The 66,103-nt window shown below is 32.0% G+C and overlaps 1 protein-coding gene across 3 annotated transcripts; it reads left to right on the forward strand.

Annotated features, from left to right (window-relative positions):
- The first annotated feature begins 15,636 nt into the window (after window positions 1-15,636).
- LOC143042487 (N-fatty-acyl-amino acid synthase/hydrolase PM20D1.2-like) lies at window positions 15,637-41,681 on the forward strand. 3 transcript variants are annotated; one of them, XM_076214805.1, is made up of 11 exons: window positions 15,637-15,969; window positions 19,371-19,603; window positions 20,121-20,207; window positions 20,757-20,893; window positions 21,718-21,837; window positions 22,325-22,400; window positions 24,387-24,448; window positions 25,246-25,324; window positions 27,100-27,171; window positions 28,267-28,432; window positions 37,331-41,681. In XM_076214805.1, exons 1-11 carry the CDS (start codon window positions 15,711-15,713, stop codon window positions 37,558-37,560), a joined length of 1,521 nt encoding a protein of 506 aa, XP_076070920.1. In that variant the 5' UTR covers window positions 15,637-15,710; the 3' UTR covers window positions 37,561-41,681. The 3 variants fall into 3 exon arrangements, with proteins under 3 accessions (XP_076070920.1, XP_076070913.1, XP_076070930.1); XM_076214798.1 differs by lacking the exon at window positions 37,331-41,681 and adding an exon at window positions 30,312-33,157; XM_076214815.1 differs by lacking the exon at window positions 37,331-41,681 and adding an exon at window positions 30,312-33,157 and having other exon boundaries at window positions 15,642-15,708.
- Window positions 41,682-66,103: the final 24,422 nt, after the last annotated feature.

Raw genomic sequence — 66,103 nt, forward strand, 5'->3', positions numbered from 1 at the left:
CGATCATAGGTAGAAATATGAATGATGATTTACCAGGATATGTTCCTTCCTGAACCATTTGCATACATCCAGACCAACCTGGCATAGGAAAACGCAAAGGCCATGACACTTTCCACAACAAATTGACCATATATGAACAGTCCACATCTTTAAAGTTCATTTTTCTCAGATTACTATAAATACATGATGCCATTTGATTTTATTCTAATGGTTTGTAGTAAGAAATGTTGATTTTGGCCAGCAGTGCTATTTGCTCTGACGTCACGTCTATTCTCAGAATAGGTTTTGTACCGAAAGACTCTGGGGTAACTGCTGCCATATTCCCAATTCCATGGAAAGTATTATTTCCATGTAGAGTTCCTGAGTTGTGATCTACATTGTCTGCTACATACTGCAAAAAGCTCTCGGCAACAAAATTAGGAATGTTATTTCCCTTTTCTGCAGCTGCACAACATTCAAATTTTTGAATTTCAGTATATGATGAACAAAATCCTAGATTATTCAAAGTATCAATCAGAAATCTAGACGAAAAGTTATGATGTAACTGTACTCCTAGGGCTAGTTGTAGAGGTAACATGCACATTCTTGGTGCTGCGGCTTGGACTATAGATTGACCTATTGACATGATTTTTAAACGTGAATCCTTTCCACTGAATATAGTTTGAAGAAGAGTCTGTAAGGATTCGGGCACATACTTCATGTTGTTTTGTGCAGATAGTTCACCAGGTGAAGGATATAGTGCCTTGTTGGATGTTTCTGATGAAAGGATTTCAGATTTAAGTATCTTAGCAGCTGCCTGGATAATGGACCTTTTTCTTCATCAATACTACGATTTGTTTTTGTTTGTTCATAGAACTCCTGTAAAATTGACCGAACTGTGTTTCGAAAAGTAACAACATTTGGCTTTCCGTTTATTTCAGATATGATTACTTTATCTCCAAAATGTTCTTGTAGTTTATTCTTCATATGTTGTACACCATACACATCATCAATTCCACAGTGTTCTGACATTTTTTTCACAAGATCTGCAACTGTTATTTGTTCATCTTCATTTTGCTGAAGGTATTTTGCCGCAAACAAAAAACTCTCTGATAGAGAAGATTTTCTTCCTGCTTGTGTTTTTGCTTTTTTTTTTGCTGGTGGAGAAAATGCTAATGGAGTCTGCTTCAACGTCCGGAAATTTACACTGCATGTCTGGTGGTACAAAGCATCTGCAGCGTGGAGATCCTGAACAAATGCTGATCTTCCACGAACCTCAAGTGCCCATTCATCTTCACGTTGTCTACATATATCTTCAATCTTGCATTGAAACTCTGATGTGCGCACAGGATATACGTCACTTTTTCTCTTCCTCCCTATGACCGCATCTGCAAGCTGTCAGCAGATTAAACAATGCTTCTTACAGTCAAATTCAACTTTCGACCGCATTGTTGGTACATTAGTGGTTTCATGATTAATGTCTTTATTTGCTAAAGCAATGTATATGAGATTTGTACATGATTTTCTTCAATTTTGATGTAACTTCTGTCCTGCGCTGGTAACCACATTGTCTTGACGGCTTTTACTTGCTTTATTGACACTCTTGCTGCCCTTTTCACCAAGTACTACTACAGTGTCTTCGTGTGAAATTTAGTTTTGACAAATCAAACACTTCTCTTCTTTTAAGCAAGTTTCCTGAAATGAAAATAAATAAATAATTATTACAGGAATATTCACGTATTATTTTTATTTGTTGCATATAAATTTTAGGGTAATTATATTTGATTGCTAGTATAAAACTGTTTTTAGATATTTTACCGAAATATATCTGTAATATTTTATTAACATATTATGTATACTGGTTTTCATAAGATTGAAACTTCGTATATTTTGAATTAAATAAAAATGTAACAATTATGGTAAAAACGGTGTTTCATAGACACAAGGCCTCTTTTATTTGATGAAAGGTTTCTTTACATCTCATCTATTCGAACGCAATATAGTGTACCTCTTGTTATCCCTTGAAATATGCATATTGTAATAAATAACGTTTGATATTGGTATTCTCTTGTTAAACAGGCGTTCCATAGAAAAAAATCTGACGTAGTTTTTCCTTATTTTTACAAAACGTTTTTATAATTTTTAACAGTCTAAAAATGTTTTTTTTTTTCAAGTGTAATGTAAATATAATGTAACAAAGATCTTGGAACAACGAAATAAGAATTTATTCCATAATTCTCGTATTTTCCACCATAGCAGACGAAAAAATAAATCTTTTTCAGAAACAACTAATAGAGATCTTTTTGTTAATATATCTTCAGAGGATAGACAAATTATAGATATATTTGACTTTTTATTCATAGATACTTACTAAATTCATAATTATAACATCATTTGTTTGTTTTTATATTTGAATGCATAGCGGGAATAAACTTAATTACTTATATTGTCTCCCTTTGATAAATCGTCTGTTAACGGCATCTCATCTGAAACGTAGAATCCGTGAAAAAATGCGCGATCTTATATCATAAAAATGACAATTTTCCCATGGGTTGGTTTTGGTAGACTTTTGGTATGTTTATTTTATGGCATGTCCCTAAAGGATTGCGAAAAAAAATATTCTGTTGCAATCATTTTTTGAGGTCAAATGCTATTTTGACTAGACTATTAGTCCAAGGTTCATGTAGAAACTCCAATAGTGCACATAGCCTCCATCGATATTTTTGTTAAGCGAACTACTTTAAATATCTTCCTAGCTCATCATCAACTGTGGATCACAAGATTTTACAGATAAATATATTGCCATCCAGTGCTTGTTTGATCTTCACATTGTTCCTAGCCTAAATCTCCAAATAAATCCAACAAGCTCAGCGGATTTATATTGGAAAGGAAAAGGTAGTAATTATGAAGTTATATAGGAGAATCATAGGAGAAATAAATCTCACAAACTGATTATGAAGTTATATAGGAGAATCATAGGAGAAATCAATCTCACAAACTGATTATGAAGTTATATAGGAGAAATCAATCTCACAAACTGATTATGAAGTTATATAGGAGAAATCAATCTCACAAACTGATTATGAAGTTATATAGGAGAAACCAGGCTCACAAACTGATTATGAAGTTATATAGGAGAAATCTATCTCACAAACTAATTATGAAGTTATATAGGAGAATCATAGAAGAAATCAATCTCACAAACTGATTATGAAGTTATATAGGAGAAATCAATCTCACAAACTGATTATGAAGTTATATAGGAGAAATCAATCTCACAAACTGATTATGAAGTTATATAGGAGAAATCAATCTCACAAACTGATTATGAAGTTATATAGGAGAAACCAGGCTCACAAACTAATTATGAAGTTATATAGGAGAAATCAATCTCACAAACTGATTATGAAGTTATATAGGAGAAATCAATCTCACAAACTAATTATGAAGTTATATAGGAGAAATCAATCTCACAAACTGATTATGAAGTTATGTAGGAGAAATCAATCTCACAAACTAATTATGAAGTTATATAGGAGAATCATAGGAGAAATCAATCTCACAAACTGATTATGAAGTTATATAGGAGAAATCAACCTCACAAACTGATTATGAAGTTATATAGGAGAAATCAATCTCACAAACTGATTATGAAGTTATATAGGAGAATCATAGGTGAAATCAATCTCACAAACTGATTATGAAGTTATATAGGAGAAATCAATCTCACAAACTAATTATGAAGTTATATAGGAGAAATCAATCTCACAAACTGATTATGAAGTTATATAGGAGAAATCAATCTCACAAACTGATTATGAAGTTATATAGGAGAAATCAATCTCACAAACTGATTATGAAGTTATATAGGAGAATCATAGGAGAAATCAATCTCACAAACTGATTATGAAGTTATATAGGAGAATCATAGGAAAAATCAATCTTACAAACTGATTATGAAGTTATATAGGAGAAATCAATCTCACAAACTGATTATGAAGTTATATAGGAGAAATCAATCTCACAAACTGATTATGAAGTTATATAGGAGAATCATAGGTGAAATCAATCTCACAAACTGATTATGAAGTTATATAGGAGAAATCAATCTCACAAACTAATTATGAAGTTATATAGGAGAAATCAATCTCACAAACTGATTATGAAGTTATGTAGGAGAAATCGATCTCACAAACTGATTATGAAGTTATATAGGAGAATCATAGGAGAAATCAATCTCGCAAACTGATTATGGAGTTATATAGGAGAAATCAATCTCACAAACTGATTATGAAGTTATATAGGAGAATCATAGGAGAAATCAACCTCACAAACTGATTATGAAGTTATATAGGAGAAATCAATCTCACAAACTGATTATGAAGTTATATAGGAGAAATCAATCTCACAAACTGATTATGAAGTTACAAAAAAATGTATATAGGAGAAATCAATCTCACAAAATTTCGAATTTTCTGTTGATCGATAGCACTGTCTTTACTCAGCTATGAACTAAATTTTAACGCTTATACCTATCAACACTGTCAGTCTATAGATAATTATCGACTTAGTAACCATTATATGAAGGAAAATATTCAAGATAAATCATGGAACTACACTAAAGACGGAAAATTACCACAAAACAAAACAAAACTCTTTTGAAGTGTTACCGTTTTACATAATCCATTGGTCTGAAATTGTAGCTTTTCATACTGCATATCGTTTTTTTCATTGTTGAAGACCAAATAGGCATGATCATACATCTTTTTCATCATGGTCTGTGAAACCTTAAGTGGAAAACATAAGTCTTTTTAACAGAATCTTTTAACAAATTAAGATGTTTATAAGGGAAAATGATACATCTTAAACAATATATTTTTGACATGGAAATGCAATGAATGAGTGTGTACCTCACACAGTGGGATACGTTTGACTGGATCATCAAGTCAAGCTATAGATATATGTAGGAAGATGTGGTGTGAGTGCCAATGAGACAACTCTCCATCCAAATAACAATTTAAAAAAAGTAAACCATTATAGGTCAATGTACGGCCTTTAACACGGAGCCTTGGCTCACACCGAACAACAAGCTATAAAGGGCCCCCAAATTACCAGTTTAAAACCATTTAAACGGGAAAACCAACGGTCTAATCTATATAAAAATAAAAAAACGAGAAACGAGAAACACGCATAAATTACATAAACAAACGACAACAACTGTACATCAGATTCCTGACTTAGGACAGGTGTAAACATTTGCAGCGGGATTAAACGTTTTAATGTATCCAAACCTTCTCCCTTTTTCTGAAACAATAGCATAACATCACAACATAGAAAAACACACGGTAAAATATCAATTGGCAGGTTTAACTCAATCAAAAAACGTACATTAATACACTATAAACGAATAAATTTGATCTGCAATATATATATATATCTGAATGCAAATGCACAGTTAATAAAATATTAGGGACAAACATTCAAGACCAAAAAGCAAACAAACAAGTCCAAACAAAGCCATAGCAAGTCACCACAGCGAAATATTAACCCTTCGAAAATATTAACTTTAGAAAAAAAAAAGGTTTTAAAAAAATACAGGTAAATCTTGAAGTTTATACAAATGTAGTAAGAAGAAGTGAAACTTAGAATATATTCCAAATAATCAAAGCTGGTATATAGACAAGATCCATATAAATATGAAATAACAAAAAAACATTATAAGGTCGAATTAACAAGAAAATACGATTTGAGAGTACTCGCAGTTACTGACTCTTGTGATTTTTCTCTCACTACTTTATATCTGTTGTCGGTACTGGATAGATATAAGAAGATGTGGTATAAGTGACAATGAGACAACTCTCCATCCAAGTCACAATTTTTAAAATTAAACCATTATAGGTCAAAGTACGGTCTTTAACCACTGGCAATTGTCTCAGAATTAAGGTATATAGGGGGAAAAAATTCTGAGACAAGTGCCTGTGTCTTCAACATGGAGTTTTTGCTCACACCCGCTTCCTCACACCGAACAGCAAGCAATAAAGAGCCCCCGAAACGACAAGTGTAAAACCATTCAAACAGGAAAACCATCTGTATAAAAACAAATCAAGAAACACTTACGAAGCTCATCAACAAATGACAACCACTGAACATCCGGTTCCTGACTTAGTACAGGTGCAAAACAAATGGATTAATACCCCTAATGGACATTGAATGAGAAACACAGATTTATGAATTTCATCAAAATGTTAGTTCGCAATATAACTGTGGAAACTGTTATTTTAGAAATTGACATAATTGAACTAGGATTGGTGTTTTATAGATCTTATGTGACTTTTTTAGTGTGATTAGGTTCCAAGTATACAAAGCAGTCCCATATCTCATTAACATGGTATTGTCCTAAATATGTACATGTTATATTTGCCACTGGAATCAAGCAGCTATCGACCAAGCGTTACGGACGACTTTTGTTTATTTCACCCTAATCACGGACGTATAACTAACTAACATATACCTCCTTGCCCTAACGAATGACATTGATGCGCGGGAATTTCTCGCTGCATTGAAGACCTGTTGGTGACCTTCTGCTGTTGTCTTCTCTATGGTCGGGTTGTTGTCTCTTTGACACATTCTCCATTTCCATTCTCAATTTTATTTTAATTTTCTACCTCAATTAACATTCAATTACTTTTATAACCGTTTAAGAAAAAGATGACTGAAATTAATGTGTGTATAATTATTGTACAATGTATAAATCGAATTGAATTGGTAACATTATACTAAATAGAATACACTAAGTAATAATAATGATAATGATAAAATAAAATAATTGAATGCCATAAACTTTTATTTCAGTTTTGTCCAGTTTTATGAAGTGATTCTCAGTACTGTAGAAATGTTATGAAATGAAGTATTTCACATGCATTCGACTTTTTACGTTACGTTTGTTAAGCTTGTAAGTTGAGGAATTGTAAGCCTTTCTGTTTGGCATAATGGTCTTGTAAAATGGACGTCAAGTTGGTTACTTATTCCCTATTCCCTATTCGTTACCTATTCGTTACCTATTCCCTATTCGTTACCTATTCGTTACCTATTCCCTATTCCCTATTCGTTACCTATTCGTTACCTATTCCCTATTCCCTATTCGTTACCTATTCCCTATTCCCTGTTCGTTACCTATTCGTTACCTATTCCCTATTCGTTACCTATTCCCTATTCCCTATTCGTTACCTATTCGTTACCTATTCCCTATTCCCTATTCGTTACCTATTCGTTACTTATTCGTTACTTATTCCCTATTCCCTATCGTTACCTATTCGTTACTTATTCCCTATTCCCTATCGTTACCTATTCGTTACTTATTCCCTATTCCTTATTCGTTACTTATTCTATTTTTAATATCCTTCCCCCTTTTTAATTTTTTATACTCTTATATCTGGTGATAGTTCTAAATTTGTTGAGGTAAAATTATCTTTTTATGACCTATTTATATGTGTTTGTGCTCAACCGATCCTTTTACTTTATGTTCGATACTCATTTGTTCCTTATTTGATTTTTATACGTTCTACCTTTTAACTGCTTTATGTCCGTATGTTTGAAGATGGATCTTGGTTCGAAGGGATGAAATCACCGTGTTAGCGCTTGCATAAAAAAAAAGATGTGGTATGATTGCCAATGAGACAACACCCCACAATAGACCAAAATGACACAGAAACTATCAACTATAGGTCAATGTACGGCCTTCAACAATGAGCATAGCCCAAACCGTGTAGTCACCTATAAAAGGCCCAGACATGACAATTTCAAACAATTCAAACAACAAAACTAACGGCCGTATTTCATATACAAAGAAATAAACGGAAAACAAATATGTAACACAAAAACAAACGATAACTACTTAATTTCAGGCTCTTGTCTAGGGACAGACACATACTAACATAATGTGGTGGGGTTAAACGTGCTAGCAGGGTGTACATCGTTTCGGAGCATGCTATTACCTTGTTTAATTCGTTCCATCACTCGCTTATAATTCGCATATAATACGTGTATCATACGTTGCACCTTTTAAAACATGATTTTCAATTGTTTTGTTGTCTCTGGTGGTAGATTTGGGTTCTTAGAGGTGATATAACTCTATAAGCGCATATGTACCCGTTTCAGCGCTCGGTTAATACCCTGTTACTTATTCGTTACTTATTCGCCTATAATACGTTTGTTGTACGTTGCACCTTTTAGCAAAGGATTTTCAATTGTGTCCATGTCTCTGGTGGTAACAATGTGTTCTTAGAGATGAAATGACTCTATTAGCATGCATGTACCCGTTCCAGCGCTCGGTTAATACCCTGTTACTTACTCGTTACTTATTCCTTTTAATACGTTTGTTGTACGTTGCACCTTTTAGAAAAGGATTTTCAATTGTGTTCATATCTCTGGTGGTAACAATGTGTTCTTATAGATGAAATACCCCTATTAGCGCGTATGTACCCGTTCCAGCGCTCGGATAATACCCGGTTACTTATTCGTTACTTATTCGCTTTTAATGCGCAGGGTATACGTTGCACCTTGAAATAAATTGTTTTTTAATTGTGTTCATGTCTCTGGTGGTAACATTGTGTTCTTAGAGATGAAATGACCCTATTAGCGCGCATGTACCCGTTCCAGCGCTCGGTTAATACCCTGTTACCTATTCGTTACCTATTCGCTACTTATTCGCTTATAATACGTTTGTTGTACGTTGCACCTTTTAGAAAAAGATTTTCATTTGTGTTCATGTCTCTGGTGGTAACAATGTGTTCTTAGAAGTTAGAGATGAAATAACCCTTTTAGCGCGTATGTACCCGTTCCAGCGCTAGGCTAATACCTTGTTACTTATTCGTTACTTCCTATTTCAAGGTGCAACGCATAGCACGCGTATTTAAAGCGAATAAGGAACGAATAAGTAACAGGGTATCAGTCCATTGCTGAAACGGGTACATATGTTCTATTAGGGTTATTTCACCTCTAAGAACCGACAGTTACCACCAGAGACACAAAAATATTTCTTTTTTAAAGTGCAACGCATAAAATACGTTTTAAAAGCGAATAAGGAACGAATAAGTAACAGGGTACCAGTGTAGCGGTGAAATGGGTACATATGTGCTAATAGGTTTTTTCAACTCAGAGAACACATAATTACCACCAGAGACATGAAAGCAATCGATAATAGTTTTATTTCAAGGTGCAACGTATACCACGCGTATTAAAAGCGATTAAGGAACGAATAAGTTACAGGGGATAAACCGAGCGCTGGAACGGGTACATACACGCTAATAGGGTTATTTCATCTCTAAGAACACATAGTTACCGCCAGAGACAAGAACACAATTGAAAATTATTTTCTGAAATGTTTATTTTTATACAAGCGCTAAAAGGTGATTTTACCTCTTCGAACCAAGAACCAGGTCTTCAAAAATACGAATATAAAACATTTAAAAGGTAGAACGTATAAAAATCAAATAATAAACAAATAAGTATCTAACATAAAGCAACAGGATCGGTTGAGCACAAACACATATAAATAGGTCATAAAAAGGTAATTTTACCTCAACAAATTTAGATCTATAACAACAGATAAGAATATAAACAAGAGTGCACACGCTGAAATGTCTCGCCTTCTTTACTAATCATTGATATTATGTTGATAGTCTTAAGTATAAAGCTTTATAACAACTGTCACATAACTTAACATTAACCAAGATAACAAAGACCAATGAACCATGAAAATGAGGTCAAGGTCAGATGAAACATGCCAGACAGACATGTACAGCTAACAATGCTTTCATACAACAAATATAGTTGACCTCTTACTTATAGTTTAAGAAAAATAGACCAATACACAAAAACTTAACACTGAGCAATGAACCGTGAAAATGAGGTCGAGGTCAAATAAAACCTGCGCGACTGACATACAGATCATATAATATTTCCATACACCAAATATAGTTGACTTATAGCATATAGTATTAGATAAAAAGACCAAAACTCAAAAACCTAGCTTTGACCACTCAACCATGAAAATGAGGTCAAGGTCAGATGATATCTGCACGCTAGACATGTACACCTTACAATCATTCCATACAACAAATATTGTAGATCTATTGTGTAAAGTATGAGAAAAAGAGACCAAAACACAAAAACTTAACTATAACCACTGAACCATGAAAATAAGGTCAAGGTCAGATGACACCTGCAAGTTGGACATGGACACCTTACAGTCCCTCCATACACCGAATATACTTGCCCTATTGCTTATAGTATCTGAGATATGGACTTGACCACCAAAACTTAACCTTGTTCACTGATCCATGAAATGAGGTCGAGGTTAAGTGAAAACTGTCTGACGGGCATAAGGACCTTACAAGGTAGGCACATACCAAATATAACTATCCTATTACTTAAAATAAGAGAGAATTCAACATTACAAAAAATCTTAACTTTTTTTTCAAGTGGTCACTGAACCATGAAAATGAGGTCAAGGACATTTGACATGTGACTGACAGAAACTTCGTAACATGAGGCATCCATATACAAAGTATGAAGCATCCAGTTCTTCCACCTTCTAAAATATAAAGTTTTTAAAAAGTTAGCTAACACCGCCGCCGCCGTAGCCGCCGGATCACTATCCCTATGTCAAGCTTTCTGCAACAAAAGTTGCAGGCTCGACAAAAATTAAAAAGGATGAGGATATCAAAAATCGAATAAGTAACGAATAAGGAATAAGTAACGAATAGGTGACGAATAGGGAATAGAGAATAAAAAACGAAAAGGTAACGCATAGGGAATAGGGAATAAGTAACGAATAGGTAACAAATAGGGAATAGGGAATAAGTTACGAATAGGTAACGCATAGGGAATAGGGAATAAGTAACGAATAGGTAACAAATAAGTAACAGGGTATTAACCGAGCGCTGGAACGGGTACATGCACGCTAATAGGGTCATTTTATCTCTAAACACATTGTTACCACCAGAGACATAAACACAATTGAAAATCCTTTTCTAAAAGGTGCAACGTACAACAAACGTTTTATAAGTGAATAGGTAACGAATAGGTAACAGGGTATTAACCGAGCTCTGGAACGGGTACATGCGCGCTAATAGGGTCATTTCATCTTTAAGAACACATTGTTACCACCAGAGACATGAACACAATTAAAAAACGATTTATTTCAAGGTGCAACATATACTTACCCCGCGCATTAAAAGCGAATAAGGAACGAATAAGTAACAGGGTATTATCCGAGCGCTGGAACGGGTACATACGCGCTAATAGGGGTATTTCATCTATAAGAACACATTATTACCACCAGAGATAGGAACACAATTGAAAATCCTTTTCTAAAAGGTGCAACGTACAACAAACGTATTAAAAGCGAATAAGTAACGAATATTTAACAGGGTATTACCCGAGCGCTGGAACGGGTACATATGCGCTTATAGAGTTATATCACCTCTAAGAACCCAAATCTACCACCAGAGACAACAAAACAATTGAAAATCATGTTTTAGAAGGTGCAACGTATGATACACGTATTATATGCGAATTATAAGCGAGTGATGGAACGAATTAAACAAGGTAATAGCATGCTCCGAAACGATGTACACCCTGCTAACATGTTTAACCCCACCACATTATGTTAGTATGTGCCTGTCCCTAGACAAGAGCCTGAAATTAAGTAGTTATCGTTTGTTTTTGTGTTACATATTTGTTTTCCGTTTATTTTTTTGTATATGAAATACGGCCGTTAGTTTTGTTGTTTGAATTGTTTGAGATTGTCATGTCTGGTCCTTTTATAGGTGACTACACGGTTTGGGCTATGCTCATTGTTGAAGGCCGTACAGTGACCTATAGTTGATAATCTCTGTGTCATTTTAGTCTATTGTGGGGTGTTGTCTCATTGGCAATCATACCACATCTTTTTTTTTATGCAAGCGCTAACACGGTGATTTCATCCCTTCGAACCAAGATGGCATCTTCAAACATACGGACATAAAGCAGTTAAAAGGTAGAACGTATAAAAATCAAATAAGGAACAAATGAGTATCGAACATAAAGTAAAAGGATCGGTTGAGCACAAACACATATAAATAGGTCATAAAAAGATCATTTTACCTCAACAAATTTAGAACTATTACCAGATATAACAGTATAAACAATTAAAAAGGGGGAAGGATATTAAAAATCGAATAAGTAACGAATAAGGAATAGGGAATAAGTAACGAATAGGTAACGATAGGGAATAGGGAATAAGTAACGAATAGGTAACGAATAGGGAATAGGGAATAGGTAACGAATAGGGAATAGGGAATAGGTAACGAATAGGGAATAGGTAACGAATAGGGAATAGGGAATAAGTAACCAACTTGACGTCCATTCTTGTAAATGTATATTAAAGTGGTGCTGTTAATTAATAGTTTGGCTTGAGTCAATTTTCTAGTTAATAATTTGGGGGTAGGTTTTTTTCGTCTCTTTTCTTCATTGGGGTTCCTTGACAGTTTTGTATGATTTTCACAGATAATGGGGTGACATTGTGCATGCACGGGATCCTTTCTTTCTACACTGATTTAGCGGTAACGTTACCATTCCAAATATATGTACCGTACCGAATTATATTTTGTATTTTTTTGGAAGTATCTTTGAAAGTCTTTGTCACAACTTTTTTTTTTATCATACTCAGCACGACGATTTAGTGGTTTGTACTTATATAACTATACTTGACACTAAACACGTCTATTGTAGAAGAACATTAATTCTACTGACCTCAATGGTTACATCTGTTAGAAACTCGAAAAGCGTAGGTGTATGAAAAAATAATGTTTTGCTTTTTTTTTTAACCTAGAGCTGGGAACAGTATATATAATATCGGTCTAGTATATTTGGTGTTCATGTCCAACTGGCAGGTGTCATCTGACCTTGATCTCATTTTCATGGTTCAGCGATTATAATTAAGTTTTTGTGTTTTCGTCTTTTTTCTTATACTGTATGCAATAGGATTATATTTGGTGTATGGAATGATTGCAAGGCGTACATGTTTATCTGGCAGGTGCCATCTGACCTTGACCTCATTATCATGGTTCAATAGGTCACCTAGATTTGGTGTATTGAAATATTTTGTGATGTACATGTCAGTCTCACAGGTTTTATTTGACCTTTGACTCATTTACATGGTTCAGTGGTTATAATTTTTGTGTGTTTGATTTGGTCTGTTTTTCTTTAACTATAAACAATTATAGGTCAACTATATTTGTTGTATGGAAGAATTTTAAGCTGTACATGTCTGCCTGGCATGGTTCATCTGACCTTCACCTTATTTTCATGGTTCATCGGTCAATGTTTAGTTTTCTTGGTTAAGTCTGTTTCTTAGAAACTATAAGCAATAGGTCGACTATATTTGGTGTATTGAATGATTGTAAGGCGTACATGCATTTCTTACAGGGCCGTAACTAGGGTTTAAAATGGCTAAAAATAAACCCGTATTCCTTCGATTTCTTTACTTTTAGAAACATCAGTATTGCTTGAACCTGGAAGCAATTTTTATGCAAAAACAAGCTGTCTGAGCCAACGATTGCTGTTCGGGGTAAGCCAAGGCTCCGTCTTGATGGAAATACTTTGACCTATAATTATTAACGTTAAATAAATTGTGACCACCAATTTTGTTCTCACAGAAAATGTCTAAAAATAACCTGTTTCCTTCGATTTCCTTACTTTAAGAAACATCAGTATTGCTGGATCCTGGAAGCAATTTTTATGCAAACAATTATTATCTGTAGTTAAAGATAATTTTTTTAGATATAAAACTGGTAAGTTTTAAAAAAACATATAAAGCAAGATCATAGAACGCAAGATATTTTTTTTTATCGAGGACCTTGAATTTCAATATCGTTGTAAGCTGAACAGACATGTATATAACTACAACCAGTATATACTTAGTATAGAAAGTCCCTGCTACATGTACAACGAATGGGAGTGTTTAACAACTAAGGCATTGACCACGATGATCTCGTACGAGCGGTTGACGTTAAAAAACGATTCAACAGCTGATTCCGCCGGTAACGAATTTGCGATATCATAAAAGATTCACAATACGAAGGGAACTTCCTCTGCTTAATTGGCCCCCTAAATGAATGTGAATAGTCAGTAAGTTTTATTCAAAATTGTCGAAAGCAAAGTTTCATATGTGTTCTCGTACGAATATATACTGAATAACAGACAGACAGCCACACGAAAAAATAAATAAAACTATACTGAAAAGGTTAACTTTCGATCAAAATTAATCTGAAAAATTACAGATATATCATGTATCTAGATAACACTGTTAAAACTGTAAACTTGTGTTGTATATAATATAAATTCAAGTTCTTCCTGTACATATTTCATTTTATTACTTCAAAAAAAATATTTGGTGTAGAAATTTCAGGGGAGTTGCCTCCCCTGCCTCATAGGTAGTTACGGCCCTGTCTTATTTGGTTGATATGACCTTAATTGAACTCATTTTCTTGGATCATGTTAAGTTTATGTGATAGTTGTAGTAAAGCTTTATATTGAGGCAACAACCATTTGATTTTCGGGGGGGGGGGGGGGGGGGCTATGGTTTGTTTCCAGGCTTGTCGAATAGTTTGTTTTTTGCCGCAGGGGGAAAAAAAAGTTTGTACAGAAAAAAAAAAAAAACCATAGCCCCCCCCCCCCCCCCCCCCCCAGAAAATCAAATGGTTGCTGCCTTAGGACTATATTCAGGATGAACATTTTTTTAAAACTATATCAAGGCATAAAATCTAATTTTCAAAATTTTTGAAGTCGTCACGAATGTGAAGTAATATCCTTCAACAATAAAATTGACATTGTGTTTGCAATAAAAGAAAAAAAAAGGAAATAAGTATTTGAAATTTGTTGTCTGTTGTTATTTAAATTTTGCTTCTTCTTGTAGTTATACCAAAAAAGGTTTGGTAAATAAACAATCTTACCGGAGCTTTTTTTGATATTCTAAGGCAGCAACCATTTGATTTTCTGGGGGGGGGGCTATGGTTTTTTTTGGAAAAAAAAGTTTGTTTCCAGTTTTTGGAGAAAAAAATAATTTGTTTTTGATTCTGAGAAAAAAAAATTGTTTGTTTCACCCCCAGCTGCCACTATATGTAATGTTAAAATTGAAAGAAAAAAATTGTTTTCGACTTGTCGCGAAAAAAATAGATTGTTTTTCGCCGCAGGCGAAAAAAAAAGTTTGTACAGAAAAAAAACCATAGCCCCCCCCAGAAAATCAAATGGTTGCTGCCTAAACTCATCTACGATTTCGACCGTTATGAATCATTTAAAATTTAGCTATAATTCATAAATAACATAGGAAGCAACGACCTTAAATGATAATTATAATGACTCAACGGAGGAAATATATCATTTTAAAAGTAAAGGAATTTAATTAAGATGGTATTTACTTACTAAAATAAACTATATGTAAACTTACAAACGGAATAAAATATATATTCATTGTACATAAAGTACGTTGTGAGACGTTGTTATTCTGATTTATTTTTGGTGTAATTTAATGGTATCCTAAATGGATATCCGTGGAGAACAATCCGTATTTCAACGCGATATTATAAACCTTTCATTTCGGCCCTTTTGGTTCATGTGACAGCCTTGAACCAGATTCCGCTACCCTATATTTGTTTGAACTTTGCCGACAAGACGAGACGTAAACAAGTATGTCTTGCAAACAGATATGCATTACACTGGCAGCAGTTTGTTCGGTTCTTTTAGTCATAGTTTTAGTCAGAACTTTTACTTTGGTCCCCAGAAAAGATGCTGTCATTGCATGTAAAACAGCTGATTCCGATTTTATCAAGCTAACTGACCAGATAGTGAAGAGGTTTCAACGAGCATTACAGATTAAAACAATATCCTTCAAACGGGGAGAATATAACAGAGACCAACTGCTTCTCCTTAGCTCACATTTAGAAAAAAGTAAGAAAATATTGGGTGTTTGTGTGTTACAAATTTATAGATGTAATTAATGCATCATCCCTTGTGTAATTTGCAGTTGGGTAGTCAACTTCAACTTAATTGGTCCCTTCAGCTGAACAAGGGTCTGGAGCTCAAAGGCAGTGGCAGATCCAGAACTTTTAATACACTAGAGCCCCCCCCCCCAGTTATGAATGAAATAAAAATTAAATGATAGGTTGAACCCAAATGAACATATTTTTTTTGATAGTTAAAATTTCAAAGCTCTTCAGTTGGGACAGGCAGTAGAATGTGGCTGGGTTATACATGAGATGAGATAGCTCAACATTTGCCTAACCTGAGACAGTGGTGTTACAGCACATTATTAGAACAGACTAAAAATCAGTTTGAAATGACTTAGAAAAGACCTAGAGTTACAACCTAGCTAAGAGCACTCACTGATACAGAAAGCTAGTTCATATTCACCAAAGTGAGGGCCCTCATGGGGTTTTTGATTATGTGATTACTTGGCCGTTTTTTTTAATGATTATTTGATTATTAAGCCAAATATTTCATGATTATTTGATTACTAAAGATAAGCAAATATTTAATGATTATGTGATTATATTGGCAAAAAAATGGTGATTATGTGATTACTAGGACCCCCCCATGAGGGGCCTCCAAAGTGCAATGCAAAACTTTAGTAAATATGATAGTTGCAGTCACACATCATCCACATAAAATTGAGAATGGAAATGGGGAATGTGCCAAAGAGACAACAACCCGACCATAGAAAAAAACAACAGCAGAAGGTCACCAACAGGTCTTCAATGTAGCGAGAAATTCCCGCACCAGGAGGCGTCCTTCAACTGGCCCCTAAACAAATATATACTAGTTCAGTGATAATGAACGCCATACTAATTTCCAAATTGTACACAAGAAACTAAAATTAAAATAATACAAGACTAGCAAAGGCCAGAGGCTCCTGACTTGGGACAGGCGCAAAAATGCGGCGGGGTTAAACATGTTTGTGAGATCTCAACCCTCCCCCTATACCTCTAGCCAATGTAGAAAAGTAAACGCATAACAATACGCACATTAAAATTCAGTTCAAGAGAAGTCCGAGTCTGATGTCAGCACACATTTGGAATTTCCATGAAAATTCAATGATAAAAGTCCAAACTCCAATTGTCATTGAAATTCTAGACTTGGAACATTAGAGCACATGCATTGACAAAAAAATCTTTTAACATTATGTTACACAGACTGAATAATTGTGGCCAATTAAGGCAAATAACAAACTCTCACCTTTACAGACTTCCACCCCAAACCACCACCACCACACACAATCACATTTCCAACATTTCCATTAAGGTAACACAATACCGAACGGCATATCTCCCGATTTCCAAACTTTTTGGCACACATGTTCTTTGAATCGAGTTACATCGGAATATGTAATAATGAAACATGATTTTGTGACAAATTAAAAAAAAAACCAAGCTAACATACACTCATACATATGTGTTTATATATCAATTGTTGCCAGTATATAATCTCATCTGATTTTCACATCAGAAGAGCATATACTTGTAACTTGCGTGAACTGGTTCCACTTAAATCTTTTGATAATAGTTCAACCATAAATCACCGGAATTTTGTACCTGTTAAATTCATGTAAATTTTTAAAATACAATATTCAAATAATATCTTTATTCTAAAATACTTTCAGATTTTGTTAATTTAATGTGAAAATTTCACGTGAGATTCATCCAAATTATTGATTTTTAACTCCATCATATTAGACAATGGTGGTATCGTCGCTGCATCACGTGATGCAGAATTAGAGCACTTAAAAAATGATTCAGTTACCAGTTTTTAAATTGCTCAGTTTGATGGTTGTTTATCGTTCAGTGGCAAATACATGTAGTTCATGCATGTTCGGGACAATACAATACAATTTCGAAAACAGTTGTTTATAAAAGGCACATTTGATGCACCAGTCAAAAAAGATATAATAAATCTATCTCAGTATCTGTATAAAAAAGTGTTCACCATGGCGTTGCGAAAATATTAGACCTCAGGTACCGATTATTTTTAGTAACAAAATAGACATTTTGATCGAGGACAATGTCTTTCATCATTCTTCTATATACTGTACTCTTATTTATATCTATTTACTTACTTTAATATACAATTTTGAAATCTAAAATGTAAAAGTACAACAACACTTTAGATGTAGCATCGTACATATCCCCATTTATATTAAGGACAAAACAAGCAATGATTAGTTATTTTTTAAGGAAAAAAAATATTGTTATAAAATATTATTATTTTCTTCTCCCGGGCGCTAATTTTCTTCTCTGGGCGCTAATTTTCCTTCTCCGGGCGCTTTTTCTTTTCCCCGGACGCTTTTTAGTAGGACCGCTTTGGGCTGGCTTTACTCAGACTGTAACGGGACCTAAAATTTTTTATTCTATTTCTGCTGAATCAAGAGCCTATGGTTATATATATATGTATTTTTCAGCCTTCGTTAACTTTCTCAGGCCTCATTCCGATGTTGCTGTCTGTCCTGTGTAGACCTGGTTTATACAAGCACAAAGCAAGCACTTTATTTTTCAAATATTTCCGCTATATCGGATTATCTCTGTACCGACAAATGAATTTCAGAAACTGTTTACACTTAGAACACAGGAAAAGTTATTCGGCAAAATAACCACTTTTTTTACATTCAATACAAACAAACTATTTTCTGTATGATTTTCAACCTCTGCTTGTATTGTGCTTTTTCGCCTAATTATATCCGTATTCTCATCCAGATAAATTTCAATGTTGTCCACGCAGTGTTTTTGATGACCATTTTAAAACGAATAATAGTTGTACAATTCCCTGTTTTTTTCACACATCATCCTTAGCTTCTAATTAGATATCTACTTTCAAAACAAAATTTCATGGGGATACTGCGAGAATTATGAATTTGTACTTATACTATTTATTCCGTTAGGAACATATACAGTGTAATATTTATTCCAGTGGAAATAATATTCCCAATATTTTTTTCTTTTTGGAACTTATATTATGAAGGAACTTGTATTTTGTGACATGTGAACGTTATTTGATAATGTCAGGAACGATAACTCGTGGCATAATGTCATTCGGTATAGTGATACCTTAAATGTATTGAAACAAATGCAAAAAGTTAAAGAAAATATGAAAAGCTACTGACCACAAACTTGTTATCACTTCCATGACTTAAAGTGTGTGTGTTCTCTTGTCAGATCTAGTGTTTATAATTTCTTGTAAACAACTAACATGACTAATTTTGTCAGATTGAAAATAACAATTTTTCTTAAAATTCACAAAAAAGATATTGATAAACTTCAATCTTGATTAAATATTGAAATCTATTACTGATTTCTTTTCAGGTTTTCCACTTGTTCACTTGTCTCCATTAGTGAAGTTAGACATAATAGCAAACTATAGTAGACTTTATACAATAACTGGATCAAACACAAGTTTAACTCCATACCTATTAGCAGCTCATTTAGATGTGGTACCAGCTATTCCAGAAGAGTGGGAGTTCCCTCCCTTTGAAGCACAAATTAAGGATGAATATATATATGCAAGAGGAGCTATTGATTTTAAGCAAGGAATTATGGTAAGATTGATTAAAAATAGATTTCAGAGATTGTTGCAGTAATGTCTAATATTACAAACACCATAGTTCTTTTATCACTATTTTACAAGTGATCAGAATGTTCTACTTACCACTGCTACAAATCTGTGGGCTCACGCCATGTTGGATGTGTGCAATTATATCCGGATGTCTTTTAGGGATTTGTCATTCATGGTAAATTTTTAATAGTCTCATGTTGTTTATTTACAACTTATTCAGACTTGGAGTGATATATTTTATAAACATTTGTTTTTTTTAGAAGAAAATACCTGAATGTTGACCTCTACAATAATATAAATTTTGTTTGATGTTTTTGAATTACTGGCTTATTGAATCAATTATCATCACATCTTTATGTCACACTTTTTTTCGGTCTGTGTATCCCTTCTTTCATTTGTCCATCTGTCCATCCATCCATCTATTCTTCTGCCTGTCCATTTGTATAATGATTTACATTATAGGAATACATGTGTAATACTGATTTTGATTGATATTTTAGGGTATATTAGAAGCTTTGGAATACCTACTGTCAAAAGGATTCAAACCAAATAGATCATTTTACATAGCATTTGGACATGATGAAGAAGTAAGTCAATAGTAGTCAGTCAAGTGGAACCAAGTGAACTCTGGACACCAAATTATCAAAACATATCATAATGACTTGTGAGCTAGGGTTCTGCAGCTAGATCGGTTCCATGATGCTGAGGTAAACACCCATATTAATACTGTCATCACTCACCAGGGTGGGGATCAAGGATGCAAAGATAGACGGAAGGGATAATACCTTTACCAGGTTATATACATTTGTATTTGGTTACTTATTGTTTTGATTGTGGAAATCACACGCACACTATCTGATTAATTGATTCTTTCTGAAAAAAAATTATTAATGATAAAAAATATTTTAGCACTTTACATTGCTGATAGGAGACTGCTCTTATGCAATATAACTATGCCAAAAGATGGACAATCTTTACTAATAGAATTTTCTGTACACAAATTACAACATTGACCAACTTCAAAATAGTTTATTCCTCTTAATTTTTGTCTAGCATTACCAATACTACAACTAACATACACATATGTGTAATATTGTGTGGAGACACTGAAATTAATTAATGATAATATTTTATAGGTTACTGGGGTTGATGGAGCTAAGGCAGTCGGTCAAGAACTACAAGCTAGAGGACTAAAGAAATTAGAATTCTTATTAGACGAAGGACTGACAGTTTTAAATGGTTTTCTTCCAGGAATACAAAAGCCTGTAGCATTGTAAGTTTTGGTTATGTTTATTTTAATGTCTCATTTACAGTTCCGACAGACATATAATTTAAATTGGATGGATTTTTTTTTATATAGAGCAAAAAAATCACATCATGCACATAGCAAGAAAGTTTTTGAGTACTGAACATCTTGTACTAAAACGTAGAGGCATTAAAAAGGATGTAAACACTAGACTTAGACCTTGAAATTATATTTTGACAACTGATTATCTGTCAATTACTTGTTCCCCAATTTGAATCCATTTCTCATATTTGATTTATAACATACTAAAACATATATATTTAATTTACAAAAGTTGAAAAATGATAATTAACAATGCAAATTAACATTTCTTGTGTATTTTGAAATAACCAGCATGGCAACCCTACAAATATGTTTCATGGGAGAAATTTTCAAAAGAGTCTTTCTTGGAATTATTGCTCTTTATTACAGAATATTGTTACCAATTTTTAGTGTTCTTCCTTGAAAGTATACCAGAGAATTAGAAACTTATCAGTAAGACATAATCTATAACTTATAGAACATGGCCAAAATCATCGACCAAGATAGTGAATTTTATCAGAGCATTACTTTGATTTACTGTGGATTCAATTTTTTTTGTGGGTTCCAGTTTTAAACTTGCACTTTTGTGGATATTTAATTTTTTTTTTTTTTTTGCAAAATCTGCATAAATGCCTTTAGGAAATTTGCAGGTCTCCTGAACAAAGGAAATCCATGAAAATTGATATCCAACAAATATTGATGATACTATTTTGATTAGAAGAAAAAATGCCTATAGTAATTAATTAAAGGTACATTATATCTATTTACAGAATTGGTATTGGAGAGAAAGGTTTTTTGACCTTGAAGTTACATGTGAAGGGTGAAGCAGGTCATTCATCTATGCCACTAAAGGAAACAGCCATTGGAATTTTGGCTAAAGCTGTTGTTAAGTAAGATTGTTTGATATCGCATAAACTATATATATAGATAAAATCTACAGGGTGTAATTCAAAGTCTTGAATTCTTGGAGTTCTTTAGTGTGCTGATTCGTATCATGTATTTAGATTTCAGATATTGGACATTGGTTTTTAGATTTGTCTACATTGAGGTTCAAAGGGTCCAAAATTTGATTCCTTAAAAAATTGAAATCTTACATTTTTTAATGCTGAATCTAACCATGTATTTAGATTTTTGATATTTTATCATAATAAGTAAATGTCCAATTTCAAATTTTTTAAAGTTTTTAGACCATGCTCGTTTTGTGTTAGAAACCTATGCTGTGTCAAATATTTGATAACATTCCAGATTCAAAGCTGTATCAATCTTGAATGATGTGTCCATACATTCCACAACTGTTCCGGGTTTGAGATCTGCTATCGTATCAAGTTTCCTCCTACAGAGCATATTATATTATACTTTTCTTTATGAAAATTGTAGGATAGAAGATAATCCACTGCCTAGTATGTTGGGATATGGACCAGAGAAAGAAATGTTAGAACATTTGGCACATGAGGTATGTCAGTGTATAATGTGATAATAATGGTAAGGATGATAAAAGTTTCAAACCTTTGAATTTGTTAAAACCACTTAGAATAAGACATCAGAAAAACAAAAACTTTAAAAGTTTTAAAATTTTATATAATTTCGATTCTCGGACATTGTGTCAGAAGGTATTGTGTCAGAAGGTATTTTAAAGTTTTTACCAAAAAAAAATATTTTGAAATATGTACAAGTTAAATTCTACACATGAATTATATCAAATATCATAGAGTACTAATTTTCATACGACCGAAAAAAAATTTTGCGTTAGTATAATGGTATGATGTTGTCGTCATCGTCTGCGTTGTCCGAAGCCACACTTGCTGTCCGGACAATAACTTTAGTTTAAGTGAATGGATCTCTATGAAATTTGATAAGAAGTTTCAAAACAACAAAAGGAAGGTTAAAATTGATTTTGAGGATGATCAATGATGATGGTCCCAACTGTTTTGGAATAAGGGGCACAAAAGGGGCCCAAACCAGCATTTTTCTACTTTCAGGATAACTTGTATTTAGGTATTTTAATTGCTCTATAATTGTACCACAATATTTGATACCAAAGGTAGAAGATTTTGATTGATTTTTGGGGTTATGGTCCAAACCGTTTGGAATTAAGGGCCCAAAAGGGCCCAAAACAAGCATTTTTCTACTTTCAGGATATCAACTTGTGTATAAGTATCTCAGTTGCTCTGAAATTGTACCACAATGTTTAATACCACAGCCTGGCACAGGTAGAAGGTTTGGATTGATTTTTGGGTTATGGTCCTAACGATTTAGGAATTTTGGGTCAAAAAAAGGGACCCAAATAAGTATTTTTGTAGTTTTCAGTCAATAACTTATGTTTAATATAAAAAAAAAGATGTGGTATGATTGCCAATGAGACAACTATCCACAAAAGACCAAAATGACACAGACATTAACAACTATAGGTCACCGTACAGCCTTCAACAATGAGCAAAGCCCATACCGCATAGTGATCTATAAAAGGCCCCGATAAGACAATGTAAAACAATTCAAACGAGAAAACTAACTGCCTTATTTATGTAAAAAAAATTTTAAAAAAATGAACGAAAAACAAATATGTAACACATAAACAAGGCTCCTGAGTTTATATATCTCTCTAAAATTATACCACAAGTGTTCATACTACATGGGACGGTTATGGGGGTTAAGACTCAAATCATTTAGCAGTTTGGAGCACAAAAGGGGGTAAACAAGGGTTTTTCTTGTTAAAGGACAATTTGGACAATTTAAAAGCAGTGTAAGGGAGGTAAGCCAATTCTATTTAAAGAATACTGTTATATAACTATGTTGAATTACCTCCCTTACACTGCTTGAAAATTATGTATTAAGAAATGATGATTGTCTTGAGAAGATTAGTTGTAAATTTGTATTTAGACATGTTAGAAGTTACAATTAATCACTAATAATATTTTATAATGTATTAAAATGAGTATTTATTGTTCAAACTCTTTTTGAGGGGATTGATATTCAACAGCATAGTATATTGCTCAAAAGCAAAAATTTTTAGGTTCATTCGGCCACATTCATTCTGTGTCAGAAACCTATGCTGTGTCAACTATTTAATCACCATCCAAATTTAGAGCCCTATCAAGCTGGAATGTTGTGTCTATTCTTGCCCAAACTGTTTAGGGTTTGACCTCTGCGGTCGTATAAAGCTGCACCCTGCGGAGCATCTGGTTGAAGATTTCATGGATATAGGTGAACTGATTTTAAATGATCAACATATTATAAATCTCCATATGCTTGTATATTTATATTGAGACTTTGGCAAATTCTCGAAACCAATTAATCACAAAAATACAGTTTTTCATTAATCCGCAAAATTTGGAATCTACTTAAATAAATGAATCCACATTAGGTTTATATCTTTATAAAAAAACTGCATGGCAAGCTATAAATGTTTCAATTTTTTTGCATGATTTTTAGTATTTTGTAGATGCCTCTAGCAGCCAGGATCATTATGTCTAACTTGTGGTTGTTTGGACCTCTTGTTTCTTGGTAAGTATTGTTAAGGTTCCAGTAGATTTATAAATTATCAGTATTTCCTGTAATCATATTTTCCTCCAATTAATTAAGCATTGTCACATTGTAAACAAGCAGTAATTTGTACTTATTTGCAATTTTTGAGTTGTATTCTCATGCCACATGATAAATTACCGGCAATAGAAAAGAATTGTTCACAGTTTAAATGTATATTTTTTATTGCCCTTAGTTAAATTATACTTTTAAAATGGAAATCAAGTTTGATACATGCCAATGGATACATGCCAATGAAGTTTGCTTACTTTGATATAAATTGAGTTGCAGTCGCAGGGCCATCAATGTAGATTATATGAAAATTACACATATTGTTACAGTGATTTTTTTTCCATAATGAATCAGATAAAAGTCCATCTTTGTCAACATTTACAAAGCATTTACTTATTTCTCCACACGAAAATATTTTGCTGACATTCTAGCAATAGCTATATTTTCTACACATTATCATACAAGTAAAAGAATGATGCACATAAAAGAAGAAAACAAGTTTTATAGTTAATCATCAGTAAGAAATAGAAAGATATGACAACCTTCCTTCTTGCATTTTTACGTAATATCAGTTTTCATTTTCTCTCTAATATTGGCATAACAGAGGATTGGACTATTTTTATTTTATAAATTTCAGTCGGTTAATAGTATATAAAGAGTATAAAGAGGCATCACAATAATTGTGTATGTACTTGAAGTTGAAATAAATTGAAATGCAAACATCCTTGATTTTGTAATGAGTTACATTTGTTACTTTTTATTTTCAGGTTTTTCTCACAGAAACCTGCCACAAATGCTATTATTAGAACTGTCACTTCAGTAACTATGTTTAATGGAGGAGTCAAGGTAAAAACAATAGTTTAAGAACTAGATGTTATTTGGACATTGCTTACCAAGTTGTTGTTTTGCCAGTACTAAGTAGTAGGCAGACATAGGCATGCTGTGCATTGGCTATGTTGATGATGTGTTAATGTTTGTATTGAGTTATATCACCTGTCAAAGTAAATAACCAACTCTGTTTAGGGTATGGATAATTTATTATACCAGTAGTAAAAATAAACTCTGAAATAACAATATCACATTATAAATAACCGTTCTATTTTATAAAACAAAAGTATCTGAAATTACATATTATCACTTATAGTAATAGTAAAATACAATGCTCTTAATTATTGTGTACGAAACAATAAATTGGTGATACAATATCATGCGACTGTAATTTTCAAGTTCCTGTGTTAATTCTACCTGGTCAATACAAAATATAAATTGACCTCGAAATTACAATGACCAATCAAATATGTAATTTAAAGTAAGAACCTTTTGAATATTCATGAACTAAATATAAAAAGTAAAGTGTAAATTTGGCTTTAAATAATAATATGCCTTTATCATGTTTATCAAAATTAAAGAGTAAAACGTTTATAATAAATACAATTAATTTGAAGTACTTTAAAGATATTTTTACTATTATTTAATAGGCGTTAAAATGACACTACTACTCTAGCAACTCTTAAATTCAGGAGTCTTATCTCAGTCATGGTCTATTTTACATGTTAAAGTCTGTGATTAGGTCATTTTAACTTTTAATTTTGATTCAACATTTACATTTTACTATCAAAATAACATACAGGCTAATTACTTAAGTTTTGGTATATGGATCTCCATTAAATGATACAGGAAGGTTCAATACTACAAAAGGAAGGTTGGGATTTATACCAACAGTTTATAAGGAATTAAGAACCAAAAATGGGCCAATAACAAACATTTTTGTAGTTTCAGGACAATGTCGTTTGTGTAAGTGTATGTATCTCTGATATTGTACCACAAGATTCCATATCACAAAGGGAAGGCTTGGGTTGAGTTTTGGGGTAATTGCCCTAAATGTTCAGGAATTAATGGCAATGAATGAGTCAAAAACAAGCATTTTTCTAGTTTTTAGACAATAACATCTGTTGATGTGTATGAATCTCTCTGAAATTGTACTACATTGTACAAGGTTCCATACCACAAAGGGAAGACTGGGAATGTGCTTCAAAAAGTTTGGAGGGTATTTTTTATTATACCCTACCTATGATTATAGAGGGGTATCATGTTTTCTGGTCTGTGCCTCTGTTCATCATTCTGTCTGTCCTGCTTCAGGTTAAAGTTTTTGGTCAAGGTGGTTTGGATGAAGTTGAGGCCAATCAACTGGAAACTTAGTACACATGCATGTTGTTCCTGGTGATGTGATCTTTCTAATTTAAATGCCAAATTAGATTTCTGATCCAATTTTACGGTTCACTGAACATAGAAATTGAGTGTTTGAGTGGGGCATCAGTGTACTAACACATTCTTGTTTTTTCAGGGGTTAATTTTTTTCTTTCTCCAAATTATTTTTGTTATAAATAAAATAAGCAATATATCAGCCTGTTGACTATTCCTTACTTGGAAATGAAGGAATGAAATGTTTTTGATTACGCCAACCTGTAGACGCATGATTTTGTTATGGTGAAAGTACCTCCATCGTTCATTTTTCATCCATGGAGATCTCTACTAATTCTATGGAAAAACACAAGACTAGGACAACAGTAGTTTTGTTTTTTGTAACTCATTATTACAATTATGTTTTTTATTTCTTTCAGACTAATGTGTTACCATCTGATGCCACTGCTTACATAAACCACAGAATTCACCCAGCACAAAGTCTTCAAGAGGTATATAATATAAGATATAAAACAACAAATTCATCCAGCAAAAATCCTTCCAAGAGGTATATAAGGCCAAATAAAAAAGTTGTGTGTTTCCTATTACCCTACCTTACCTATATTTTAAGCTAAAAATAGCCTACCCTAAAGTGTTTTTTTTCTTCATTTTTTGATAAGCAATATTGAAGTCAGAATGTCCCTCCCATAGACTCAATGTAAAAAATGGGTAAAATAAAACAGAAATCTCTACCTACCTACCCTATTTTTTTCAAAGATGTTATAGGAAACGCACATATTATTTTTTTTGGCCTAAGATTAATCATAAAACATCAAACATCAAATTCATTTATCATAATTGCTCAGAAAAGACTAAGCTACCAAGAAAACTGAACTGTAATTCTTTATTGAAGTTATTTTTTGCTGGATGACCTTCAAGGGGTCATTTGAAGGAGATTTCTTATTGGAAAAAGGGGTGAGTTTGAAGTTTTCAAATAAACCTTTTTATTGTAAATATTTTGGTAAATTTAAAAGAATGTAAATCTTGCACCGAAATAATGTAAACTTTTTCACTCACCTTTAATTTACTTGAAACACTCAAAAGATATATTGAATGTATGCTAAATTAAATCAATTAGAACATTACAAAAATGAATAGACATAATTTTTATAGCTGAGTGTGTCAAATGAATCTCTAGTTTCTCTTGATTAATGTTAAATTGCGTGAATTTTGTAGAAAATGTTACAGGAAAATGCCTTTTTCAGTCTGGCCATACTGATACTTTCCTACACTTCTGATATTTGTAATGTAAGGTATATCATCCTCCTTTCAGAGTTGTCTAGTACTACAGACAGATAGATAGATAGGTTATCTGTCCGACTAGTCTACTCTTAAAAGTGAGTAGTATTCCTAACCTAATAATGACTTCACTTTTCAGCAAGCAAGCAAGCTAACCAAAGATATTGCAACTACCTACATATATAACTAAACACTCAAGAAATTTTGCTGTAATGATGACAAGGAAGTAGAATGTACATAGAGTTGTACAATGATATTAGCTCTAAAGCCTGACAATTCTAATGTATAAAATACATATTTTTTTTTAGATAATAGATTATGATAAGGCTATAATAAATGATGACAGAGTGAAATTATCAGTTGAAGATTCTATGGTAGCTGCATCTGGTTCCCCTTCTGGAGAAAATGATTTTGGATACCAGATAATAAGTAATAGTATCAGACAAATCTGGACCAATGCCACCACAGCACCAGGTTAGTACCTATAAATATGTACTATAAATCCAGAAATTATTGTGTGCATTTATTATTGCGATTTTGTCATTTTAAACCAAAATGTGATTTTAATTTTTGTCATTTTGAGTAAATCCTGTTTAATTCATATTAATAAAAAATCTAAATGTGAGTTTAAATTATTGCAATTATTACCCTGTCACATTTTTTACAATAATAAAAACATCACAATATTTTCTGAATTTACAGTAATCATACCTTAACAACATAAAGTCTGTATATATATATATATTTATATTGGACAAATATTTTCTAATACCAGTAAAGTTTCAAGTCAAAAGTTGGTCCAAATTGGATTATTCCATGGAAGCATAAATATAATTTTCAACATTTCTGAACCAAATCCTTCTTTACATTAAGTCAACATCAGACCTCTGGGTTGTGTCAGCTCACCACAAGGTCAATATCAGAAAAGTCTTGACTAATCCCATCCCCCCACAGCACAAATTCACAATAAAAAAAGTCTGACTATTCTGCATCATAAAAGTATCCCATCAGGATACATTTTACAAAAAAAACAAACCCAGATAACATTAGTTCATGGTAAAGTCACCACAGTAACAGGTCAGGATTTGAGCAGAGTCACCGTCATCACATTGAGTTGTCTTTCTTTCATTGCATGAATAAAATTGTTGTATATTACTTGCAAAAATCTCGGTCTCTATGTGGATTCTTTCAAGAACATAAATTACTCTCTGGCATGATTCACAAATTTATATGATACAGTTTTCTGCGCTTTAAAATATGTAACAATAGCAGGAGTTATGTAGTGTAAATAAATATTCATATATTATGTGCGTTCAAAGAATTTTTCTGGATTTACTTTCATCAGGACTCTTTCAATGTCAAAATGTTGAAAGCCAAGGACGTATAAATATCTGAATACTTAAGAAGCTTTATGACCAAAGGGTACTCCTAAAGAAAATGAAAATAGACCTAAGAATAACTTATGTCATTGTAGTTGTAAGTGTCATGCAGGTCTCTGCATCAACACAGGACTTTGATTTATAAACACCACATGATAATCTAATAAGTAACCATTTCTACTCAAAAATGTATAATTAAAGATTGTTTGTAATTTGCTGTCTTTTGATATAACGACTCGATAAAAGATGTTTGACTGTGGAAGATGTGAAAATGAATAAAGAAATGTTGTGGATTGTAGAAATGCAATCTAATTAAAAACCGATCTCTCATCGCTCCCGTTTTCTGATATGTCGCGTGGTAGATCAAACGAAATCTGCTTTGAGGTCACATGTGAGTGACCTCGTAGGTGTGTCTTTTTCGACCAATGAAAATGAGTCTTAGACGATCTTGAAAGTTTATTGTAAGGTAAAGGGATGTAACTCATTTTATTTACGAAGAAATCGTCAGTCCAAATAATTCATAAACTTTTTTGATTGGCTTATTAATAGGTTGTCAACTCATTTGCATATCATTATAAATTCATAACTTCCAGTTCACTCACATGTGACCTGAAAGCAGGTTTCGTTAGATCTCCCATGCAACATATCAGAAAACAGGAGCGATGAGAGATCGGTTTTTAATTAGATTGGTAGAAATGCAGATTTAGGGGTGGGGCCTATTTAGAGCTTAAGTATATATGTATACTTTGACTTTTTACAAGTCCCACAACTAATATTACCTTGTTGGTGCTTCCTTTTTCCTTGATCTTCATTTGCTGCATGCATGATTCCCATTTTATGACTGTGTAACTTTTTTAGTTTGTCCATGATTTGTCTGATTTAGCCGAGTTAAAGTAAAGTTTTGGTTTTCCGTTATTATGAATTTCCTTTAATATAGAAACATTTCTGCAATTTGATATATTTATTTTTTGTAGGAATGATGATTGGCAATACTGACACAAAACATTATAAAGATTTTACAAATAATATCTATAGATTTAGTCCAACAGTTATGTTTCCCGGTGATGAGAAACGTTTCCATGGTGTAAACGAACGTATATCAAAACAGAATTTTGAGCAAGCTATAAACTTTTACTATCATATAATTGTTAATTCAGATAGGAATACTTTGTCAATTTCACATAAGCATAGTGATGAATTGTGAATCCATAAACTGTATACAAACATTGATTGAATTGTGAATCATTAAACTGTGATAATAGTGATTAGTTGTTCATCCTAAGACAGCACATAAACAGTGATTGAATTGTTAGACTGCATTTAAACATAGTGAATTGTGAATCATTAGACTTCCGATTAAGAGTAATTATATGTAAATCCTTAGACTGCACATAAACAGTGAAAAGTTGTAAATCCTTAGACTGAACATAAACAGTGATAAGTTGTAAATCCTTAGACTGGCGATTAAGAGTAATTAATTGTAAATCATTAGACTGTACATAAACAGTGATAAGTTCTAAATCCTTAGACTGCACATAAACAGTGATAAGTTCTAAATCCTTAGACTGCACATAAACAGTGATTAATTGTAAATCTATAGACTGCACATAAACAGTGATAAGTTCTAAATCCTTAGACTGCGGATTAAGAGAAATTAATTGTAAATCATTAGACTGTACGTTAACAGTAATCAGCTGTAAATCATTATGCATATAAACATTGATTAATTGTAAACCCATAGACTGTACAATGAAAGTGATAATTTGTAAACCCTTAGAGTGATTAAATGTAAACCCATAGACTGCACAATGATAGTGATAATTTGTAAACCCTTAGAGTGATTAAATGTAAACCCATATATTTCATATAAACAGTGATTACTTATTAACCCATAGACTGCACATAAACTGTTCACAGTAATGACTTGCAAACTCGTAGACTGCACTTGATGTAAATAGTGATGAATCTTAAACCCATAGACTGCACTCAAATGTTGAATAATTGTTAACCCATAGACTGTACTTTAAACAGTGATTATTTGCAAACCTGTAAACTGCATTTAAATAACAATGAATCATAAACCCCAGACTGCACTATAAGACTTAATAATTGCAAGCCCACCCATAAACTGCACATAAACAGCGATTTATTGTAATTACATAGATTGGAACATTTAATGATATCCTTCATGTAATACTGTCTGCAGGACTAAATTGCATAGGAAATATTGTCCACAAGCAACATATAGTAATGAAATACTGTTCAGGACAATATAATTTTTGTTTGAAATAGAGGTCTTCTCTTTCAAATTTTGTGAGGTTCTTCAAGGCAATATTTGTAAACCCTTAGTGATTAATCTTAAACCCATAGACTGCACTCAAACGTTAAATAATTGTTAACCCATAGACTGCACTTTAATCAGTGATTATTTGCAAACCCATAAACTGCATTTAAATAACAATGAATCATAAACCCTTAGAGTGATTCAATGTAAACCCATATATTGCATATAAACAGTGATTACGTATTAACCAATAGGCTGCACACAAACTGTTCACAGTAATGACTTGCAAACTCATAGACTGCACTTAATGTAAATAGTGATTAATCTTAAACCCATAGACTACATTCAAACGTTGAATAACTGTTAACCCATAGACTGCACTTTAATCAGTGATTATTTGCAAACCCGTAAACTGCATTTAAATAACAATGAATCATTACCCCCAGACTGCACCATAAGACTGAATAATTGCAGGCCCACCCATAAACTGCACATAAACAGCGATTTATTGTAATTCCATAGATTGGAACATTTAATGATATCCTTCATGTAATATTGTCTGCAGGACTAAATTGCATAGGAAATATTGTTCACAAGCAACATATAGTAATGAAATACTGTTCAGGACAATATAATTTTTGTTTGAAATAGAAGTCTTCTCTTTCAAATTTTGTGAGGTTCTTCAAGACGATATTTCACTGTGAAAAACTAGCAATGACAATATTTCCTAATAATTACATTAGATGTATGTTTCAGTATGATACTTTATTCTGATTGGCTAACTGCACATCACATGTTATTCCGTAAGCAATTGCATTGCTCAATAAAACTTTTCATATATGATAACACATGGTCCCACAATAAAGTGCACAGGTGAATTAAATAAAACAATAATAAAATTTGTGTTTTCATGATCATTGCTAAAAAAATGTAATTATAAGTATTGAATGCTTCTTTTTGTAACTTCGTAGGGTTGTAAAAGCATTGACCGTGCGCACATTTTTAATATGAAGCGCTTCTACACTTCATACAAAATGTACTTCGGTCAACGCTTTTACACCCCAATGAAGTTACAAAAAGAAGCATTCAATTCTTAAATCAAAGTCAAACTCAATCATATTATGAGAGTGTTTCTGAAATCTGTGGAATATTCAAATATAAAAATGTATGTGTTTACTTAAAATGATTCTGCATTAACTAATTCTCAGTTATAGTAAACATGCATTGAAAATATTTTGCCTGGTAATTATATTAAATGACAACCCAGACAACTAAGCATACATTATATCATTAGCTTGTTTTAAATTGGCATTTAATAAAGTCAGATATGTTTAATTTTACCATAATAGGCATATTATACTGTTTACATGCACTCATACCATAGCTTCTTATATCAAAGTACTGACAATTAATTGTGATTGTTGTTATCAAAGTACTGACAATCAATTGTGATATATTATTGTTGTTATCAAAGTACTGACAATTAATTGTGATATATCATTGTTGTTATCAATGAAATAAACCACTTTAAAGACATCATTGTCTAAAATATTTATTTCATAAGTCAAAATTTCAGGACACTCAATCCATTTTATATTGTCTCAATATACACATGTACTATTGAATAACCTCCCTTTAACTAGACAAAACTTCATTACTATCAATAAATGAAATATTGTCTAATAATACAAAAAAAAAAATTCCCAGAAGTTTTGTTCCATTAGAAGAGGACAAAATATTATGAAATATTGTCGGACATATTTCATAGACCAATATTTTGCTTTATAGTTGCATGTAAACAGTAATGAATAGTTAAAACGTATTAAGGACATGTCAATGATGTACTCAGGTGAAATTTAAAAAATCAATAATTTATAATTGATACTATATATAAGTCAGAGGAGCTAGTTAAGGAACAAAATAAGCTAAAATTGTTGTCATGGAAATCCTTTCGAGATATTTGAATTTTTGACAAATTAGATTTTTAGCCCCAATTTCACGGTCCACTGAACATAGAAAATGATGGTGCAAGTTTCAGGTTAAAGTTTTTGGTTAAATTTTTTAGTCAAGTTAGTTATTGATGAAGTCCAATCAATTTGAAACTTAGTACACATTTTCCCTATGATATGCTCTTTCTAGTTTTAATGCCAAATTAGATTTTTGACCCCAATGAACATAGAAATTGATAGTGCGAGTTTGGCATCCGTGTACTAAAGACACATTCTTGTTTAATAAAGGTAAAATATATATTTGGTATATTGAAATATTTTATGTTTAACATGTTAGTCCCGCAGGTTTTATTTGACCTTGACCTCATTTTCACGGTTCATTGCTCAGTGTTAAGTTTTTGTGTTTGGTCTTTCTTTCTTAAACTATAAGCAATAGGTAGACTATATTTGTTGTATGGAAGGATTGCAAGCTGTACATGTCTGCCTTGCATTGTTCATCTGACTTTGTCCTAATTTTCATGGTTCATTGGTCAATGTTTAGCTTTCTTGTTTAAGTCTGTTTCTTAAAATCTATAAGCAATAGGTCAACTATATTTAGTGTATTGAATGAATGTAAGGTGTACATGTATTTCTTGTTTGGTTTATATGACCTTGACCTCATTTTCTTGGATCATGTTAAGTTTATGTGATAGTTGTAGTAAAGCTTTATATTTAGGACTGTCAACATAATATCAATGATTGGTAAAGAAGACAAGACATTTCAGCGTGTGCACTCTTGATAAAATCTGGCAGTAAAAGGCTGACTCTGACTTTTACATATATTTGCATTGGTATTATTTGGGTCTAAAATCAAAAGAAATGAAATCAAGAATCTGCTTTGAATTAGGTAGGTGACCTTTTATGAGCTATTAAGACTTATATGAAAAGATAAATGGGTGTTATGGGGCAAAATATTTTACCTTGTATCATAGGGGTAAAATCAAGGAGTCAGAACATCTGGCACAAATTCCAAAACCTCAACAAAAATACTTAAGTCTAAGGTAAATTAAAAAAAAGGTGTAATTCTTTAAAACGGAATATATTTAACATTAGACTAATTCTAATAGAACAAATAAAAACAACTGTAATATTCCTGAATTGGTACAAGCATTCAAAATTAATTGTGGATTAATCCAGGTTTTTGTCGAGCCTGCAACTTTTGTTTGCAGAAAGCTCGACATATGGATAGTGATCCCACGGCGGCGGCGGCGGTGTAAGCTCACTTCTTAAAAGCTATATATTTTAGAAGGTGGAAGACCTTGATGCTTCATATTTTGTATATAGATGCCTCATGTTACGAAGTTTCCGTCAGTCACATGTCCATTGTCCTTGACCTCATTTTCATGGTTCAGTGACCACTTCAAAAAAAAGTTCAGATTTTTTGTAATGTCAAATTCTCTCTTACTGTAAGTAATAGGATAACTATATTTAGTATGTGCGTACCTTGCAAGGTCCTCATGCCGGTCAGACAGTTTTCACTTGACCTCGACCTCATTTCATGGATCAGTGAACAAGGTTAAGTTTTGATGGTCAAGTCCATATCTCAGATACTATAAGCAATAGGTCTAGTATATTCGGTGTATGGAAGGACTGTAAGGTGTACATGTCAAACTGGCAGGTGTCATCTGACCTTGACCCCATTTTCATGGTTCAGTGGTTATAGTTAAGTTTTTGTGTTTTGGTCTGTTTTTCTCATACTTTATGCAATAGGTTTACTATATTTGTTGTATGGAATGATTGTAAGGTGTACATGTCTAGCGGGTAGATGTCATCTGACCTTGACCTCATTTTCATGGTTCAGTGGTCAAAGTTAAGTTTTTGAGTTTTGGTCTTTTTATCTAATACTATATGTCATAGGTCAACTATATTTGGTGTATGGAAATATTTTATGATCTATATGTCAGTCGTGCAGGTTTTATTTGACCTTGACCTGGTTTTCACGGTTCATTGCTCAGTGTTAAGTTTTTGTGTTTTGGTCTATTTTCTTAAACTATAAGCAATAGGTCAACTATATTTGTTGTATGGAAGCATTGTTAGCTGTACATGTCTACCTGGCATATGGTTCAATGGACCTTTACCTCATTTTCATGGTTCATGTTAAGTTTATGTGACAGTCGTAATAAAGCTTTATATTTAGGAATATCAACATAATATCAATGATTAGTAAAGAAGGCGAGACATTTCAGTGTGTGCACTCTTGTATAGCAAGCTATAAAAGTCCATCTTGTATTACTTTTTAAGGAAACACTGAATATTTATCGATTAGGACTTTGTACTTTCTGATGATTTTTTTTTAGAAAAATAAAAATGTGAAATAAACCCATTACTTGCAGAAATATAGACTAACCCATAGACTTCACACCAACAGTGATTAATTGTAAACCCATAGACTGTACATAAACAGTGATTAATTATAAACCCATAGACTGTACATAAACAGTGATTAATTGTAAACCCATAGACTGTACATAAACAGTGATTAATTTTAAACTTGTATGCTGTACATAAACAGTGATTAATTGTAAACCCATAGACTGTACATAAACAGTGATTAATTTTAAAGCAATAGACTTCTCATAAACAGTGATTAATTTTAAACTCATAGGCTGTACATAAATAGTGATTAATTGTAAACCCATAGACTGTACATAAACAGTGATTAATTGTAAACCCATAGACTGTACATAAACAGTGATTAATTTTAAACTCATATGCTGTACATAAACAGTGATTAATTGTAAACCCATAGACTGTACATAAACAGTGATTAATTGTAAACCCATAGACTGTACATAAACAGTGATTAATTTTAAACTCATAGGCTGTACACAAACAGTGATTAATTGTAAACCCATAGGCTGTACATAAACAGTGATTTATTTTAAAGCAATAGACTTCACATAAACAGTGATTAATTGTAAATCCATAGACTACATACATAGTGATTAAATTTAAAGCAATAGACTTCACAGAAACAGTGATTAATTTAAAAGCAATAGACTTCACATAAACAGTGATTTATTGTAAACCCATAGACTACATAAACAGTGATTGATTAAATATACTTTATTCTGCAAGGATGATGACCTCTCTATCCTTCAAACTTAAAATCAGTGGATAACTTATAAAATTATGCTCAAATATTATACAAATATAAGCTATATAGATGACGTCCTACAACTAAATAGTTTAAAGCTAGGTCAACTATCTCATCCATCTTTGAATAAAGGATTCAACTGATACAGTTAAGTCTTCCTCATATCTTGGATAACATCTAGAAATTGACAATGAGTGTTTTTTGAGAAAATAATTTTAAGGCAAAAGACATGACTCCAGCTTTCAAATTAGTATGTACCAACATTACAGCAGTGCCTGCCTTATATATCTCCCAGTTGATAAGATACTTCCCAGATTGCATTTCCTATCATGATTTTCCTGATAAATGGTTGCTGCTCGCAAGGAAACTATTAAACCGAGACTCCCGAGTGGTGAAGTTAAAATCATCCTTTCATAAATTTTATGGATGCCATCTCAAGTTTGTCAAGAAAAAAAAAGACCATTTATTACAACTTAGGCACATGTATGGTGCTTAAATAGGACAACAATTATACATGAACAATTACAGAAAAATACATTTGCATAAACATGCATAAAAAACTGGAATAAAACAGAATATTCATGTTTTATTCTATTAAAAAATGATACTGTCTTATATTTTCAGCATTGCTCTTTGGTAATACCGATACAAGACATTACTCAATGATTACTAAAAACATCTACAGATTCTCTCCAACAGTGATGTTTCTTGGTGATGAAAAACGATTCCATGGTATCAACGAGAGAATTTCAAAAAAGAATTTGGAACAAGCTATAAACTTTTATTACCATATTATAACAAATGCTGATGAAAATTCACTGACAAATATACACCAACATAGTGATGAGTTGTAAAATACTGGTATTTCTTACCAATATAGATTCTTCATTGTCACAAATATTTTATGAAGAACAAGTTACTGTTACATCTTTCCAAAAAAGATTTTCCAGTGGTATTGCTGCATGTATAATGTATTAATTTAGTTCAGAGAAAGTAACTTAATGTAAAGTTAGGACAGTATTTTACCCATCTATGAGGGTTCTAAACATGTTTTTACACAAATGTGGTGTATTGTAAAAAAACCCATTTTATTTTGCTTTTAATAACATTTTTTCCCAGTTCAATTTTTTTTTTATGTCCTTGCTACCGTAGTAGAGAGGGACATTTTTTTTCAGTTTATGTTGTCGTCTTTTTATATATCCATTTGGTTTGAGATTTAAGTTTTGGTTTAGGGTAGTTTTTTTTTTGTCACAATAACTTGCAAATTAGTACTTATCTTCAATTTGAACTGAGCTGTTGTTCTTATCTTTAATTTGAACAGAGCTGTTGTTCTTATCTTCAATTTGAACTGAGCTGTTGTACTTATCTTCAATTTGAACTGAGCTGTTATACTTATCTTCAATTTGAACAGAGCTGTTGTTCTTATCTTCAATTTGAACAGAGCTGTTGTTCTTATCTTCAATTTGAACTGAGCTGTTGTTCCTATCTTCAATTTGAACAGAGCTGTTGTTCTTATCTTCAATTTGAACTGAGCTGTTGTACTTATCTTCAATTTGAACTGAGCTGTTGTACTTATCTTCAATTTGAACTGAGCTGTTGTTCTTATCTTCAATTTGAACAGAGCTGTTGTACTTATCTTCAATTTGAACTAAGCTGTTATATACATACCAAATTATGGTTTTTGAAATCGAATTGGAGTTTATAATGCACTTTGTCATAGTTTACTCATTGTGTTTGGTCAGCTTTTGTTATCAAGTCCCCACCACTCTCCATTCTGTCAGTGCCATGAACATTTTTAATTGATTGAAGTTTTTTATTAGTTGTAGCATAGCTATTTGCTGATATTTTATACTTGTTGTTTTATTTTTTATTTTTATTATTTGTTGGTCATTATGAAAATAATAGATTAAGAATTTTATGTCTTTGTAGCATTTTTGTACGAGTTTTAAGCTTTTATACCATAGTACCTCATTTTGAAAGCAATTGTCAGTTACCTCATTTTTGATACCAATCTGTTGTCTGGTCTAAGAATTTAATTTTGAGACTGTACTGACTGTTTAATTACCTCATTTTTGATACAGTGCTTATATGTATGGTCTTTGTAACTTTTGAGCTAAGTACCTTATTATAATACCATACTAACATATGGTTTTTAAAACAACTTCATTTGGAAACCATGTATACTGACGTATGGTTTAAAGCATCTTGTACTTTGAAGTCATAATTCTAGTTACCATGAATTATGTATTCTTCACCTCTAGTATAGGAGATTAGGGATATGCTCTTTAACCCATAAAACATGTAAAATAATACTGTACATGAAATCTGTTTTGTTTCATTTAGATTGGTAAAATTAAAGTGGTCACATCAACTTGAAAGTAAGGAAATTAAAAGAATTATTTAAGTTTAGAAAATGGTGCTAAAATATCTTATCCCAAACATCTATAGGTTGCAAGGCTGTACAAATTTTCCTTGACTACAGTCCATTATGAGTTTTTTAAGAAGCCTTCTCAAACAGAAGAGTTGTCAATGATATTATGCAAATATAGCCTATGTATGATGTCAATACAAGGATATATTGACCTGAAAGAAGTATATTGACTGAGGGCGATATAATATAAATTGTTCTTGTCTTCATTGTAGTAAACAACAGTGATATTGAAGAAATACAACCTTATTATACAGGAAATATAAACTACATTGAGTGACCAAAGATTGTGTTTAATGATTTGACAATTTACTTATTTAATTGATGCATATTGGATCACCAGTTTAACAGATACAATGTATTAGTCAAAGGTTGTATCAACAATATTAAACTGTTGCCTGTCCCTTATACTTTTCATAAACCATGAGGTATTCATGGTATTTCTCCACTTACAATCCTCTTTTATCATAGATACTTGTGCTATATTGACCTACATTTAGTACTGAATTGGACTATTTGTGCCATCTTTATCTACATTTATTACAAGTTTGGAATATTTGTGCCATCTTGACCTACATTTATTCCAGGGTTGAATACTTGTGTGCCATATTGACCTGCTTTTAATACAGGTCTGAATATTTGTGCAATCATGACCTACTTTTAATACAGGTCTGAAATATTTGTGTCATATTGACCTACTTTTAGTACAGGTTTTGAATATTTGTGTCATCTTGATCTACATTAATTACAGGGTTGAATACTTGTGCCATATTGACTTACTTTTAATACAGGTCTGGAATATTCATGCCATCTTGATCTACATTTATTATGGGAGTGACTGAAAAAAATTTATTCTGAAATATTGTTTTTTTGTTATATGGTATTGTATTTTGCAACATTGTTTTATATTTTGTAATATGCTTTTGTTTACAGGAATATTGTTTTGTATTCAGGTATATTGTTTTGTGTTCAGGAATACTGTATACTTGTAATCTGTAATATTGTTATGAAGTCTGGATTAATGTTTTGAATTCTTTAATATTGTTTTGTATACTGTAATATGGGTAAAGTTTTTGTATTGATATATAAGTGGTCATTTATATTGATACATAAGTGGTCATTTATATTGATATTTTTAAGTTAGTCCTACCTTTTTTATAAATCTGGTTGTAAATTATATATTTTTATTTGATTTTTCTGGAATATTTATAACAAAATCTGATTAACTTGGCTTAATTTGCTAAATATCACATTGTTAACTCTTTGGCCCTGTTTAGACCTATTGTCATGCTCAGCATATGAAAGGTAACCTTTCTTGATAAAAAAACATTTAATGATCAAGTCGTTTCCTTTCATGATGTTGTCAAACAATATTTCTATTAGATATTTGAATGATGCCTTAAAAAATCAATTTTCTTTTTCTTGAATTCGACGTTATTGGGTATTAGACTTAACAAAAGGTTTGTTTTTACATGAACAACATGACAGGTGCCACATGTAAAGCTAGAACTAAATATAAGGAAAAATATAAGGGAAACAATAGAATCATTCTATAAATCTGTATGTATATATGTATTAAAGGAAATTTAATTTGTTTGTTCTATGCTTTTTTGTTTTTATTTTAATAAACACAAATATATATATATATAGATATACTCGGAAAGAGCCACTCCATTTTTTCCCCAATAAACATGATCAATTAATACTATTTTGATAAAAATTAAAATAAAAAGGTCATAGGTTACTGTCTGTTTAGTTTCTTAATATTTTAAAAAGTTCATAATATTTGATCTTTATTTTTATACTGCTTATTTTTTAAAAAGTTGATAATACTAATATATCTTTATTTTTATACTGCTTATTTTTAAAAAAGTTGATAATACTAATATATCTTTATTTTTATACTGCTTATTTTTAAAAAAGTTGATAATACTAATATATCTTTATTTTTATACTGCTTATTTTTAAAAAAAGTTGATAATACTAATATATCTTTAGTTTTATACTGCTTATTTTTAAAAAAGTTGATAATACTAATATATCTTTATTTTTACACTGTTTATTTTTAAAAACTTATACAATTTCTGATGTATGGTCATGTTAAGTGTTCATGATTGACATTTCTTACTTTATATGGTCAGTCAACAATATTAACATTATAGAGCAAGATTTTTTATTTTTCGCACCATGGTTAGTGTTATTTACCATTGTCTCTCCATGTTGCTCAATAGATACACTTTTATATAAATAGTAACAGTAACTATAAATAAATCACAGAAGTCTTCCAAATATTTAATGATTTTTTAAATTTTTTGCATGTATAAGTTTTTGTGACAGGCCCTTAAGAATAATAAGATGTTCTTTATGGTAACACAAATAGTGATTCTTAATGTCAATATTATATGTTTATATATTAGGTAGAAGAAAAGCTAATTCTTTTAAGACCGATTATATAAATAGATACTCAAGACTGATTATTTGATTATACTCAACACTGATGATTTAAATATACTCAAGCATAATTATTTAAATAAATACTCAAATATATCATGTGTTCTTTGTCTATGCCACTACCCAATTCTTTATTATGATCTGCATGTCAGTGGTTATATAACTTATTAGTTACTGTACTTAATAATCTCCCTGCAGAGGAAGATATAATTGAAGCTGCATGTCAATTTCCTGAATCAATCTTCATCAGATAAGCTTGAAAATTAAATGTGGTAACTTTGATTTGTAGAATAAGCAATATGTATTTCCTTATAAGTTCACTTTGTCCATTGTGCTAGATTGGCTATTATCATCACTTGGAGTTCTGCATCAGTTCATTGTTGTCGCAACAATATTTACAAAAATCTTTTCCTCTGTATATAAGTGTACCTGGTCAATAAGAACAAAAACAACTAGCCACTCTCATCAGACTTGCCATGACTTCCCACCCAGCGTCTGTCCTCTATTGTCATCAGTCAAATTATACTAAAATAATTTCCTCTGAAGCTACAGCAGAGAGAAATACTGTACCCTATCTATGTCTCCTGCTGTAGTGCCAATCATCCCCAAGTTATATGATCCAACCATTATGTAAACTGAAAAAGTTTTGGTTGGCAAACGAGAAAGTACATAGTTTTGAGGTTGGCATAAACATGGTCAATTGTATAACCATGAGAAAAAAGGTCAATGCCATCTTTATCTACAGTCAACCTGGGGTTGCTTTGATCATGTTACTGATTCCTCTGGGTGAGGGTACATCAATCCTTTTGTTGTCAGTAGGATTGAGCAGCTGAGACACAAAGTATCCCTCTCTGTTTATAAATTTTGAATGATAATGAGAAAAATATATATCCTATCATACTTTTTTTTAGCAAAGAATAAGCAAATAATGATATTACGCTATTTCTCATGGAAATAAATTTTGACAAATAACAGATGTATTTACAACTGTTGTTGTTAAATATTATCATCAGAATCGGTAGTATATTGTTATTTACTGGTTTTTAAGTTGTTTGATGTAATATATCCTTTTTATTCTGTAGTAACCACTTCGGTTTTATCATTTATATCTATGATATAGTCTTTTTATAAAATTTACTGTATGCGAAAGTATGAATTATTCTAAATAATAAGGATGTTCATATCCCATGCAGATAACCCCAGCCGTATTTGTTACAACATTTTCGAATTGTTGGTCCTCGGTGCTCTTCAACTTTGTACTTGTTTTGGCTTTCAAACTTTTCTCATCTGTGCGTCACTGGTAAGCCTTGTATGAACGAAACACACGTCTGACGTATTGAATTTTAAACCTGGTACCTTTTGTTGGCTATTAAACGTGTGTTTCTCTGTCCTATATTTCCCAATTATTTGTATTGTAGTCTTGTCATGTAATGTTGTCATTTTAATGTTATATTTAACATTGCCATTAAAGCAGGAGGTTTGGCATGCCACAAAACTAGGTTCAACCCACCATGTTTTTTCTTAAAATGTCCTGTACCAAGTCCGGAAAATGGCCATTGTTATATTATAGTTCGTTTCTGTGTGTGTTACAGTTTAATGTTGTGTCGTAGGTCTCTCAGTTTTAGTTTGTAACCCGGATTTGTTTTTTTCTCAATCGATTTATGAATTTTGAACAGCGGTATACTACTGTTTCCTTTGTATAAGATAATTATGAAATAACAGCAACCTTAACATGTATTTAATCTGAATTGCACCCCTCTTTTCCTTATTATATTTTACAAGAAGTCCATTATTAAGGCCTATACTAGTAATGGACTTCTGAAATATTGACATTCAAGCGGCGCATCTGACTTTCCACTCTTTACAGTGTACGTGACCACCCCAAGACTGGTGCAATGAATATCTATTTTCATGTACATGCTTTAAGACGTGTTATCTTACATTGGAATACAAAATATTTTATCATGACAGAATATTGCTTTTGATAGAGATGCTAATATTTAAACCAATAGAAAAAAGTCTTGTTTGGCAAATTTTCGTACGTGATGCATTCAGCTATAATTGTCGATGTTTTTCAATGTTTGGTTCAAACTTTATTTAATGTATATAATCATTTATTTATTCTATTATAACAGAAGATGTGTTTTCAAATGAATAAATGAATTGATTATTACGAAAAATTTGATAACACATTAGAGTAAATAGGTACAACACCCAACATGCACTTGAATTCGTTATTATTTTTATATTTCACTCTTAATTTTCCCCATTAGTCCAGCTGGGGTTTTATGATCAAGACTCTGGATGAACTATTTTTCTGATATTACTTAATTCATGTGAAACTTTTTTGTTTGTTTAAAAAAAACAGCCATGCTGCTTATATAATTTGTAGATCATATTAAATAAATAACCTTTTTTTTTGCTTTGCGATTCTCCAACAACATTTTGCCGGTTCTATTATTTAGTTTTTATCTTATATATACAATGTATATGATTAATTATGTGATAAACAGTTTGGAAAAGAAAACGGAAGGTCCTTCGTCAAATCCGATTAGGACTTTGTCAATACATTTAGCTGCTTCAGTCTATAATTTAAGCACATGGTCATTGAATCACGAGAAAAACAAACGTTCTTATTTCAGTCATTTTAAAAAATGAACATATTTCGGTTATTGTCTATTGTCTGTTTAATTTGTAACTTTGACAAAATTTTTCAATTTAACATAAGAGTTTACACATTGTGCAAAATCGTACATGCAAATATTAGTGTTCAAAAAGTTCATATTTTTTAATATTCGTTGAGGTATGAAAAAGCGCCACTTTCCATGCGTTTATCTTTGATAATTAACATTTGCATTTAAATTATATGTAGATAAAAGTGCAATTAAAGGTAAACATAATGACTGTTTTCATTTAGTAACATCATAATTGAAAATAAATAACTTTCCATGTTTCAAATCACGAAAACTTATATTCCAGTCACAGGAATGCCTGTCCATAAATATGTGTCCTTCTTGTTACTATTTATTTGTTTACGGAATAAAATTAGTTTCCCCCTTCAATAACGGAGTTTTTTTTAGGGTGACGTCGTAGGCGTGGATACAGGACGTAACGACATGGTGAAAATATCTATGTGGAAAGATTAAGGTCATCAGAATCAAAAGATCTGTAAGTACTGATGTATGCGTACCTTTTTATAATGTCTTGAATGTTACCAGTTGATAAATAATTGCAATTGCATACGACTAATGAAACGTTTGTTACCGTAACTTAGGCATGGAAACGCTACATCAATTATTAGGGAGCAACTATTTTCAAACCAATTTGGGTTATGTACTAATTTTTCCATCCTGTTACTGTCCCTCCAGTTACAAAGACAATGGTAGCAGGAGGGACAAAAATGGTAACAGGATAGACATACTTTGTAAGAAACTCATGATGCCTCTTACTTTATCGCAAAAAACTATTATTTAGAATTCAGTTGTCGATATTACTGTACAACTATTATTCAAGCGTGTCATATAAAATACGCATTGTTTCTCTTCAATGCTCTTTAAATGCCTTACTCTTTGCGATTTGTACTTAAATATTTTATTTGGTAGCTAACCCTAATGTGGTTCATTTGGTCCTTGGTCTATTATTTTGTTCTGCTTGGGTTGTAAAACTATCATCATAATTTGCCAACTTTTGTACTGCTTTCATGGAGACATGATACTTTCCCGTTACAGGCAAATAGAGATACAGACATTGCGAGACGACAGCAACACTTCTGACACAAAAGAATGTCAGTGCGGGGAGGGGTGCGTAACATGTAAATGTGGGTGTATGATACCTCCGGTTGTGGTTTGAACCCCCCTGCCCCTATTCATAAATTAGTAATGTGAAAATACCTTTTCCTTCACATATATATTTCACAGCTATCACGATCTTACTTTGATAACTATTTACACATCTGGATCGATTCCACTTCTGGTGGACGTTTCGTCCCCAAGGGTATCACCAGCCCAGTAGTCAACACTTCTGTGTTGACATGATTATCAATAATGTGGTCATTTTTATAAATTTTCTGTTTACAAAACTTTGTATTTTTCGAAAAACTAAGGATTTCTTATCCCAGGTTTGGATTACCTTAGCCGTTTTTGGCCCAATTTTTTGGAATTTTGGATCCTCAATGCTCTTCAACTTTGTACTTGTTTGGATTTATAAATATTTTGATATGAGCGTCACTGATGAGTCTTATGTAGACAAAACGTGCGTCTGGCGTACTAAATTATAATCCTGGTACCTTTGATAATTATTTACACCACTGGGTCGATGTAACTGCTGGTGGACGTTTCGTCTCCGATGGTATCACCAGCCCAGCAGTCAACACGTCTTTGTTGAGATGAATATCAATAATGTGGTCATTTTTCTAAATTTCCTGTTTACAAAACTTTGAATTTTTTGAAAACCTAAGGATTTTTTTTATCCCAAGTATAGATTACCTAAGCCGTATTTGGCACAACTTTTTGGAATTTTGGATCATCAATGCTCTTCAACTTTGTACTTGTTTGGATTTATAAATATTTTGATATGAGCGTCACTGATGAGTCTTATATAGACAAAACGCGCTTCTGGCGTACTTACGTATAATCCTGGTACCTTTGGTAACTATTTACTTCAATGAGAAGATATTAGGAGATAAAAAGATTAGAACACAGATTTTAGTCTACAGTAGGTGCACATCATGTACGTATGACCAATAAATTGATATAAGAATTTCTACCCATTGGAATATAAATATATTGCCTTCTTAAAGTTGCAGGTCATTGATATATTTGCTACTCCAAATATAAATACGCACACCAGCGGCAAATCTGTGTGAATTATTCATTTTTATAGTGACAGAACCCTCCGTGCTTTTATTTGCCAAAATCATTGAAAGACAAAAGCTGCTACAACTTCCAGAATATTGGTTACCATTCCGAATCTAAACCAAATCAGAAGCTCTTCGTGACTTATGGAGTGGATCCATAAATCAAAGAATGACAAGCCTTCAGTGTTAAAATGTGTCAGAAACTAAATACATGTATATCAAAATCATGGACTATAAACAAATGTTTTATTTGAATTTTTGATCAGTTGTATTATTGTGTTCTTTAACATGTCTTCATGTTTTTCAACATATGAAATTAGTTTTGCATTTTACGCCTACATCGTCAATCTTCCCTAAGACGGTTCGATGGATGGTTGCTCTGGTGATTGGTTAGCCTCCAGTGGACACTTAAAGGCATATTCAGGAAGAGAATAATTATGATAAATAAATAACGACCAACCTGCTGAACTCAATCTTAAATGCAGTAGTTCACAGAAAGGTATAGCATCTAATTTACACTGATTTTTACGATTTGAAGCAACCATATCTTACTTCACACTTAGCGAAAAAAGCAGCAAATACCATTTTTCGTTTGATTTTGTTTAGTTTTGTTTGTTCGACCCGGACAGGCATGATACATTTATAAATGGTTCGTGTGTAATGTTAAAATAGATTTCGTTTGTATCCCTAAGAAATTCAAAAACGAGTTTTTTGTTATTGATTTCTGTGACCAAAATTATGTTTTGTCTCTACTGTTACCAACTTGTCCTGGCTGTTACTGCTTTTGTTCGTCCTTTACCCCAAAAAATGTGTAAAATAATTTTCACAATCAACATAACTTGACTAAGTTTCCAGTCAGTATTATTGAAAAGGGACATAATAGTAAATTTTCGCTGCTAATGTCTCCACAATTTATTTTTAAGAGCGTTTGAAAAATAAGAAAAGTGATGATTTTTCTGAATGTACAGACTAGCTGCAGATTTTTTTTGGGTGATCTACATAAATGATAAATGTAAATGTGATTTCAAATGAACACTGCTATGCAAGTGTGAGCCACACTTTTCATTTGATATTTACTTTTCTCTTATCACTTTTGCTATCAGTTAAAAAAGTAACAGGATGAACAAACTTGAACACCAGCTGGCACATCATTTAAAAAAAAATGTTCTCGGGTGTTGGTAAGATTGTATATTTTGAAAGAATGTTGACAAAGCAATTTTCTATTGGCTCTTTTAATTAATTTGCATTTATTTTAATTTTTTGGGGGGAAAAGTTCAGATTCCGAGTTTGTACTTTATTTTGAAATGACTGATTTATGCAAATAGAGAAAAATGATAACAAAATCTGATAAAAAAAAAATGTGTCCAATGATAGCCACTCAACTAATGCCGCCTATCTTGGGCGATACACATTAAATGTTGCGAGGGTAAACAAGTATACGAACGCTCAAACATTCTCTTACCTTAGAGCTCGGTGTAACAGCACAATTTAAGAACATAGATTAAAGATTAGATCGACACAAAGCAATTAAAAAATACAAAACAAAAAGAAGACGAAAGACGTTCAGCACAAATCTGATATTACTCGCAGTTCAAAGCCAATTACAACTACTTAAGAAATTAGGTATAAGTAACTATGAGCACTCTCAAATCTGTACTTGGTGTCTTTTTTTTGTGGGGATGTATTAATACCCTGCAATGTCTTGTCTCTTATTGTGACTTGTTTTCTCCATGGTTTGTATCAATTTGAAGAATTAAGCCTTTTTCATCTGATTTTTATAGTTTGTGATTATCTGCTGTGCTGTTTCACCACTATTCCAGGTTATGGGTGTGTAGTCCCCCAAACATGTTTAAAACCGCCTCATTTTGTATGTAACTGACCCAAGCCAGGAACCTGTAATTCAGTGATTATCAGTTGTTGGTGTATATCATATTCGTTTTCCGTTCATTATTTAATACATAAATCAGTTGTCTCGTTCCCAATTATATGCCACTGCTGGTGGAGATTTATTTTGAAATACTAAGGCTTTTTGACCTCAGGCATAGATTACCTTAGCTGGATTTGGCAAAACTTTTAGGAATTTTGGTCCTCAATGCTCTTCAACTTCGTACCTTATTTGGCCTTTTTAACTTTTTTGGATTCTAGCGTCACTGATGAGTCTTTTGTAGACGAAACGCGTGTCTGGCGTATATAACAAATTTAGTCCTGGTATCTATGATGAGTTTATTTATACAACTTCTACTTATTTGTATATTAAATTTTCAATTATAATCAACGGTTTACAGAGAAATAATCGTTTCAAAGGCAACACTTGATTTCATCTGAAAAAGTCAATTAGTCATTAGAAGAAAAATATCAATTAAAAAAATAATATCAGAGTTAAGTCAGGAAATATTGTGTCAAGATTTCGGCTCATTTTAACCAGTTTTTTTAATTCTAATTATGTATTATTATGTATGTAAGGTAACATTCATCAATTTAGATGTACACCTATATATGAAAATAATATCAACGATTCTGGAATTGTTTTGAGTCAGTTTAAACGTAACTTATCTAAATCGAATCTTCAAAGGACAATTTAAGAAAAGCCTTGGTTTAATCTTTTGAATTGAAATCAGATAAATTTCCTCAATTTGCCTGTAAAACACAGAATGATGATTTATGACTAGAATTAAAACAGAACTTGTCTATGTCTAAGAAGTCTATTAAGTCATCAAAAGATAGCAGAAAAATGTTTTAATCAAAATGTGGCATTTTCTGCGAACGCCCTGTGTCAGAAACTTTAACAAGATATATAAGTTTTATAACGAAACAAATTGTTCATTCTGATGTTAATAAACGACGACTCTTTAACCAGGTGTTCCATAGCTTGGTATACTCTCATGTTATTTGATGTGCTTTCGTAAACTTACATTTATGTTTTGCTCTAAACACACTATATAACAAGTCTGATAAATGTTTTTGTTATTGCCTTAACGGGAATACACCTTTAAAATGTCCATAGGGCCATCCCAAATTAGGAGTCTGTAATATTGTATTTTCTTTTCTTTATTTATACCAATGCATTGCTTGTTTGTTTCTGTTTACGTAATATATTTGTTTACTTATTATTCTTCTAACTTCAGATAGATCAAACAATGTTAATAAACAAATTCAAGAAAACAATGACGAATTACAAATAAATGATATATAGCTTTGCACGAGTGTTTCTGGAAAACAAGTTAAAATGAATAATAATTAATACGCACTACAATGTCACGTTTTCCTATTTTTCTTTTTCCCGTTATTTAAAGGCAATGCCAACTATCATTTATCGAACCATCAGTTCAAGAATAATTTGGTAATTTAATTCAGACACACGCCAGAAGACCTAACGAATATCAAATTCAGATTACCTACAAATCCATAGGGATATTAGTGTTGTGGACAAGTCAGAAAACATTATATATATAGATAAATAAGAAAATTAGTTTCTTTAAAAGAAAGCAATACTGTTGCAAGGTAGTTTCAAACACAATATTTGAAAGCTAAGTCCTGATAGTTAGTTTACATTTTTATTCGTGACATCTTCATATTTCAATACTTCATAGTACATTTGTATAAAGGCAATAAAAAAAGTCGAACAATGGTGAAAATCATTCCGAAATACAAGACATTTTAAGAAAAACACTGCTTGAATACCAAAGTTTTCTACAATAAAATAAATTTTAACTTCCACGAAAATAGCAAAAGTGTTATGTCTGTTACAAGCACCACAAACAGGAGTCAACAACGTTTGTCTTTGACACACGATATAGTTATACAGAACAGGTTAGTCTCGATTATTTTCTTCATTATTTTACAACACTGGTCCAGGTTATGTCGTCAAATATTCTCCGTTGATCAAACAGATACCAACTCAAAAAGAATTATGACTAGTCAAATATTTTCCGTTGATCATACACATACAAACTCAAAAAGAATTATGACTACATGGTTATAAAGCTCTAGCGCTTTACTTGATATCTGCGTTATATCGCATAAAGTCGTTCATCTAAAGCTGACGACATTGCCATTTACATTGTTTGAGTGCTACGTTATAAAACGTCAAGCCCAGACTTTTAAAAAAGCAGTTATAAACTTTATATATTTAGCTACAGGGTAAAATGGTTAATGGAAAAAAAAGTAAAATCACCAAAATAGTGAACTCCGAAAGACCTACATCTGTGTGAGATCAATTAACAGGTCTTTTATGTTTGATGGCAATTATTTCATAAACAAAAGCGAAGCGTTTTACTGCCAGATCTAGCATTTCTATTATTTATAAAATCATTGTGTTTATTTGTACTTGAACTCCCGCCAGTGTTAACCGAGATAGATTTTTTTTTGTAGTATATTAGAAGCAACAAGAGGATATCATTTCTGACAGATCAACAGTTAAGTGTTTAAATATAAACACATTTAAGTAGAAACCTGTATACATTTGAGAATCAATTGTTTGATATAACTTGACATATACTGATATTTTATATCGCCAGATAGGCATATGTTCTATAGTTGTTTAATGATATCCTTTTCAACGTATAGATGATTTTCGTTGATGAAACATTACATGAACATGATATTGCGATAAAAGTTGATGGTGATTTCCGACATTTACTTAATTTCCTAATAGTGCAATTCAAATTGATAAGAACATTGCAGTATCGCAAATGTTTTAATGATTTGGTCAAATAATTCTATCAAGATTTAGATATTTCCAACTCGATGAAAATTACATTAGTTTTTGTCGGTTTCGAATTTTCAAAGGCGCCAGCTGCTTATATCGTTTATTTCTTTCGAAAACAATGAATTTGTTTTACATAGTAACATTTATATTCATATCTCACATTGCAATATTCTATCGAAAAATAATCTGCTGAAAAGTGTTTTAAATGGCGTTAGGTCGGAACACATTTGAACCAGTTCTCACCAATCTTGTAAATTTTTGTCCGCAATGCTCTTTAACTTTGTACTTGCTATGGCTATCGAACTTTTTTGATCTGAGCGTCACTGATTAGTCTTGTGTAGACGAAACGCGCGTCTGGCGTATTAAATGATAAACCTGGTACCTTTTGATAGCTTTTATTTGTGTGTTTCTCTGTCCAATATGTTCTCCGATTTATTTGTATTGTAGTCCTGTCATGTAATGTTGTCATTTTAATTATAATTAACATTGCCATAAAAGCGGAAGGTTTGGCTAGCCACAAAACCAGGTTCAACCCATCAATTGTTTTTCTTAAAATGTCCTGTACCAAGTCAGGAAAATTACCATTGTTATAATATAGTTGGTTTCTGTGTCTGTTACTTTTAAGCGTTGTGTATCTGTTGTGTCGCAGGTCTCCTCTTATATTTGATGTGTTTCCCTCAGTTTTAGTTTGAAATCCGGATTTGTTTTTTTCTCAATCGATTTTCGAACAGCGGTATACTACTGTTGCCTTTATTTAAATCTACTAAGATATGTGAAGACCAGTCTCTGCTCTAAAAAGTTCTCCTGGCATTTTTATTCCGTTTTTAATCGAAGCTGTTCTACCACAGATCAGTGGACAGTATCTAAGCTTAAACAATGTTACACAGTGCTCTAGTCTAAACTATATTCTGCCAGTTCTACCTTAGACGTGATTCTGACAGTTCTTCCATAGAAGTGATGATTTCTAAAATATATACCCTGGGGCAGTTTTGAACAGTTCTACACTACATTTGATTATCACAGTTCAATCGTAGAACTGATTCTGACAGGTATCTTTCTTTAACATTGCTATAAAAGCGAGAGGTTTGGCTAGCCATCACAAAATGTCATGTTCCAAGTCAAGAATATGGTAGTAGTTATCAAATAGTTGGTTTCTAAGTTCACGTATGTTGTGATTTGTTTTTGTTACACTTCAGTTTTCCTCTTATAGTTGAAGTGTTTCAGTCAGTTTTATTTTTTAACTCGGATTTGTTTTTCTCTAAAACGATTTATGACTTTTGAACACCGGTATACTACTGATGCCTTTAATTATATCTCAGGACTGATTCTGGCATTCTACCTTTCGACAGTATTATACTTATACACTATAGCTGATCATGACAGTTCAATCCTAGAACTTATATGTGAACTGATTCTGACAGTTATATCCAACGACTGAATCTTGCAGTTCTATCTTAGAACAGTTTTTAACAGTTGTACACTATAACTGATCATGCCAGTTCAATCCGAGAAGTGCTTCTGACAGCTCTAGCATATAACTGATTCAAATAATACCGAGAACAAATCCTGACATTTTGTTTTCTTTTTTTAATTCAGGAATTGTAAGGAACAAAAATACACTGTTATGAAGCCATCAAAACTAAGTATATACTTAACATAATGACATCGATGATACTACTTAGCAATGCAAACAAAAATATGATTAATACATATATCTATACTGAAAAGGACAAGACATCAAGGATGTCGACGTACATATCCCCCATGTTTGATTAGGCCTTCGAAAATCTCGTCCCTATGGTTTTCTTTTGTTTTAATTCTGTCACAAGCATTACCTACTTTCGTAATTTCCAAAAGATTTTTTGACGCTGTAATCAGAGTGTATTTTGTAAATATAATGTTGATACTATTTCATTTTAAAAGACATTAAGAACGAAAATATAAAACATCACAACCATTGCAAAAACGACAAACATATCGTATGCCTATAATTTAGTTTCACTGAACACGAAATCCTTTGAAATTTACAGCATATAAAAAGTAAAATAGAATCCGTTGCGTAACGTATAAAACCGTATAAAACAAATAAAAATGGTCATTATATCAGATAATCATAAGAGAACACTAAATATTAGTTACAAGATGAAAGAACGTTGTTTGACAATTTAAAAAGAAAAAGAAACTGAAGGAATATAAATGGACATTTTCGATTGAAAAAATGAACCATATTCGACAAAATCTAAATAATGTGTTAGTTTTATAGAAACTTTTCATTGATTTTGAAAAAAAATACATATTATCTACAACATTTCTCTACGAAAAGTGTTTAATAAACGATGGACGGAATACTGTGAAAAATAAACTTGATCAAAAACATACAACAGATAATACTTGTTGTTTAAAGCTATGAAACGTATGATGGGAGACAATTTTTTAGAAGCTTTTTCCCCGTTTTACATAAATAAGATTAATCATTGTCTCCAAAGTTAATGCTTTAACAGTATTGTTCTATCGTATCGTTAGAAAATAAGCGACATATAGTTTACTTGGTAACTTAAATATAATCATTCGCAGTCCATCGACACCTTGAAAAACATTCATTGAGAACTGCAGGTTTGTGTTATGTTCCTTAGAATTTCAACCAGTATCAACAACTTAATGTTTTTTTAACATACAGATGCCAAAATTACAACTTATAAATAAAATTTAAATAAAGGCAACAGTAGTATACCACTGTTCGAAAGTCATAAATCGATTGAGAGAAAACAAATCCGGGTTACAAACTAAAACCTACGGAAACACTCACCTATAAGCGTCTTGATTGCTGCATCCCAATTATTGTCAAATTAATCTATGATGTCTGTTTGGGTTGCTTACTAAACTTTGTCATTATAAGTGACGGAACTATAAACAACTTTCACTCAAGAAAAATTATTTAGCTAGCTATAAAACGAGATATAACCCATTTATGTTTTTCGAAAAAAGTCTGTACCAAGTCATGAATATATATAGAAGTATTTCACTTGTACCGTTGATTGACAGGGCTTCGTTTTGTCGTTTTTATGGACTTCCCCTTCTTTTAATTTGTCTTGGAGTTAAATAGTTTTGTCTTGGAGTCAAGTAGTTTTGTTAAACAATTTCGTATTTTTTTCCAAAAGCTCCACGAAACCGTTTTGAAATCAATTTTTCTCTCAGAAACTAAAATCAGTAGCCAAGAGTAATTTACAATTAGGGTTAAACAAGAGAAAATTACTATCAGGGCTAGACAATAAATTCACTATAAGGATTAGACAAGAGGAATTCATCATTAGGGTGAGACATGAGAAATTTACCATGAGGGTAAGACAATTGCAAGAAACCGTTACCACTAAAACAAGAAGCATTTACCATAAAGGTAAGACAAGAAGCTTTTAAAATAAGGGTTAGACTAGAGAAATTTTCCATTAGATTGAGACAATAGGAATTGAGCATTAGGGTCAGACAAGAAGCATTTACCATTAGGATCAGACAAAAGGAATGTATAATAAAACTTAGGCAAGAAGCATTTTGAATTTTTCTATAGGTTGTGACAAGTACCATTTCCATTATAATTTGATCTGAGGAATTTACCATAATGGTAGGGATTTACCATTAGGTTTAGACAAGAAGAATTGGCCGTTAGAGTTAGACAAGAGAAACCAACTAGAATGGTATGACTTTAGGAATTTACCGTTAAGTTTAAACAGATGGAATTTACCGTTTGGTTAGAAAAGAGGAATTTATCATTAGGATTAGACTAGGGAATTTTACCAATATGGTAAGGCATGGGGATTTTACCAATATGGTTAGACAAGAGGAATTAACCATTAGGGTAAGACAAGTGGAATTTACCATTAGAATTAGACAAGAGGATTTTATCATTAAGATTAGACAAGAGGATTTGATCATTAGTGTTAGACAAGAGAAATTTACTTATAGAGTTAGACAAGATGAATTTACTTGTATGTATAGACAAGAGGGATTTACTTTTATCGTTAGACAAGAGAAATGGCAGGTTATATAATATAAATTTACCATTGGGGTTAACCAAGAGGAATAGCTTATTAATTAAACGTTTAAAAAGAAAATGAAAAGAAAACGTCCACCCTACTAGTAAGGACTTTTAGTTAAATAGATTATTCAGTGAACATCAACCTTTTATTAAGTAACCCAAATTGACTTGGATTAAAATATGGCCATCCGTGGACCTCTTTTGATCAGCGGGAAAAAACAATTTTAAACTAGGGTGTCCGTTTGGCTGTGCAGGATGTATAAATACACAGCCACATCCATAGGAACTAGGCCAGTAAATCCGATGCCTCATATAGTGAGACTGCTTCATTCTAAATAAGTAAAAGAACCCATGAAAATACCCCCGAGTCGTTCTTAGGTGACCATTTGGAAGACAAAATGTCTATCGTATTCAACATACCCCAAATGTTCCGCCCTTCATTCAGACCGGTTTACCAAGCAGAACATTTCTATGTCTTGTATTATATTACATGTTCTTGTAATTTGTCGACCTGAATATGCATGCAATATTTGTCACTGGATGTTAATGCTGAACACCAATATACAAATATATCTTTTTATCAATAAACCCGATGAGCAAAAATTCAAGCCATGTAGTATTGCATCTTCTAATATACTCTGCATGCAGGGTATGCAAGGAGAATGATACATAAAATTATATTTTCATAAAGAGGATATTGAATGTATTCTGTCTTCATGTGGAGTTCTCAATTAACCCTCAGTTTGCTTTATGTCAGATAAAGATATGAATTATGAATTATGTCAAACTCTGTGTGTCTGATCTTTCATTTTAAGTTCAATTGGATTAATGTGATCAACGCTATCATCAAATTGGTAATTTATCACTGGAGAGACGTATCGTTATTGTCGAATGCAGAGTTAACGGGTACATTTTTAATAATATATGTTTTTTTTATCATCCCTGAGAAGTGTGTTTATATAAAGTTTGCATCGGATAAATTTAAGACAAACACAGTTTTTTCCCACACCAACCAAACGTAACAATTGTCTTCGATATAGAAAAATCATACATCTTGATAATGTAACATAGTTCATAACGATTTATCACCTTAAATCACATTGGCGTTTTGTGAAATATTATCTATATACTTGGATAAACCAAGATATTTATTGAATGTCTCCAATAATTCTATATAACTTAATTGGACTTACTCACTTAATTTGTCTTTATGTATATAAAATCAGAAATTATTTTAAATTAAAAAAATCTTATAACCATGGTGTGTCGGAAGCTGTTATGTGAATTCAAATTCATCTGGAACGTTCATACCGAAAACTTTGCAAGCCGAGGCTGCTGTAATAGAACTTGAATATGTGGGATACCTATCAGTTATGAACACAATGAAAACAAAAGAATTTTTTTTGGTATACTACGTGAACAGTACATAATTTTGATATATAAAACTATTAAACTTGAATTGTATGCACTTAAAGACATATTTAAAATTGTTTTGGTATTTATACCTAAAGCATATGGATAGTTATATGACTAGGTATCTGTGTACCTGGCTAAAAAAATTATGAGTTAATGAATACTGTTTATATGTTGCATATTTGTTTTTCGTTCATTTTTTTTTTACATATATAAGGCTATTAGTTTTCTCGTTTGAATTGTTTTACAGTGTCTAATCGGGGTCTTTTATAGCTGACTATGCGGTATGGGCTTTGCTCATTGTTGAAGGCCGTACGGGGACCTATAGTTGTTAATGTCTGTGTCATTTTGGTCTTTTGTGGATAGTTGTCTCATTGGCAATCATTCCACATCTTCTTTTTAAAATGTCCATTCAATACAAGGGTAAATTGTATTTTCTCAGCTGGTGTCACTGACTGCTCAATCGATTCCTGCTAATTTGCATTTTAAAAGTAGCGTCAGAGATGATGTCAACAATTCAAATTACTAATTAATCTGGTGAAATAAAGACAAGACGTCATTAAAGATCATGAAAAATGTTCACACAATACCAGTATGCATTGATTTATAAATATCATTTTGTGCTTTACTTCAGTTTGGATTTTTTGCTAGTTGGTACAATGCGCTGTTGCATGCTAATTTACATTTTCTATAACTTGAACTTGTAAACATTGAGTGTTTTTACTGAGGGAATATGATTAAAAAAAAAACGCAAAAAAACCCTAAACACAATTTTACAGATTGTTTGTCAAACACATATATTATTTACACAAAACCTTATTTCTATCAAATACACAATTCTTAAAAAAAAAAAAAAAAAAACACTACATAAGTTTGTTGTAATATTAACATACATTCATTTCTGCTAAACAATTGATACAAACGAAGTTTATAGTTAAATCAGTGTAAAGAATTGCAGTTCACCAAAGACGTGAAAGCCACGGGGCACAGCGACATGTCAGGGTTAGCTTATTGAGGGATCCTTATCGTGTTAGCATTATTAGAATATAATGCTCTTTTAAGTTAACAATTTATTAATCAATCTAATTTTCTGTATATTGTACGTTTGGTATAACAGATTGCAAATATTTTGTATAATCTGATTAATATAATTATTAATCAATACACACAGTAGGTTTCGAGTTTCTCTTTTGATTAATTTCACATTTTGTCATATTAAGAGTGTTGATAACTTACTATACTGTAAAGACCTTTCTCATTGTTGAAGACAGTAGAGGGACCTGCTGTTTCCTTTGTTCTATGTATATTCGTCATATTGACAATCACAAGACATCGCCTTATTTTGTTTTATGTTTAAATCGGATAGGGATGTCCTGTGAAATGGGAACATTTCAGATTTGATTGATCGATACTTTTTTTCAGAAAAATAAAGAAAAATATCAAGTGTCGTTAACGGAATGATAGCTTTAAATAATATACAGTTTAGAAAAGGGTAATGAAGATATCTAAATGTTAAAAGCTTTTTGTTTTTACATGAACTTATGAGGATATCTTCGGTATAACTAATAGAATGTCCTTTATTGAAACTAAATTTAAAAAAGGCAGACAAGCACAACAAGAAAAGTAAAACATACAACACCATAGCAAACATGAAACACTAAACAACACTCGACGAAACGTTACAAAGGAAACGAAGGGTTATGCAGTGTAAACCGCGTTTAAATATGACTCAAAAAGATCATTGAATTCCTTCTCCACTAGTACCTCCCGTTATTATGCTCAAATTGTCACACGAAGTATCTCCCGTTATTATGCCCAAGGTGTCAAACGAAGTAAAGATGATGTTAAGCTATTAGCTGATCGATATTTGGGTCATAACGAAAAAAATTATAACCATGCGGTCTTGCGTAATGCGTTAATATTAAAGATCTACTCTGACAACACGAATGCAAGAAGCGATAACCGATAAAACAATTAAACGATGACAGAAATGTCACAATAGCTCAGTCTGTCTGTTTTTGATGAGTAAAAACCGAAGAAATTCAATAATTTGTTATTACACAGACAGTGCCTAATGTTTCACAACCATCGTAATCAAGTTTCCTGTAGATGTCATTAATATGAGATTATCGAAATTTAAGAACGTGCTAAACTCATAGAAGGTTGCTGATCCAGAGATAAAATTCTGTGGAACGTTATTGTTTATACTTAAAAAAAAAAAGCTGACTGATGTATAGGTGTTTTTATCCTTGACCTATGGTCTTTGATGGAAATCAATGCCTATCATACTGCATCGTACATTACAGGATACCTAGTCATAGATACAACTTTTGATTTTTAGTTATATCCTATTTTAAATGTCATTTTGCGATAGTAAAAAGCAGCCACTTAGATGCAAAGTAGAAAACATTGTGTTAGAAAAGAATTGTTATGAGGTATCAAATTGCAAATGAGACAACTGTCCACTAAAGGCATGGCTGTAAACAACCGTAGTTCGTTGTTTTCTTCAATATCCGCAATGTATTACAACAGTATAAACCATGGATTCTGCATATGGTATCTACCGTCTCTTTCTTGGTAGTAAAACAGAACTCAAGTAGAGAAATACTTATCAGTTCTAATAGACTTTCAATTTAGTTCAAGTTTACTTAAATATGACCAATAAAGGAATATGTCTACACGGTACGAGGTACAAAATTAAAAAGTCTTAATTTCAAATGTTAAACATATTTTGCATATCATTCCGAAGTTTTTTGCCTTTTTAAACGAGGATTGACTGATTTGTATATATTTATCTTTCTATAATTCTGAAAGCATCACATTCCTGTCACTTTAAGTTCAGTCACAAAAGAACACGAATACGAAGTGATGTTTGTATTCCCGGGGGATGGTATTTAAAAGCTTTCATAACACCGGTGTGTACCGGCATTGTATCATGTGTTGTTACTATAACGTGTTGACAATTCCTTGTGTTCACTTATTCCATTTGAGCAATTGTATATAATTATTTAGACTAAAATCTATCATGTAGACTTCTTATAAAAGATAAAACTCTGTTTATTAACAACGACTTGAAATTAATTTCAATAACAATAATTAGTCTGATATTAACAAAAGGCGAAAAATCAGTCACTGAAATGATACTTCCATTCATGTTAAACGTAAGTAGCCTACACAGCTGTGTTCAAACTTTGGTGGATAGTTGTCTCATTGGTAATCATACCTTTATATATTAATCAAAGGAATACTACCAGGAAGTCCAAAATTTTACCCTAACCTTTGGACTTTGTAACAGTAAATCCAAAACCAAAGTTATGATCTACTTTTGGAAAATATTCTAGTCTAGATAAATTTGACACTCCCCCGTATGGTGGTTATTAAGTGTAATATTTACAACCTTAAAATAGACCTCTCCAAACCACAAAAAAAAAATATATGTATTGTCGAGAAACACATTCTATCAGAATCATCATGTTGGCCAATGCATTCGGCTTTTGTCGGCTTTTAACAAAATTCCTGAACATTTTACAAAAAATCAAAGACAAAATTAGAACTTCAATTTCGAACATAAGAATAATCAATTATCCGTGACAATGGTAAACCAATGCATCGAAATAAAAATGAAAGACCTCGTAATTTCATGGTTGTTACATTAAAAATGTAATAATAAGAATTGAAAGCTTCTTTTTTATAATTTTATAAGGTGAACGTACGCACATTTTAAGTTCAAAAATGTACTTTGGTCAACGCTTTTACACCCCAATAAAACTACTGAAAGAAACATTCAATTCTTAAACATATTAATCAATTGGGTGAAACTTTTATGAAAAAACATTTCTAAGAATTCTATCGTATATCATCAATTCTCTGTGGAGTTTTACGAGAAATTGAAAGGTCTGTGTCAATTCCAATTAAACTGTCTGCTTGACGCGGAACAATGGTATGTTTGAAAACTGTCTGAAAGTGTTAGATTTATATTTGTACAAGGAAATCTATTATTATTTACACACTTCCTTTCAATTCCCAATCGGAGTCTTTATATGAGCAATCTTACGTTTTCTTCAACGAAGACATTTTCAGTCTGTTCAAAAGCAGAATAGAGTCCCATTGTGACCATTCTTTATATGTTCGTATACAACATATGATGAACGATTTTATAATGGCTGGCAGCTGAACAGATTTGAGTAATTTAAAAAAAGAAGATGTGGTATGATTGCCAATGAGACAACTATCCACAAAAGACAAAGATGACACAGACATTAACAACTAGTCGGCAATTAAACAAATCTACATTACCGAATCTAAGATTGGTATGTGAAAATATTATAAGAATAATATTTAAGGATACCTTATTTGTCACTCTACTTTTGAAAAACATATTCATATTTGTAATAATTTAGACATACTGGTCTGGCTGGACGATTCATGTTGCCTCGGTCGCTACAGCGTGAGTTTCGATCAGACGTTGTTAATCCAACAAATAGTGATTGTGATCAACTTCTGACTGAGTAAAATATTGTATCGTTAACATACCCAAAGATGGTACAACTATCCAGGTATCCATATGACAGCAGTTGTTCATTCGTTTGATGTGCTTTATCCTTTGATTTTGCCATTTGATTAGGGACTTTCCGTTTTGATTTTTCCTTTGAAATAAAAGGTAAAATTGTCAAAATAGGGGTACGGCAGTCATCACCGTCTCACAATATTAATCAAAACAAAAACAAACAAATATTTAACAAAGAAAGTGACGTTCACAAAACAACATACCTAAATCCTCGTCGTTTTTTTTTTTTTTTAATTTGTCTCATTAGCAAAAATACCATATATCCAGACTTTATTCTAATACTAATTGACAAATGTATTTGACAACAACACAAGTAAACTTCACGGTTGCCTGACAAGATGAAATAGCTCTGTTATAGGATTATTATAGCTAATGAATGTATTCTTAATTTGACCAACTGTATGTTTTTTAGTACTTAAATTGAAACGTTTTCTGCTTAAATAGCTATCTGCTGTATACATACACATGTAAAACGATTTTGAAAAACATTACTTAATGCAAGTATTTTTCAACGATAATTTATGAAATAATGGGAAATCGTATAGTTATGACGTCAGTTTAACTTCTAAATAAATTGTCTCGTCTTTCAACGCTCCCATTGGTTAACCAGAGATGTTATACAATGCAAATTTGCCAGTTAGATGCTGCAATTCTTTACGACAATAAATAAATCTGTTCATCAAAGTTTAGATAAAATTATCAACTGATTGATTCAATAAAATTGACAATCGTGTGGTGGATTTATTTAACTCAATTCTGCCTAATCAGCATCAAGACTGCCCTTGACAGTGATAAATTACTATAAAATTAATTCAAGCTTTGAATGCAACATCATGGCTTGATATCTTTCTTCAATAAACGGTAGAGCGAGAATAATTTCAAGAGAATATCAGCAATGATACTTTGCCTTTAATAAGGGAAGACCAGAAAACTATCAAATCGTTAACTAACTACATGAGGGTCTTCATTCCTTTATCTATAAGTTTGTAGATCATACTTATCTGTTCTTTATAAATTTGGCTCCTTATTCTCTATTCCTTATATTTTACCCCCTTTATACTCTAATCTTTATTTTCTGACCTATTTTTGAATGATTAATCATTTATTCCGCCCTTTTCTTTATAATTGTCTTATTGGCTTGTATTTTGTAAAACCCATCCAAACCGTCGTATACAATTGGTACCATTGAAAATAGAAAGTCATTCCATCCAGATACAATCTGTCAAACATTCCAGTTATATAACAAAACGACACCTAAGAGAAAAAAGACCCATTAAATGGATATAACACTTAGCAACAACCATCCTATCAAATAAATTACTGTCCATCTTTAATCAAGATAACTCAATAATATAATGTACCAAACTATTCAAAGGTGTTAACAAAATTTGCTGTATTAGTTATTTCGAAAATGAAATTAGTTGCTTTTACATAAATCAGTCTATGCAGCTGCTGCTTTACAAATCTTTAGACTTACAAAAGAATAACAGTTTAGATATATATCCCCAATGATACTAATACATCATTAATAACAGTTTAGACATATATCCCCAATGATACTAGTACATCATTAATAACAGTTTAGATATATATCCCCAATGATACTAGTACATCATTAATAACAGTTTAGATATATATCCTCAATGATACTAGTACATCATTTCTTGTTAAAATGTGAAACACAATAAACTCATTAAACAACAGAGTTCTAAAAGAAGTGTTTCATTAACGAAAGGTGTCTCAGTTACTTATTCACTTTCGGTTGTGAATTTGCTAAAATATAACTATTTGACAATGACAACATTCCTCCACCCTCAAGTTTTTCTGTTGATGTGCTTATATGTTCAGCTAATTCTTAGACATCTATATGGTCGATCTTTTTAAATGTGATATTCGGACTTAATTTAAATCTGATCTAGATGATAATGATCATCTGGTATATACACTAAGTTATAGACGAGTGGTTTAGATACAATATATATGCATATCCCATTCTTAAAAAAAACCCCAACAGAATCAGATATTATTTTACTTTCAACAGTATATAAATACAAAACAATGTGCAGAACAAGTCTTTATTGAAATTACAGGGTTATAACAATAAAGTGTGTTTTAACGAAATATATATTCATCAACACAATATACCTCCATCTCCTTGATGACATTTCACTGAGTTATCTGAATTACACGATCAACTATTGTAACTTGTTTAAAAAGTTAAAATAATATATCCAAATTGAAATAAGTCCTTTTCATGAAGATAGTCTAAAGCCAAAGATGATTTCAATTTAAACAGATCATCAGACCCCTTCCCCCAACCTCCCAAAAAATAAATAAAATATAATAGCTTGTATTTCTGTTTCGACTTGTTATACATATTAAGGACAAGAACACAACAAAACCCTGCACGATATATTTTAGGATATGTTTCCAAATTGTCTTTACAAGGCTAAATCGATGCCACTACCAAACATATGCACATTTTCCAGTTGAAGTCCATGTCAAATTGTTATACATTAAGGATAGGAACAAAACACAATCTTTACGATATATCTCGTAACGGTTATTTCCTTACCTTCTCTGTAATACAACATCGATAATGGATATATTGGTGGCAAAATCAATGTACTGACACGAAGGGTTATGCGTACGATAGTTTAATGTTTTTTTTATTAGTCATGTTATAAAATTCTCATTTAGTCCACTTAAAAATATAAAAATCGGAATTTTGAAAAGTCTTTTTTTCAATTAGAAAAGCATATAGTAATAAACATTATGGTCATCTGTATATTGTGAGATGAGAAAAAAAGAAGGAAATCAATGTGTATAAAAAAAATGAGCGGTTATATGCTGGAATGACCATATATTGTCTGGTAATGTAGAATTTATACAATGCTTAGGAAAAGGTTATATGCGATACTTTTCCAGAGAATTGTATTCTGTTTCGAGCTAATTACAGATAAACTTATAATTAAAGATAACGTATGGTTATTCCCTCTATACTGCAACTCTTACAAATGTTCCAAATGAAATGATTTTGAGTTTATAGCGGAATACGAAAAATCAGCGAACCAAATCACCTATTGCTGTGGTGAATAAATCGCGTCAAAAAGAGTAAAAAAAGACGTATCAGTCCAGAAGAGAGGAAATTAAGAGACAGAAACATGGAGATACAAAAATAAAGACACATTAGAACAACTTCACATGCTTAGAACGTTAACACCATAATAAATGTGTGAGAAACACTGACCCCTTAAACAGAACAGACCGCAAATTTTCTTGAGAAGATATCACACAGGTGCTTCATGCAATTAAGACACTCGTCGGTTTTCTCGTGACGATCATTCCTTATAGTGTGTCTTTTTATGTTGTGATGTTACACTATTGTTTCAGATAAGGGAGAAGGTTTGGTACCATTAAAACATTTAATCCCGCTGTAATTGTTTGCACCTGTCAGGAATCTGATATTTTCGTTTGTTGATGTGGTTTATAAGTGTTTCTCGTTTCCCTTTTTATATATATATAAGACCGTCGGTTTTACCGTTTGCAAGGTGTTACACTAGTAACTTTTAGGGCCTTTTATAGCTTGCTTTTAAGTGTGAGCCAGGGCTTCGTGTTGAAGACCGTACCATGACCTATAATGGTTTACTTTTATAAATTGTGACTTGGATAGAGGATGTATCATTGGCACTTATACGTCATCTTCCTATATCTAAGGCTATATTCGGTCAGGGTCTCTATAAAACAAATGAATATACAGTCAGATGCTGATTTTACTGCGCAAACAACATAGTATATAGATCTCTATTACTATGATGTTCTGACTTTTACTAGTAACATTTACTGAAAATATTAGGATTGCAAATTTTCTTCAGAAGAACTAGTTTTCGAGTCTCTATTGAGCGATAGTTATTGTAACACTTTTGTATAGGCAAAACTATTAAAACGACCTAGATCCTTTAGCAATCAACATAATTAAATATTTTCTTCCATAGATGCTCTCCTATTGATACCATTTTCCAAGAAAAAAGTAATCGAATCCAACATAGACTTGCAATAAAAGAACGTCGATCCACAGCTAACCATATACTAGTATACAGTATTGTAGATAAACCAACAAGATACAAAACCAATATCATTACACATTTCTACTGAGAACATCTCCTACTTAACAACTGTTTGAAACACATCAATGTAAAGATGTGTTAACACGTTGCTATCAATAAGTAACATGAAAAGATAAACTGATTACAGATCAGAAATACAGAATCACTCTAAATATTTGTTTAACCTTATTTGTAGAAAACTATCCAATGTCAACAGCTATGTCTGCTGTACAAGAATTCAAAGCCTTGTAAAGTATAAAATTGATGAAATACGTTTACATTTGTGATTAAAAGAAATAAGGAAAATTATGATTAATGAGCAATCCTAAATCTCGCTGTAAATTTTGATATTTTTCTATCATAATGCCATAAGTTGACAAATGTAATAAACAACGCGGAATTTTTCACAATTATCTATTTAGATAAAACTATCCATAGATATAAGAATAACAATAATACTTTGTTTTTAAATTATTCCCAAAATAGAAAATAATTTTTATTTCCTATTTTCCCTGAGATCACCCCAGTGTTTGGAAGGCTCCGTGTTGTTCAGTCTTTTAGTCTTCTATGCTGTTTGACGAGTTCTATTGTTTGTGTGTTTGTCTTTTTCTTTTATAGCCATGGTGTTGTCCGTTTATTTTCACGTATCAGTTTGAATGTCCCGTTGGTATCAGTAATCTCTCTTTTCGGAACATGCAAGTTTTCCAAATACTAAATTGTAAGCTTGGTATCTTTGATATGTTTTTATTAACAATATTCCAATCGAAGAAAGGAGGGTGCGAGTGTGTACTTCACATGTGGAGCATATCAGTGGTCATGTGACTGATATTCCATACCGG

This window comes from Mytilus galloprovincialis, chromosome 1 (assembly GCF_965363235.1).
Source record: "Mytilus galloprovincialis chromosome 1, xbMytGall1.hap1.1, whole genome shotgun sequence".
NCBI lineage: Eukaryota > Metazoa > Mollusca > Bivalvia > Mytilida > Mytilidae > Mytilus > Mytilus galloprovincialis.

Bases quoted from the DNA above. Each gene is read 5' to 3' on its own strand.
- LOC143042487 (XM_076214805.1), top strand. From the start codon at position 15,711: ATGTCTTGCAAACAGATATGCATTACACTGGCAGCAGTTTGTTCGGTT. The intron at 19,604-20,120 runs GTAAGATTGATT...TTGATATTTTAG, and splicing joins ATTTTAAGCAAGGAATTATG to GGTATATTAGAAGCTTTGGA. The intron at 20,894-21,717 runs GTAAGTTTTGGT...ATCTATTTACAG, and splicing joins ATACAAAAGCCTGTAGCATT to AATTGGTATTGGAGAGAAAG.